Source organism: Lolium perenne, chromosome 7, assembly GCF_019359855.2.
Source record: "Lolium perenne isolate Kyuss_39 chromosome 7, Kyuss_2.0, whole genome shotgun sequence".
Taxonomy (NCBI): domain Eukaryota; kingdom Viridiplantae; phylum Streptophyta; class Magnoliopsida; order Poales; family Poaceae; genus Lolium; species Lolium perenne.
The window spans coordinates 240,286,099-240,358,187 of NC_067250.2; the positions used below are offsets into that span (position 1 = coordinate 240,286,099).

General features: G+C 45.0%; 3 protein-coding genes and 1 long non-coding RNA gene across 4 annotated transcripts; all 4 read right to left on the reverse strand.

Moving 5' to 3' along the window:
* Window positions 1-9,594: 9,594 nt before the first annotated feature.
* On the reverse strand, window positions 9,595-11,984 carry LOC127312197 (uncharacterized). Its single transcript, XR_007858194.2, has 3 exons — window positions 11,858-11,984; window positions 11,662-11,724; window positions 9,595-9,805 (listed from the first exon to the last, which is right to left on the reverse strand). It is a non-coding gene; the product is annotated as an uncharacterized lncRNA (long non-coding RNA).
* Window positions 11,985-13,552: 1,568 nt separating this feature from the next.
* On the reverse strand, window positions 13,553-14,984 carry LOC127314071 (peroxidase 2). Its single transcript, XM_051344544.2, has 3 exons — window positions 14,695-14,984; window positions 14,394-14,573; window positions 13,553-14,313 (listed from the first exon to the last, which is right to left on the reverse strand). The coding sequence occupies exons 1-3, from the start codon at window positions 14,899-14,901 to the stop codon at window positions 13,750-13,752; spliced, it is 951 nt and encodes a 316-aa protein (XP_051200504.1). The 5' UTR covers window positions 14,902-14,984; the 3' UTR covers window positions 13,553-13,749.
* A 16,096-nt stretch (window positions 14,985-31,080) lies between these two features.
* On the reverse strand, window positions 31,081-32,554 carry LOC127315533 (peroxidase P7-like). Its single transcript, XM_071824249.1, has 4 exons — window positions 32,481-32,554; window positions 32,126-32,357; window positions 31,821-32,015; window positions 31,081-31,750 (listed from the first exon to the last, which is right to left on the reverse strand). Exons 1-4 carry the CDS (start codon window positions 32,552-32,554, stop codon window positions 31,196-31,198), a joined length of 1,056 nt encoding a protein of 351 aa, XP_071680350.1. The 3' UTR covers window positions 31,081-31,195.
* A 16,407-nt stretch (window positions 32,555-48,961) lies between these two features.
* Window positions 48,962-50,774, reverse strand: LOC127314072 (peroxidase P7-like). Its single transcript, XM_071823284.1, has 2 exons — window positions 50,556-50,774; window positions 48,962-50,466 (listed from the first exon to the last, which is right to left on the reverse strand). The coding sequence occupies exons 1-2, from the start codon at window positions 50,766-50,768 to the stop codon at window positions 49,648-49,650; spliced, it is 1,032 nt and encodes a 343-aa protein (XP_071679385.1). The 5' UTR covers window positions 50,769-50,774; the 3' UTR covers window positions 48,962-49,647.
* Window positions 50,775-72,089: the final 21,315 nt, after the last annotated feature.

The window sequence follows — 72,089 nt, forward strand, 5'->3', positions numbered from 1 at the left end:
GGCTTGCTCACATGATGTCCATCTTCGGAGCATCTGCGAATTAGCTCCTGCTGCTGGTCGTATCCCTTTTTTGTGTCCCGCCATGGAACTTGGTCATATCCTGGCAGCGTGACAATAACTTGGTCATATCTGTGAACTTCTTACTGTGAATCTGTGAACTTTCTTGACATGTTGGTGAATCTCGTGAACCTGGTCATTTTCTTTGCCGTCACTCTGCTTTGTGAAATTTGCAGATTTGAAATGTTGTCTTTTATATTTTCTTTGTTGAATTTCCTAATTTAATATATGCACTGTTGGGCTATTGTGGGCTCTTAAAAGGCCAAGGCCCAAAGTAGCCTAGAAATATATGGGCTCTTAAAAGGCTAGAGCCCAACAAATGATTAATTGCATTTTCGAAAAATGGGAGTTGAAAAGGCCAAAAAAGGCCGAAGCCCAAAAAACTTGCAAGACCGTAAAAAGGCCAAAGCCCATAACTTTTATGGACCCAAAAAGGCCAAGGTCCAATATCTTTATGGACCCCAAAAAGGCTGTGGCCCAAAACCTTTGTGGACCCTATAAAGGCCTAGGCCCAAAATCTTAATGGACCCTAAAAGGCCAAGGCCCAAAACCATATTGGACCCTAAAAAGGCCAAGGCCCAAAACTGTAATGGGTCCTAAAAAGGCCACGGCCCAAAACTGTAATGGGTCCTAAAAAGGCCACGGCCCAAAACTGTAATGGGTCCTAAAAAGGCCACGGCCCAATGGAAATTGGCCCAGGCCCAGTAAGTACAGCAGCTAAAAAGGCCGTTGAAAAAAAAAAAGCTAAAAAGGCCGAGGTAATTGGGCCAGTTACGGGCCAAGGCCCAACAAAGCCGAAAAAAATAATCAGAACTAATGGGCTCAGCCCACATAAGGAGCTGAATGGACCGGGCTGAATTCAAATAACGACGTTTCTAATTCGTCACAATTTTGCCACGTCGGATTGCCACGCTGGACTCGGGCGAGTGCCCATGACGTTTTGGGAACGTCATGCAGTCAGTGACATTTTAAAACGTCACAAAGCTCTACGATGTTTTCAAGTGGAACGTCTTAAGCACTCACTGCTGACTCCCAGCTTTCGACGTTTTGAAAGTTGTCACAATAACGTCACAAGTAGCCATTAGTGACGTTTCAGTGACACCTTTATTTCGTCAACTTATGGCAGATTTCTTGTAGTGTCGTCCTTTAGGACGTAAGCATAAAGTTTTCTGGTGGAAATTTTTTTTGTTGCGAACTCGTGGATTCCTGGTAGCGACTTCCGGCACCTAGGCTGGGGGCTTGTTTCCGCGGTTATGGACGGACGCCATTGGGCTTCGTCACCGCAGGCGAGCGTTTCCGGCCAAAGGTTTTCCGGCTCGTGGAAGATCAAATGAGTAAGCCGGAAAATTAACAAACCAGCACTTGCTTTTAACAAACGAAACATGCAAATAATTCTAACGGATAGCAGGATAAGTTTTCCGCCCACGCATAATTGTTTCGTCCCTAGATACTTAAGAATTAAAGTTATATTACAAACCCTCGCTGGGGCCAAAATGATGCATTGTTTTTTCCGCAGGACTAAGTTTTTACTTCTCCTTAACCGGAGAAGTTTCCACATTGGCATCAGCTTCCTCTGCGTCAGTCGGAGTTCCTTTCTCTGCGTCCTTGGCAGGCGAAGAGACATCTTCATCCTCTTCCGCTCCAGCTGCAGTCGGAGAAGCAGCGCCACCTTGGTCCTTCGAGCTTGTCCATGTATACTGGCTTCCGGATTGGGCGGGTCTATTTTCCGCTTCGCGATCCTCCAAATGCTCAGCTTCGAGAGGTTCGTCAGCAGGAAGAACCACCTTCTCATAAAATTCATCATGGCGGATCCTCCGAGCAATGCGTGTATCATAGCCGCTAACCGCGTCAAGCAGCGCATTGACATTGCATTCCGGAGGAACGCCAGAAGTCACCAGGTCCAGGTTTAAGCTCGGATTATGCGCTAAGCACATAGCCAAGGACATGGCAGCTGCACCCCGTGCTGAAGAGGATTGCAGGTCCACAACCAGCTCCGGAAGCAAATCCATCCTCTTGATGAGCTTGCGCACATCGCAGACTCGGCTCTTCTTAATGTTGAGATTGTGGCAGATTTTCCTGGAAGCGGAGATGAGATCCTTGCAGTCTTCTCCGGCCAGCTGAAGCAGGTCATCGCGCGGGAACTGACTCCGACGTTCCTCGTCATATCCGAGTGGATCTGGAAGATGCAAATTTTGTTAAATACAACATGTTGCACGTATGCTGTCGTATAAGTTTCGAGGACGTACCCATGACGTCGGAGTTGAGCAGGTCCCAGCAGCTCTCTGCTGTTTCCATATACTTGCGAAGACCTCCAATTTCCTTTTGCTGCTTCTGGATGATGTCGCTGTCAGTTTGTCTTTTCAGCTCAAACTCACCAGTTTTCCAAATAAGTTCCGAGTTCTTCTCAGAAAGTTTCTATTCTGCCACTGCGAGTTTTGCTTCGAGATTCTTGTGTGCAGCACAAAGAGTCTCCAACTCGGAGGAAGCTGCAGCAAGAGAAGAGGAGGCACCTGCCCATAGTTTTATAAAGCGTCAAAGTCGGAAAGGGCGGGACATAACCAACAATCGTCAGATGATCGGAAACCAACCTTGAGCGTCTGAAAGTTGTTTCTTCAGAGCCGCATTCTCCGTCTGAAAGTGCTGGATTTTCTCCGCCTGGCTGATGGTCACACGACGCTGCAGCGCAATGCTTTTGTGCAACTCGTAATGCAGGGCTTTTTGTTCCTGCAAACACAGTCAGAAATGGAGTGAGTTCCGCCATCATGGTTTTGTCGCTGGAAATTTTTTTCCGCCATCATGCTTGGGGGCTACCACGACATTTTAAACTTTCCTTTCAGATTAATTTCTCTAAAAGTATTCAGACGCTAACTGATAAAGTTTCCGCCTAAATACTTGGGGGTTACTGGGGAGTTACCTTTTGCTCGCAAACAAGCTTGTCGAAGAATTCGCCAATGTTTTTCTTGGCGTCCTGGATCTCCGACGTTTCAACGTCTGGTTTGTCCCAGGCATTGTTCAGCATAGCATTGAGCAAATCTTGCTCCAGCTCCCACTTCTCCGCCTCCGTTAGTTTGTTAAAAAACTTCGTGGCATAGGCTTTCGGGGTGGAAGTAAGATCAGCCGGATCTCCAAAGTTTTTGGGGAAAACGACCATATCACCTGTGGTGGCTTCAGCCTTGCCAGATGAATTAACTTCTGCATCCCCTTGCTTTCGTCCTTCAGTTTCGTCGTTGATGGGACCCTTGCCGCCGGAACCATCTCCGCTTACTCTATCGCTGCTAACCGGAATTACTTCCGGTGGAGTGGGTGCGGCAGGAGCCGGAGACTTGTCCGCGGGAGGAGGAGAAGGCTGCAGGGGGGCTTGTGGAGCACTTGGCGGAACTGGCGTCGAAGGACCAACGGCGGGAGATTTCTTCTGCATATACTTAGTGATATGCTCCTGAACATTGGTCCGCGCGGTGGTAGGGTTCGGATTCCTGTGAGCAAGTAAAAGGAAAATATACATAACACAGCTTACCAAGATAAACAACGCATGTTACTCGGAAGCTTACGCTGCGCCCGGAATGTTGGGACGTGAGGGTCTCCCTGCTGTCGAAAGCATCTTAAGGCGCTGGCGCTCCGCCTTCCTGGAGTCGAGCGGAGGTGGTTTGACCGCCCTGGGTTTCTTGGCGGAAGCCTCACCGCTGCCTCCGGCGTCGGAGCCAGAGACTTTGGCGCGGGGACGCTTTGAAGGTCGAGGAGCAGCCTTTCGGGGCACTCGTTCTTCTTCCTCCTCAGCGTCTTCCGGATCCTCTTCCACCGAGTCACCGCTAACAGGAACTCGGAGTATGGTGCGCAGGTTTTCTTCCACCAAAGAGTCAAGCTGCGAAAAGGGTGAGCAGAACAAGTTAAATACTTAGAAAGTTGTGAAAGGATAAAGGAATGCGAAGGATTAAGCGCTTACCGGAGGACAGTTGTCGTGTGTGCTAATATCCTTGATCAGTTCCGGGACCTGTTGGCCCCTAGGAATTTTCACCAACGTCTTGAACCTTCTCTTGAGGGAGTCGGCCGGAAGATCGTGGCGAGTGACTCGGAGGAGATCACCCGCCCCCGTGTAAGCACACATCAGGCGTGCGTTGTAGCGCAGGGGCTGGATCCTCCGGCTAAACCAGCTGAGAGTGAGCTGGGCCCCGGTAAGTCCATCATGAACTAACCAAGAAATCCTCCGCGCGGCCTTCTCCAGTATGGGTGTTTGGGCAAGCGTGGGGATGAAGCTCCAGCTCGCCAATTCTTCTGGAGGCGTGTTGCTGAAGGGCGGGAGTCCATCATGGACGTTCGGAACTGACGCGTTCTTCACATAAAACCATCCGGCGTTCCAGTACCGGACGGATTCGTGGGAGTCGTGAGGAGGATACATACGGCCAGGTCGGAGCATAAAAGTCATGCTCCCGCAGTTCAGCATGGCTTTGTCCTTCGTCTCCTTCTTCACTCGGAAAAAGAATTGCCATAGCTTGATGTCGGGTTGGATTCCGAGATGCCCCTCGCAAAGAGTTGCGAAGTTCGAGAGCAGGAGGTAGGAGTTGGGGCAGATGTTGTGGGGCTGGAGCCCGTACGTGTTGAGGGCGGAGAGGTAGAACTCCGAGCAAGGAAGTGATATTCCGCGCTCGACCCACGCCTTTGTCATGACGCGTTCGTCCGCGTCGGGATTGGGAATGTCGGAGTCGCGCGTGAAACTCCAATGCTCGGAGATCATGCCTTCGTTTTGAAGCTCCCGGAGCTCCGCGTCAGTTGTCTCGCAGGGCCACCATTGACCTCGCACCCCCTCACGGCTCCGGGCCTTGGAAGCTTTCTTGTTTTCCACCTCTTGTACCTTGGCTGCCATTCTAGCTTGGCCTTGTAGCTCCTCTTCGAGCTCTTGGGTTGTTGGGATCCGGCCTAGTAAAGTACTGGAAGAGGCGGAGAACGGTTGAGCAAGCCTAACGTCGGAAACATATGGTGGTAGATACGCAATGGGATCCGGGCAAGATGGTTCCACGGCACTGGGATCCGGGCTACTCGGAGAACTACCAGTGCAGTGAGGAGAACCGTGAGACATGCTTCCGGCTGCACCCATGCGAGCTATGTTGAGTAACCGGAAAATCTACGCTACAGCTACTTCTTCTTCTACAAGACCGGTGCACGTACCGGCAATGGCGCGACGGTCCGGCGAGGCTCCGGCGAAGTAGAGGTCGACGAACTAGCGGTTTCGAGCCTCCGATGACCACGAATCGGCGGCGGAGTTGATTTCCTGATCAACCGTGGCAATCTTGGTTCGAGGGGAGGTTTGGGATGGCGGCGCGCGAAGCTCCCGTGAGGAAGGTTCGCCGGAGTTGAGATTCGTCGGGCGGCGCGGCGCGAGGAGGAAGATGAGGTGGTGAGGTGCGGTGAAAGAATGAAGAATTACCGAGCCGTGGGGTATTTATAGGCCACTCGCGGAGATTCGGGATTCGGATCCGACGGTTGAAACGGAACGGTCACACCGTTGGATGGATGACACGTGTTTTAGGTCAAGTGCGGTAAAACGACGTGGAGGTAACTTAACCACGTACTCCCGAAAGTTCCGGCTAAAGATTTGCATCTGCAAAAATTTAGCGCGGGAAATAAGGAGGTTGTACGCGGGAAAAGCGGAGTCTCCGTTGCTATACGTGATCTGAAGATGAAGGATTTTCGAGTGAATGAACCCGGAATCAAGTAAAAGTTTTGAAGCTCTTCAAGATTCTCTTCGGATCCGAGCTGAATGAAGTCGGAGGAATGATGAATCTCGAAGAACTTCGGGGGCTACTGTTGTGGGTATACTTTATGGGTATATCAACGGCATGTCCTAGATCCGGCAAGCCCGGGTGGCTCATAGTTGGTGGTGAGGCATGTGGCCCATCGGGCGGCCCAGTTGCTGTAGATCTTGAAGGATGAAGTCCAGCCCAGGAACAGGAAGCCGGATCCCAACCGACCTACGAAGGAGGCCGGATCCGTGACAGCCCATGAAGTATCCGGATCCAGAACGTATTTGGAGGAAGGCGGATCCTTGACGTACACGGCAAGACATTGTACCGTAGTTAGGCAACTTGTATTCCGGCTAGGACTCTCCATGTAAACCCTAGATCCGTGCGCCTATATAAGCCGGATCCTGGGAGCCCTAGAGGCACGACCACAACTCATTGTAACAACGCGAAAGCGCCCAGATAATTCCAGACAAGCAGCAGTAGGCCCTGTCATCGTGCAGGTGTTCCGAAGCTGGGTAAATCGCGTACCACCGTCCCGAGAGCACTCCGCCCTATGGCCCCTACTTCTTCTCCCCTTCGTGAGGATCCCACCTCCGAGGTACCGTCGATTAGGCAACGACATGTAGTGACGCCAACTCAAGACGCGGTGGCGCCTGCGCCGAGGGCTGCCACACGCAAGAGATGCGAGCGGTTTTCTTGCTACGAGACATATCAAATCTAGTGTGTCTGCTAGAGTGCTGCTGGGTACCAAGATGGTGTGCGGCGACGCGAAGCTTTATATAGAGGTAGGAGACGCGGCCAATGAATCTGCCTCATCGCCAACACCTGGTAGTTAGGAGGAGGCGAAGAGGCTACACACATCGAGGAAGATGAAAAGATACGAAGAGGCTACACTATTTTAATGCATTGCCGTTTGGGATGAGAAAGAGGAAATGGAAGTGCAGAATAAAAAAAACATCGCAAATAGTTTAGACATAATGTCTTTTCTGGTAACCGTATGCACCACTTTGAATAATATACACTGACGGTTTTCGCCGAGCGGCTCATGTGTGAATATTTTGTTATGTTCTAGCAAGTAAGCAGTATCGTCCGTGTCGTACTCACGGAGGGTCTGCCCAGACCGCGGTCAGACGGCCAACTTATTCAGATGTCTGGGTTCTACCACGCAACCCATGAAAAAGACTTTCCGTGTGTCATGGGAGCCTTAAAATGTTCGATCTGTACTAGTGTACACCCATATTCCACTAGCTATTTGTGGTATAACCTGGGATCTAGCCAATATTTTTATTACCATATTTCTTTTTTTAAGTACTACAAGCGCTTCTAGAAGTCGAGAGGAGGTGGTGATAGATCTGAAAGATTGTTCTAATAATTATTTTGATGTTTATTACTAATAAGGGGTTTATGGTTTTAGTTTCTCCACGAGCTCTTGAGACCTCAAGACAGCCTGAGCCACCCGAAAACCTGTCTTTAAATGCAATTGCACCTACGTGAGTGACATCAGCAGTGATGTCACCCATGTGGTGAACAATTCTTTCACAAAATTGTGAAACAAATCTGAAACATGACTGAAACACGAATATTTTTGTGAAGCAAACTGAAGTGACGTCAGCATCAGATTTACTTTTTGTCACAATGTTTTACAATATTTTTCATGTATAATTGCGATATGTTTGTAGTGTTATTAGATGTTTAAAAATTTAAACATTTTAGTTTTTCTGGATTATTTTATTTTTTGTTTTTCCTGACTTTTTTATATTTGTTATTTTTGAATGTTTTGAGAATTCCGTGACGCCATATTGTGTGGATGCACCATAGAAATGTAAGAATTATGTGTCGCGTGTAGATATGCGCCACATAAATAAAATTTAGTGGCGAGAATTTTGTGGCGCATCCCATATGCGCCACAGAATTCCAAACTGGTGCGCCACAACCACGACCACCTGCTTCTTCTTGCCCGCTGCTGCTCCTTTCAGAGAGACTGCAGGGGCTGCTTCACCACCATATGCTCCTGGATTTGCTTCTCCATCAACTCCAGGACAACCGCCGCATTCCCGTACTCCTTGTTTGAGAAGGACGAGCCAGAGTACGAGGGTGAGGAGTCGCCCGTCGTGGTCAGGTAGCGGGAGGGACTGCTCGTCCTCTCCAATCAGAGACGCTTGCTTCCCTTGTTGCGGCGCCGACTCAAGACGCGGTAGCGCCTGCGCCGAGGGCTGCCACACGCAAGAGATGCGAGCGGTCTTCTTGCTACGAGACATATCAAATCTAGTGTGTCTGCTAGAGTGCTGCTGGGTACCAAGATGGTGTGCGGTGACGCGAAGCTTTATATAGAGGTAGGAGACGCGGCCAATGAATCTGCCTCATCGCCAACACCTGGTAGTTAGGAGGAGGCGAAGAGGCTACACACGTCTAGGAAGATGAAAAGATACGAAGAGGCTACACTATTTTAATTTATTGCCGTTTGGGATGAGAAAGAGGAAAAGAAAGTGCAGAATAAAAAAAACATCGCAAATAGTTTAGACATAATGTCTTTTCTGGTAACCGTATGCACCACTTTGAATAATATACACTGACGGTTTTCATCCAGCGGCTCGTGTGTGAATATTTTTTTTTTTTTTTTGAGAACAGTACAACGCAGACGCTCACAAACACGCACGTACAAACACCCCTATGAACGCACGCACGCACACCCTACCCCTATGAGCACCTCCGAGGGACTGAGCCGGCATATCTTGAGGTTGACGAAGTCACCACTGGCGCCTCGCTGTTGACGGGCACGTCACCTACCACTGAAAGCATAGCGCCGGTTAAATCCTGGAATAAATCCAGGTAAATGCAAACACCCATGTCAAGTCTAGGACTTGAACCTGGGTGGGCTGGTTCCACCACAAGGGACCTAACCACCAGAGCCAAGCTCTGTTTGTTATGTTCTAGCAAGTAAGCAGTATCATCCGTGTCGTACTCACGGAGGGTCTGCCCAGACCGCGGTCAGACGGCCGACTTATTCAGATGTCTGGGTTCTACCACACAGCCCATGAAAAAGACTTTCCGTGTGTCATGGGAGCCTTAAAATGTTCGATCTGTACTAGTGTACACCCATATTCCACTAGCTATTTGTGGTATAACCTGGGCTCTAGCCAATATTTTTATTACCATATTTCTTTTTTTAAGTACTACTAGTTAAATGCCCGTGCGTTGCACGGTGGCTCGCATATTTTTCTTGTGGCATATGTGTGAAAATCAAATATATAGAACAGATATCTACACAACATTGTAAGATAGCTATATGTACACAAAACTAAAATTGTGTCCAATTCACAAACATTTTAAAATACTAAAAAATATGAAAAAAAATTTGGTGCATGTACGCACACACGCCAAGTTTCACGGAAAAGTGACATTTTTGCGATGTGTAAAAAAGATAAAGAAAAATATCTTCAAAAACTCTTTTTAAGCATCAAATTTTGTCTTTTTTGCACACGACACAAAAAATGTCGATTTTCGGCAAAATGAATTTATGAGCACATAGGATGTCGACATTTATATCAATTTTTTGTACAATTTTTTTGATGTTTGAAACTGCGTTTAGAAGTCGTTTCAAAAACCAGGAGCATATGCTCTCGGGCGCAAAAACAACTTGTCCGAGTTCTGTCTCCATCAAAAGACTCAATTCATCATGCTTGTACTTAAACTTCATTATTCCACCCCCCACCACAATTGTCTTCCACCTTTCACTCTGCCTTAACTTCTATTTGAATTTCCATAAGTTGGTATAGACTATGAGATAGGAAACATATACATGTAGCTAAATAAATGCATGTGCTTTATTTAGATGAAACATTGGACGATACATTGCAACACTTCCCCAATCTTGCACTACAATCTTCTCAAATCATAGTGAATCTCCACAGCCTTCGACTTAGCAACAACACCTTTGAATTTATTTTTTCTCTTTCGGTATTATTGTATCTCTTTCAGTATTGGTTGGACCTTCCTGCTGACTTTTCCCCAACCTGATCAAATCGGATCATTCAACATTAACTCGTTGTTAGATAGTCAGAGTAAGACTTGGTTGTTGAAAAACACAATAGGGAAGATTACAGTGGTTGAGCAACTCCATCAATAGTAAAAAAGAATACTTGTTCAATTAACAACCCACTAATAATGTGAGATCACGTTCTTGCTTCTTTGAAAAAACAACCAAGCGAACTTAAATGAGCTTATTTGCTTACATATCCAAAAATCTACAAGAGAAAACAAAACCAGCATACATTAGTTGTACATCACAAAGCCGCGGTTCAGAAAGCTTATAGACCTAGTGTTCAAATGTCAGATTATTATGCTTAGCAATCACATAATTAAGAGTTATTCTTGGCTGCAACATATAGAGTTTTCATCCATTTGATCAAACTAATGTATGTGTAACTCAACACCCGAATTATTATAAAGTGAACAAATTATAAAATTGAAAAGACTTGTAGAGGTGCATTTGCAGTCCCTGATTACAGCCGATTCCTCTGATTACCTAATGATATTTTGGCAATGGTAAGTATTCAGATTTCCATGGGAAATAGAAGGACCTGAATGGGAGATAACTACAACAATGTAGATCATTCACCTTGTTATAAACTATTCTAGGTAACAAAAGGGTAAATCACTATGTTAGGATCTTGCAAAATAATTTGCACCAGGAAAACTTAAAAACATACATTAATTTGGAGATTCTCTCTGATCAATCTCCATATATCCAACAATACTTCAGAACATTTCATACCCCTCCCACGATTTCAGAGATCTCTTACAGGTCAACTGATGTTTAATGCAAGTTCTGCCTATCATACCGGCATAGACTGCAGCGATGTTTTAAGAGCATTAAAATGATATTAACCATAGACATGGCGCGTATATTCACTTTGCGTTTTTATGCAAAACTGTGCTAAACTTCTGAACATAATGTTTTAATTTGGTATGTTACCCTATAGTAATTATTGTCTATAGCTAATTCAATAAACCACTCATGAAGATGCCACCAATTTTATCAACCGAACAAACAATGATTTAGTCACAACACCAAAAATTTCATATTTTGTAGTTTGTCTGCAAACACTTCCAAGTGAAATGGAGCAAGTAAAACATTTAAGGGTTGGGACATACTGCTGTAATAATTGGAAATGCACCGGTCTGTAGAGTGTGGATTATCATACTTCAGGTTGGTTTCTTTAGGAAAACATATAGGTTATACGGGTACTCTCTGAGCACATGCAAGAATAAGAACCTGACATGAGGAAACCAAAGAAAGGACAGCTATAACTAATTCTATTGACAACTTACAGAAGAACATGAATCCAATATATCCAGGAAAGTAGCATATGTATGTGAGCGCAACATATCAGCATGCCAATTTAACAAGGCCCAAATGGTACTTAAAAGAACTTACAAATGCAGGACAGAAGTCAAATAAAAAATGCACTTCATACCAAGTCTGAAACTATGTATCAAAAAGGATTGTTAAAACATAGGCACCGATAAGAAATCTTCATGCTAAACTCTTTGCTGAAGAGGAAATGCCTCATGGCAAGCCAATCTTTAGCATAGTTTATACATGACATTAGAAGCTTCTTTTATAGCCTTATCCAAGTCTGCAAGCTAATAAGTTTCACAAATTGCTAATGCAAGTCCGACACAGAAAAAAAAAATCCACATGATCCAGCATTATATCCTTGTAAATAAAGATCCCAATGATGCTATCAAATGATAGAGCACCCTCTAACCATATTTGAATAATAAATGCGTAGGTGAGCTGCAACTTAAATATGTTGTATTCATGATTTAATCTTAGTTTGGTTGCAAGCATCAAAAGATATCTTACCTATAGACCGGTGCTTGAAGACTGGCCTTGGTGGGAGAAGCTTGAACCGAAGAACTATAATATCTAGAAAAAGAGACAAGTAAATTATAACCCGAAAGAAAGGAAAATATTTGTGCTTGTTTATGTGTGTACGAAAAAATCTGCACATCCCCCTAGTAAGTTATGCAAATAATATAAAAAATGAGAAAGTGCTTACACTGTAGTAGCCTAGGTATCATATGGATTGAATCCAGGGGCGCCTGGTAGGATGGACGAACTATTAAGCTTAAGCTTGGAGGATTATGTCTTCTAACTTCCTAAGACATGACCTGGCATATGTATTCAAAAACAACACTAACACTAACATGTTACTTACTATCACTGATGGCAACATTTTTTAAACAACACCAATGCCAGAAACGAGGGATGACTTGCACCAACCTGGCGATGTTCCGGTGCCACTCCAGGAAGGCCTGCTGCTCGTTCGTGTTGAGCTTTTTAAGTCGTCGTGAAAAATTCAAGGACAGCAATGGTTGAATTTTCATTCAACAAAGTGAAGAAATGTTGTTCAGCACTCACCGGCTTGTCACCTTGAGGTTGGCAGCGTGCAGGGCATCCTGCTCCTCCCGAAGAAACGGTTTCTCCTTCACCATCTCCCTCGTCACATTCTGCAATACAAATATTCAACGTTGAATATGCAATACGTCGAACACCTTGTGGGGGATAAAAACAAAATTACCCCGATGGGCTCTTACATATCGAGATGTGGCCGGATCTGAGCGTAGTGGACAGGGCATCAACGCCTTCTGCATCGCCACGGTGGAGTAGCTGATCCACGGCTGCACACTGAAGGACGGCGTAGATGTCGTGGACCTCGATGGCGGACTCGAGCAGCCCCGTGAGGCAGGAGATGGTGAGCGTCGGGCCCTCATCTTGGCTGCCGCTTGGACCAGTGCACGTCCAATCCGCTCGTACTGGTCCTTTTTCCAAGGCCACCGCATGCCATCTACACCAAATCCTTTTGCAACCGGAAGGAGAAGCCATATGACAGCAGGGGAAGAAGAGCGGGAGACGGTGCGGGCAGACGAAGAGAGAAGGTCAGGGACAATATACTGTAGGGCCTCACGTGGTAGAAATCCGACGATAATCCCGGAGACGACGACTTGTCTGTGCGTCCGTCGGCCTGCTGATGCAGACGACGGCTTGCCGGCTCATGCGCTGGCCCCTGATCCGTGCGTGGCCGACGGATGCAACTGTGCCTCGTTGTTTTGGTCTGTGTGTCGGCCTTGCACTCTGCGCGGACTACAGTTGATGCCAACCATGGCGGTCGTCCGTAGTGCGAGTGAGAGGGAAGGAGGCGTGGTCTTCGGCTGCGGCTACATCAAGGCGAGGACTGCATGCGTTGTGAAGGAGATCCTGCGGTGTTAATTGTAGGAAATTGCTTTGTGGAGGGGATTGTGCGAGTCTGCGAAATTATGGGGCGTTTTTAGCGGGGGATTCCGGGTGGAGAGTGTGGTCGCGAGGGAAGAGATGGAGAGGGACGAAGCGAAGGACGACGGACCAACATATTGGTTGACGACGGAACCACGAGATTCTTTTTAGGTAGTAGAGACAAGCGCTTCTAGAAGTCTAGAGGAGGTGGTGAACTGGTGATAGATCTGAAATTTGATTGTTCTAATAATCATTTTGATGTTTATACTAATAAGGGGTTTATGGTTTTAGTTTCTCCACGAGCCCTTGAGACCTCAAGACAGGCCTGAGCCACCCGAAAACCTGTTTTTAAATGCAATTGTACCTACGTAAGTGACGTCAGCAGTGATGTCGTAAAATTATGAAACAAATCTGAAACATAATTGAAACATAACTGAAACACGAATATTTTTGTGAAACAAACTGAAGTGACGTCATCAGATTTACTTTTTGTCACAACGTTTCACAATATTTTTCATGTATCACTTTTGTTTCATAAATTTTTTACTTGTGTTTCAATTATTAATTTTATATTAAATAAATATCAAAAGGCTCACCAATCTCAAAGCAGGGACTGGACGGTAGATATGATACCGTTGCCCGTGGTGTTCCTGAGCCACCCTCTCAGCTCTCTATCTGCTAGTTTATCAAGCGGTTGACGATTCTGCAGTTTTTCCTGATCTGGCCGGCGGTGCCGGTGAGGGGCTTTATGTTGCCCATTTTAATCATTGCCTTTGCGAAATCATGTCGGAATATTGCTGGGTTGTTAGTGTAATGTCGCACCAGCGCGTCTTGCGACCCCCCGTTGAAGAGCTCCTGATCAGAGTGGAACAGTCCGCGCCGGTCAATCAGGTCCTGGAAGTAGGCGGCGTCGAATGCCATTGGAGTCTTGGTGTCTATGGATGCCAGGCTGCTGCCTTTCCCGCACTTCGGGCACGTCTTCCGAAGCTGATTCGCGAAGGATGCATCGATGTTGGAGTCGTTGTAGATGCGGTCGCGGAAGCTGGGGCACTGGGCCATGCCGATCGTGTGGGCGCCAGACAGCACCGTCATGTCTTTGGGCGAGAGCCCCTGTCTGTCGAACTTGGTGATGAGCGTAGCGAGGCTGGCGCTCGCTAGTGGGAGGTCGGTGTTGGCGAGGGACCTGTTCGCCGTCATCGAGTCGCGCCGCCCGAGCAGCACGTCCCAGTATGGCCCGCCAAGCTACAAGTGACAGAAACAAACTTAATTCTTGAAATCAAGCAAAGTAGCAAGCGAGCATACCCCGACCGTCCGGCACGCACCAGAAATGTCCCGTCGCGCGCTGTAAGCGCGAGAATGTCGGCGCACGAGACGACGCCGGGGCACTTGGCCTCCACGCTTGCCTTGATGGTGTCGATGGCATCGAAGCCACGAAGGGAATTCACGTTCGGGTCGGCGGACTTCTCACCTCCATCGTCGAGAAGAATCGAGCCGTCGCAGCCCTGTAGTACATGGATGATAGATACTTCGCTCTCAGATATCATACGACTATACGAGTGTTGCGTCTGTCATGTTCAAATCAGCCCTATCGCTATTTGAAATGTTGAGTGGGGCTTATCTCACCTGGACAAAGCAGTCGTGGAAGAAGAGCCTCAGAAGCGAAGCGCCGATCCGACGTTCCTTGCCGACGGCATGTTTCATCTCCGCCCGCACGGTAGTCTCCAGGCTGGGGCAGGAGGCTTCGTAGAAATTCTTCGAGAGCTGCGCGTGGGCAACACCGGAGAGGAGAGAGACGACGAGCAGGCAGTGCAGTAACCTACCATTAGACATGGCGATCAAAGCTAGATCGATTCTAGATTATGCCTAGACAAGTGGAGTCGTCGTCCTGAAGTGACCAGCGTACTCAAGTAGTGTAGCGCCTTGCGTTGTTCGATCACCTGTGAAGCCTGGGTCTCTATTTGTAGCTCGTCCACAGAGTTTCACGCACGCGGCGCGTTTTACAAAACGATCACCGGGAAGTGCAAATTTAGAGAGCAATTGATATTGTTGAATCGTTTCATGGATATTTGGAATTAATATGTACGTACTGCTTGGCCAAATATTCAGAGATCGTGTAAATCTTCAATGATCGGATCATATCGCTATTCATATTTGGAATTAATAAGTACTGATTGGCCAAATATTCTGAGATCGTGTAAATCTTCATAGGCCGGATCACATCGTTATTCATGTTATACTATTAGAGGAAACATCTTAACAGTAGTCAATGTCGCCAGTCCATATCGGCAGCCTACATCAACCCATGCAGGATGACGAGGCAGATAAAAATATTATATACTACCATCGTTCCAATAACTAAAACATATTTTTTAGCCAAAACACAAACATTAGTAAGTTTGAGCGTATACACACACAAAATCAAATTTACAATATTAAATAAAATATATTATGATAATAAATTTGGTGTTGAATCTATTGATATTGATTTGATATCATAAATTTTCATATTTTTGTCGAAAATAATGGTCAAATTTAGATGTCAATGATGTTTGATTAACTTTATAGGCCTTATTTATAGGAATGGAGGGAGTATATAGAAGATATCTAAATTAAACAATTAATTTGTCGCCAAACAAAATAAATGTACTACATCCTCCATTTCAATATATATATATATATAGAGAGGTATTTGATCAACCTTAATTAGAGTATATATATGGTTTGTAAAATCATGTTAAGTAGTAATTTTTTTCAATACATACTACTATCTCCTTCCCAATGTATAAGGTGTATATTAAATTAAAAGTCAAATCTTTGTAATTTAAAACATTTACAATATTAAATAAAGATGCTATGAAAATATATTTCATTGTGAATATATGGATATTAATTTGGTATCCACATGTTCGTATTTGCATCTATAAAATTTGTCAAACATAGAAGACACTCGGCAGTGAACAGGAATGCAAACTCAGTGGTAGGGACCGGGAAAGGTAGCTTGGTAGTCCGTGATGGTTGGTTGCAGGTACATATGGGCATGGGCAGCCCGGCCCGGACGGCCCGAAAATTCCGGACCGGGCCGGGTCAGGCTTGCACTTTGGGCCGGGCTTGGGCCTGAAATCTGAGCCCGAATCTTGGACCGGGCCGGGCTCTGGCCTTCATTTTTTCTCATTTTAGCCTGGTCGGGTCGGGCTTCTCGGGCTTGGCTTTTTACTCGTTCGGGCCGGGTTCGGGCTTAAATTACAGGCCCGATGGTTGGGCCGGGCCGGGCTCAGGCCTGACTTTTTACCCGTGGGCTTTTTTAAACCCGGCCCGAAGCCTGGCCGGCCCGAACTTTGCCCAGGTGTAGTTGCAGGATCAATCGACAACGAGACTTCGAGAAAATAGGCACACCATGTATTCATAGCTAAGCAAGGGTTTGGGCGCTAGAAGAGGGTATCTTGTTGGTGGGGCGGTGGCTCAGTTGAATTGCCATGCCGCTAGGTGTGGTGGACGCTTAGCGACATCGTGGCGCTATTGGCCTAGCTTACAAATAAAATTCATCTATTTTAGCAAGAAAAAAATGTTTCTCCAAGCAGCTAGTGAATCAAATGTAATCCTTTTATTGAGTTTATATTGTTTATTTTATAATCATTAAGATCGCTAGAATATTGGGTCCTCATGGTTTGATGCCAAACCCTATAGGTGGCATCTTTCTTTTTCAATTTATTTTGGATAATGGATCCTTTCTCAATCTGGCTATCTCTACGTCCCAGAGAAAGATCGAATTACTACTAGCTACATCATAACATCACTTGGTGTGGAACCCGATTGGTGCTTTTACTTGTCTTGATATTATTCACACTAGCATAATACCCGTGCAATGCTACGGGACAATAATCATCGACAAATAATTTTTTGGTGGGATGCAATTATTTTCCACTTTAAGTTGGCAAGAAAATAACAATCGGTATTGTTCTCCATCCTACTCTATGCGAGTTTCTTGATAATGATGCATGAACCTTATAAGAAGTCTATAGCATACCTAACATAATCTTTAACATTCATTGTTGTTGTATAGGCACTAAAACTACTAACACACCTTATAAGAAGTCTATAGCATACCTAACATAATCTTTAACATTCACTGCTATTGTATAGGCATTAAAACTAATAACACACTTACATAGTGTACACAAAACGACATTTTTCTTATGATGGCACAAGATGACTTGTTGCCATCCAACGTCCCTTTCCTAGGACGTGTAGACACTACTAACAATCATACACTAGAAAGTATATAAGGCTACACATTAAGAAAAATATTCGTTTGATTAATTTAGTTGTGTCAACACAGCCATAAGATGGATAATGACATTCAGCGGTAGTACCCTGAAAACTCGGTGGTTAATCATGTGAAATCCATGATCGATGAACTCGGTAGCACAACTCACAGCTCCACGGAAAGATCAACAGAGCCGCCAGCATGGTACAAGATTATGTATGTGATAGAGTTGGTGGCGAGACAGCGGAAGCAATGAGTTAGAGTCAGCGGGCGGTGAAAGCCGCCCTAACAAATTAGTAGTGTTGTGAAAACATCATTAGATCTGATCTAACCTATGAGACAAGGCGTCAAGCAGATTAGGGGTAAACGAACATGCAAACACACAAACGGAAAGAACTACCTCCCTCCCACGATGGATTATGCATGGGAATATGAGCTTCTCTCTATCAGTTTGGGCCTTTGGCCTTCGACGTGTAGAACAGTTGGGGGCGACAATTGGGTGGGTGGGGAGGGGGGGGTCTCACCCCTCCTCTCGCCTTGTCTCTGCATGGTTAGTGTTGACATTGGTCTTGAATACTAACTAATTAGTATTATAAAATTGTGGTGTTGGTTTGAGCCAACTTATTGTGTTTTTCAGTAGCTAGGGAAAGGGAGACTACTTAGGACTCGCACCATGCATGATTGACTTTACTACCTTGATGAAGGAAGTGATGAAGTTGCTCTTGCATCTTGCATGTCGCCATGTTAAGAGTTAATATTACACCAAATCGCAGTCTTGGACATGTCTCTTTTTCTTCTTTATCATGTATTTATCGTTCCCTTTTTAAATCATGTCCTAAAGAATCCCTTGTATGTGATGAGTGTGAATTAGCAAAGCATACAATGGATAGCTATCCTAGCAGGGGTATTACAAGTAACACACCTATTTTGAAGTGATCTATTATGATGTTTGGGGCCCCTATGAGGTTTACTCTATATGTATACATAGGGTGTTTGTTACTCCCTCCATTCGCATTTAATCGACGCCCTGCATGCATACAAGCTCTACTAACTACGCTGCACTCCCGCGTCAATTAAAAAAGAACAGAGGTAGTACCTTCATTGACTACTTTAGTCGATTTACTTGGCCCTATTTGCTTAAACATAAAGGTGATGTGTTTTATGTTTTTAAAGATCTATGTGCTCTTATCCAAAATCAGTTCAGAACTACTACTAAAACGTTACATTCCAAAAATGGTACGGAGTACGCTAACCCTAAGTTTACCACTAGTGGAAAACAGGGCTTCCGTGGGAGCCTTTTGTCGCGGGCGCGCCTGCACCCGCGACAAATGGCCTGGCCACGTCGCCCCGAAACCATGTGGAGCGCGCGGAGGCTTTTGTCGCGGCCTTTTGTCGCGGGCCGTATTACGACCCGCGACAAAAGGGGTAGGAGCGACGTGGCCACCCCTTTTGTCGCGGGTCGTAATACGGCCCGCGACAAAATGTCCCCCCTATATATATAGAAGCAGCCAGCCACCCCCCACCTCATTTTTTCCTTGGTGGTGAAGGTGGAGGTGTATGCTAGCTCATTTTTTCTACATGTGCACAAGAGGTGTTTGATGGAATGCTTGTGAGAGGGATGCCACTTGGTTTTATTTGATAAGATTTCTCCTCTTTTTGATCCAAAAATGTTAGCAACTATTTTCTCGACTATATATATATGCATAGTCCGTACAATACTAATTTTAGCAAGGTGATTGCATCTGATACATATATAATTGTACTTATGATGCAGATGAGTCATCCATGGATGTACGGTAACCGATGTGCTCCCGCTTTCAGAGAGGGCGTGAATTCTTTCCTGCTTGTGGCCGAGGCCAACAAGTCGAAGCAAGGTTTTATGTGCTGTCCATGTCTAAAATGTAAGAACGAGAAGGATTACTCTTGCTCAAGAGATATTAAGAGCCACCTGCTTCGGTTTGGGTTCATGTCCAGCTATAATGTTTGGACCAAGCACGGAGAAGAAGGGGTTATGATGGAAGACGGCGATGAGGAAGAAGATAATGATGAGAAGTACCGATCTATGTTCTCTCGAATGCTTTGATACCGCAATGGACGACAATGAAGAAGAAGGAGGTGAAGAACAGGCATCGATGATCCCGTTGATGATGATCTTCGTCGGGCCATTTCTGATGCAAGAAGAGATCGTGACACGGATAAGGAGAGGTTGCAGTTCGACAAGATGTTAGAGGACCACCACAAATTGTTGTACCCAGGTTGTGAAGATGGGCATAGAAAGCTGGGTAGCATATTGGAATTGCTGAAATGGAAGGCAGAGGTCGGTGTGACTGACTCGGGATTTGAGAAATTGATGATAATATTAAAGAAGTCTGTTTCCAAGAAATAATGAATTGCCCGTCGGTACATATGAAGCAAAGAAGCTTGTCTGCCCTCTAGGATTAGATGTGCGTAAGATACATGCATGCATTAATGACCGTATCCTCTACCGCGGTGAGAAGTACGAGAATTTGAATAAATGCCCGATATGTGGTGCATTGCGGTATAAGATCAGAAAAGATGACCCTGGTGATGTTGAGGGCGAGCCACCCAGAAGAGGGTTCCTGCGAAGGTGATGTGGTATGCTCCAATAATACCACGGTTGAAACGTTTGTTCAGAAACAAAGAGCATGCCAAGTTGTTGCGATGGCACATGGAAGACCGTAAGAAAGACGCGATGTTGAGGCACCCCGCTGATGGTCGGCAGTGGAGAAACATCGGGAGAGAGTTTCCGGATTTTGCTGGTGAGGCAAGGAACTTATACTTTGGTCTAAGTACAGATGGCATGAATCCTTTTGGGGAGCAGAGCTGCAACACAAGCACCTGGCCCGTGACTCTATGTATCTACAACCTTCCTCCTTGGTTGTGCATGAAGCGGAAGTTCATTATGATGCCGTGCTTATCCAAGGCCCAAAGCAACCGGGCAACGACATTGATGTGTACCTAAGGCCATTAGTCGATGAACTTTTGGAGTTGTGGGCCAAACCAGGTGTACGTGTGTGGGATGAGCACACGGAGCAAGAATTTGACCTACGAGCGTTGCTATTCGTAACCATCAATGATTGGCCTGCTCTCAGTAACATTTCAGGACAGACGAACAAAGGATACAATGCATGCACACACTGTTTAGATGAGACTGAAAGTAAATATTTGGGAAAAAGCAGAAAAGTTGTGTACCCGTTCAATCGTCGTTTCCTTCCGCGCAAGCATCCCTTAAGGAAAAAAGGCAAGCATTTCGATGGCGAGGCAGACCGCCGTCCGAAGCCTGTCCCCCGTAGTGGTGCTGATATATTTGACATGGTCAAGGATTTAAATGTTATCTTTGGAAAGGGTCCAGCAATCGACCTGTTCGAAAGACGATGACGGACACGCGCCCATGTGGAAGAAGAAATCTATTTTCTGGGAGCTAGAATATTGGAAAGTCCTGAAGTCCGCTCTGCAATCGACGTGATGCACCTGACCAAGAATCTTTGTGTGAATATTCTAGGTTTTCGGGCGTGTATGGAAAGACAAAAGATACAACGAAGCACGGGAGGACCAGGAACTTCATAAAGGACGAAACGGCAATCATCCAGGGCGGTTGTAGGGCCTGCCATCTACTCTCTTACCAAACAAGAGAAGGAGATCTTTTTTGAAGCCCTATTCAGTATCAAGGTTCCGTCTGGTTTCTCGTCGAATATAAAGGGGATAGTAAATATGAAGGAGAAAAAATTCCAGAACCTGAAGTCCCATGACTGTCACGTACTTATGACACAATTGCTTCCGATTGCATTGAGGGGACTTCTACCAGAAAATGTTCGACTAGCCATTGTGAAGATATGTGCATTCCTGTACGAAATTTCTCGAGAAGGTAATGGATCCGTAAACTTTGTCGGATTACGGTGAAGATGTGGTCCAATGTCTTGTCAGCTTCGAGTTGTTGTTCCCACCATCCTTCTTCAATATTATGACGCACCTCCTCGTTCACCTAGTTGAAGAGATTAGAATTCTCGGTCCTGTATTTCTACACAATATGTTCCCCTTCGAGAGGTTCATGGGAGTCTTAAAGAAATATGTTCATAACCGAGCTAGGCCGGAAGGAAGTATCTCAAAGGGCTACGGAACTGAGGAGGTCATTGAGTTTTGTGTTGACTTTCTTCCTGACCTTAAGCCGATTGGTGTTCCTGAATCTCGGTATGAGGGGAGGCTGACTGGAAAAGGCACACTAGGAAGGAAAGCAACGGTGTGGAGGGACAAGATTTCTTTCAATCAAGCACACTACACAGTTCTATACAATTCCAGTTTGGTGGCTCCGTACATCGAGAAACATAAGAATGTTTTACGAGAAATAAACCCGGGCCAGCCCGAGTCCTTGATTACACGTCAACACATGAATACCTTCGGCAGTTGCTTGCAAAGACATCTCATTAATGACCCATCTGCGGTGGAGCAGCTGTACTTGTTGGCCAGGTTACCATCTTCAAACATATGTACATTCCAAGGGTACGAGATAAATGGGAATACAATTTACACGATCGACCAAGATAAAAAGAGCACCAACCAAAACAGCGGTGTCCGCTTCGATGCAACATGTACGAGAATGGGCAGACCACCACATATTATGGATACATAGAGGAGATATGGGAACTTGACTATGGTCCCACTTTTAAGGTCCCTTTGTTTCGGTGCAAATGGGTGAAGCTCAGCGCTATACATATTGACGATAAGTACGGTATGATAACAAAGTGGATCCCAACAATCTTGCGTACTGGACGAGCCTTTTGTCCTAGCCAGCGAGGTGGCTCAAGTTTTCTACGTGAAGGACATGTCTAGCAAATCAAGAAAAAGAAATCAACAAAAGAATACATCAATCGAGGAGCCAAAGCGCCACATAGTTCTTTCGGGGAAAAGAAACATCGTGGGAGTGGATGACAAGACAGACATGTCAGAAGATTATAATAAGTTTAAAGAAATTCCGCCCTTCACGGTGAAAATTGACCCAAGCATCTTGCTAAATGATGAAGATTCTCCATGGCTACGGCGTAGAAGATCACAACACTAGATGGCGATGTAATAATGTATTCTTCATATATAGTTCCCAAGACAATCTCTACATTTATGTAATAATGAGAACCCTTTCCCCAACACTGTTAGAGGAGACGGAGTCTTTCACGGGCTTGCATGGAAATTTTTCCGAGGAGCAGCTTCCGAAGATGCCGTAGGGCGTGTGCACCAACGACATCTTCGAGAAGCTGCGCCACGGGAGATTTCCCAACCCTTTCCTTCATCCATGGGAATGAAACTGTGCCTGGCTTGTTGATCTGCTTGGCAAGGCGTATCGATGCTCCTTTTATAGGCACGGCACCGCTTCTACTTTGTCTTATTCCTTCGACAGGCCGTCGTGCGCTACATGCTTTATCTCATCGAGCAGTGCGTCCACCCACGCGTCCTTATCCTGCCGACAGCTTTAGTCGCGGTTGCAGCCACCAACCGTGACAAAAGGTTACCGACACATCCTTATTATCCTGCCGACAGCTTTAGTCGCGGTTGCAGCTACCAACCGTGACAAAAGGCCCTCCTAGATAAGCCTCCCCCAGTCTTTTGTCCCGGTTTGAGCCTCCACCCGGGATGAAAGTTTCGCGCGCCACTTCGTTCCCGCCTATTTTCTTCCCGCATTCCCGCCATTTTTCCACTATATATATGTAGGCCTTGGACTCATATCTGCAAACCTCATCACTCTCTCCCATGGCTTCCATCGTATGTCTAACACCCCGGGAGGCGGAGGCGCTTTGCGCCTCGAACTACCCCTGCCCGCCCGGCTACCGCGTCCCGACCGGCTGGTTGCTGAGCGTCGGAGGCGTACCGGTCCCTCCTATCCCTGTAGGTGTGCCACGCGAGATGGCCATCACGAACCACTACTATTTCGAGCTCACGCCTGAGCAGCGGAGGAATCCCCAGTGGCATCCCGACTACAGCCCGACTTGGGACAGCTTCTTCATCAATCGGCGTGAGAGGGCGGTTGCCAGGTACGAGGAGGACGGCCCGCCATCTTCGAACTTCAACGAGGCCTGCCGTCGGATGTGGTGGCGCGGCCGGACTCTCCAGAGCGTCATGGCCTATCATGGCCTCCGCCTGCGCTACCCTCAATCCCAGCCCACGCGTGGTCATCCGCCGAGGTTTGACAACCGCGACCCCGATGCTAGCGACGATGACGTCGGCGACTTTGATGACTACAGTGGCGACGTGTATAGGACTAGGCACGACTATGATTGAATGGCTCCAACATTCGAATCTGGCCATGTATCTTATTTTTCAGTTGAGCTCTGTACTTTAATTTCAGTTCAATCGTAATAAATTTCGTGTCAACCACTTTATTGAACAAAAACAACCAACAACGACTTTATAAACTAAATTTAAACTAATAGAACCGACAACGACTTTATTGAAATTACAATAAAATAGATAAATTACTAGTCTAGTCTCTACTCGTCGTCGGAGGTTGTCTCCGTCCAAAGGTCATCCCATCGAGGGTCGTTTTCGGTCCAAGTTGTATTCGAGTTCTCGAGCTCGAAGGCGGCGACGGCCCGACGGTGGCGCCTGTTGGACCTTCGTTGTGCCCTAAGGTTAGCAAAGAACGCGTCGGGGGACCGCGCCCTCCACTGGCGCATCAACTGCTCGTCGTGCTCGGCGATGGCGATCTCCGCGCCGCACTGGCGAGGCCGGCGACGGTCCTCGTCGGTGACGAGGCACGGCGGTGGCGCGAGGAACTCCGCCTCCTCTAGCGATTCAACATCCGGGAAGTTCATGTCGTGCCCTGGCCGCCGAAAGCGCCACGCCGCCGCGTCGTAAGCGCGCGCCGCCTCTTCCGGCGTGTTGTACGTGCCGAGGGTGAGGCGGAAGCCACCGGCGCGTATCTCGGCGGTGAACCTACCGCTCGGACGCACTCGAACGCCACGGAAACCGGACGCCCCTCGACGACATGGAGGCATCCCGGAGATGAATGAGCGGAGGCGGTGGCGACGTGTGGTTGCGCCCGCACTCGTCGCTCTATATAGCGCACGCGGGGCATGGCACGTGTCAGCGGTGGCTACACGTCGCACGCCGGCGTCGGCGGGGTGAGGCACGTGTCAGCGGTGGCTACACGTCGCACGCCGGCGTCGGCAGGGCGAGACACGTGTCAGCGGTGGCTACACGTCGCACGCCGGCGTCGGCGGGGCGAGGCACGTGGAAGAGGTGGCGACACGTGGCACGGGGACGCGACACGAGTGGATATGATGCATTTTATATGATGCGAGATGCAAATAGTTATATGGATGTCATATTCATGTTCATTGGATTTTTCTGATCAATTTTCATATATAAAACTTTTCTTTTTGAGTTACCATTTGTTTCATACGACGGGACGCGACACGTGTGGCACGGCGGCGGTGCACAGGGGTGAAACATACCCGACTATCAACGTTTCATATGACGCGAGATGCAAATAGGTATATGGATGTCATATTCATGTTCATTACCTTTTTCTGATCAATATTCATATATAAAACATTTGTATTTGAGTTACCATTCAAAAGTTATTGAAATAATACTTTTATTAATTTAAAATACAAAAAATAAAGGGTGAAGAGGCCTCTAGATGGGCTGATCCGTGGCACAGCCCATCCAACGGCTCTAGGCCGTTGGATTCAACCGGCCAGAGCCGTTGGATGGGCTGTGCCGCGGATCAGCCCCAAAGGCCTTTTGTCGCGGGTGGGGGCTTGACCCGCGACAAAAGACCCCCCCCTTTTGTCGCGGGTGGGGGCTTGACCCGCGACAAAAGACCGGTGGGGGCTTGACCCGCGACAAAAGGGGGGTCTTTTGTCGCGGGTCAAGCCCCCACCCGCGACAAAAGGCCCTAGGTATAAATACCTACCGCCGCGGGCGGAGCCCCCACCCGCGACTCCCGGAGGCCATTCCTTAGCAGTTTTTGCGCCGCCAGGCTGCCCGATTTTTCACCGCCGCCCGCCGTCGCCGCCGTCGCCGCCTCGAGCTCCTCCGGCGCCCTCTCCGCGCCCTCTCCGCCCCGCCGCGCCCGTCGAGCCGCCGCGCCCGTCCGCGCCGGCTCTGTGCCGCGCGCGCCGCCGCGATGGCCGCCCGCGCGCCCCCCGCCGTGCCGACCCCGGCGCCGCCCCGCCGTGCCGACCCGGCGCGCGCCCCTCCGCCCGCTGCGCGCGCAGGTAGACCACCAACCGCGCGCGTCGCCCGGCGCTCTGCCCTTTTTTTATTTTTTTTATTTTTGAGTTAATTATTAGTTAGTGGGTTAATTAGTTAGTTTATTTTAGTATTTAGTAAGTTTTTTTGTAAGTATTTTAGTATTTAGTAAGTTTTTTTGTAAGTATTTTAGTATATATATAGATTATTTTAGTTTTTGTAATTAGTTAGTTTAAATCTTTTTGTAAGTATTTTAGTATATATATAGATTATTTTAGTTTATGTAATTAGTTAATGGTTAAATACTTAGTGATTTTGTATATGGTTAAATAGTTAGTTTATAGTTATTTTGTATATGGTTAAATAGTTAGTTTATTTTGTATATTTTATCTTGTATATAGTTTTCTTGTATATAGTTAATTAGTATAGCTAGTTATGTTGTATATATATAGTTAGTATAGTACCGACGCCGACACCGACGCCGCAACTCCCTCTTTTCGCATGTTAACCACTGAGAAGCAGAACAAAAATAAATTCGACGTAAGCAATAACATTCACAACTTTATTTATTATCATCAATATTTCGTTATCAAGACTGATATCACTACAAGAAAAACCTTCCATAGAGACATTTTACTAGAGACACTTCCTACTTTGCCTCTTTAAAAATCATATTAAGACACTTTGCATGTTGTAGTGGCACTTTTTGAGACACTTCAGAAATAGTCTCATATGTAGAGACGTTAGTTGAGACATTTTTGTAAGGAGTTGCAATTTTCATTCTATAGACAACTAATGAGACACTCCAAAGTGTCAGAAATAAGTTATCAAGAGGCAACCCGTGAGACACTTCGTTCTATGTCTTTAATTTTTATCTAGAGACAATGTTTGAGGCATTTTGCTTGTTCTCTAGAGACATTTGTTCTATGTTTGGGTCATGGTGGATAATACTAATTAGAAATTTGTTCCAATTATCAACATATACTTGTGAAAGGGTGAGATGGTTAATGGAATAAGTCTTAATCACTAAGGTCATGAGTTCGAGTATCACTTTTCACATGGTTTCTTTTCATTTATTTACTCTAGAGACATAATATAATGCCTCTTTTATGTCTTCTAAAATGTAGAGACATTATTACTATTGTCCTTACCACGTAGAGACACCGCCCGTAGTGACAGTTTTGAGACAATATGGAAAGTGCCTCTATAACTATGTAGGAGCAATTTAAGTGTCTCTATGGGACCAAAATAGTGTCTCTACATGCCGATTCTCTTGTAGTGTATAGTCATACTCATCTCATTTTCGTATATAGGTCGACTTCATGCGGGACAGACTCCAACCAAAGGAACACGCACTAGGAATCGCGGAGGAACTGGCGGGACTTTTGGTTAGAGAAGTAATAAACAACAAAGGCTTGTTTAGTCCAAATAGTTGTTCTACCTCCAAATAGACGGTCGTTAGTACCGTTTGTCGATCGTGAGCTCCATGTATATATATATGTAGGGAACCTACGAATATGTGTAAGGGGAATCGACTTCTGCTTCCAATATTTGTTTGATCGATCTATATATATATATATAATGAATGAATGTGTACAACTTCTAGTAGCGTACAAATATATGCAACTTTTATTTTCGAACGAAAAAAATGAAATAACAGGCGGTCGGTGGCGGGGGGGGGGGAGGGGTGCTGCACCCCTCAAACCCTAAAGCAGAAGCGTTGTGCGCGCGCCACGTAGAGGGCCTTTTGTCGCGGGTGGTAATACCGCCCGCGACAAAAGGGCCTGTGCCCTGCGCGCCCCGCGGCTGCCACGTGGTGGACCTTATGTCGCGGGTCGTAAGCGATCCGGGATAAAAGGCCTCCCTTTTATCGCGCCTTGCTTGTCGCGGCTGGCCGCCCGCGACAAAAGGCCCTAACCACCCGGATCAAAAGGCCTGTTTTCCACTAGTGTACCATTTCCTTATAGCAAACGACCCTCGAGCATCAAACTACTTGTGTTAACACTCCAGAGAAAAAAGGAGTTGCGAAACGTAAAAATAGGCATCTAAATGAGGTTGCTCGTTCTCTTATGTTCACAATGAATGTCCCTAATTATCTCTGGGGAGAGGCAATAAAAGCCGCAATTATTTGATAAACTGCATGCCCTTCGTGTTCTTCAACGCAAAACTCCGTTGAATGTCTTTTGAAGTCAAATGATTTTGTGTTTTTGTTTTTGTGTGGTTTGTTTAGGACTATAGGAACTCTGTTGGTGAACTTGATCCTCGTGATGTCAAATTTGTCTTTCTGGGCTATTCTCCTTCTCAAAAGGGATATAGGTGTTGATGTTCATCAGAACGTCGATTCTTAGTGAGTATGGATGTGGCATTTCGTGAAGACAAACCTTATTATGGTACCACGAATGATACTAGAATTGCTCTATTCGTGCCTGAAGTGCAACAAGAGGGGGACATCAACAATGGAGGTACTCATGTAGGCACAATCCTTGTTCCCACTTCAAGGGCATCACACTATCCTAGTAAGGACGAGGAAGATACTAGTGGTGGTAATCTATACCTAATAATAAAGAAAATAAAGTTTTTTGTTGGTCCGTCATGTTTACGCTTTCGTCCAACGCGTATACGCCTTCAACCGTCCGTTCGAAAGAATTCTTATGTCCCGTTCATACCCATTCTACAAGAATTCCACGTCCGGGTCACTTTGAAAAACCGTCCCCCTGTCAACCGTGCAATATAGAATCTCTTGGCAGATCATATCCTAGCCGGCCTCTGTTTGCCTTATCTAATCTCCAAGCCAATAAATAAGGGACCAATAGCTTTCCCTGCATCAAATCGATCCCTGATCCCTGCCGACCACGACATAGCTTGCTCATGGAGTAGTTCTGTTCTGCACCAGCCTAGCGGTATGCCGGTATCGCCAAAGTCACCGGCGTCAAAGTCGCCGACGTCAAAGTCATATGCAAGGTGTACCTCTCGCCCAGGGCGCCGGCCATGCCGAGCCACGCGCCTACAATGATCGATGATCAAGGAGGAGTGCCAGGAAACCAAGCTCTACCGCCGTCTCATGCTCGATCCTTCGGCCGCCGGTCTCCACCGACGTGGCGTCCCAAAGGAGGCGGCGGGAGTCCGGATGGGCGAAGCAGAGAGGGGACGTTACGGGAGAGGTGCCAGCTACGGGCAGTTGTCGGCCACGGTAGAGCTCTGCCAGCGGGTTTGTGAGGTAGGACACAGCGATTGGCTCCCGGACGGATGACCTGGGCATGGTGATGGCTCGATCGAACAGTAGTTGTGGCTTCGGTCGGTGAGGAGCTTCCACCGCCGGCGCAGAGGGCCCGCCCTATGTTCCAGGACGACAATAGCCCCTTTGGTGTTGCCTCTATTCAACCTCCATTAGCTAATCTACCGTCCGCATCGCTTGTTCTATGGTGATGACAGCAAGCAATCCAATCCAATAAAAAAAAAAGCGAAGCCTACTACAGATGTTCAACGTAACTTGCTCAAATCCATCTTAAAAAAGAAGAAAAAACTCTCAAGTGCTCCTCGCTGGTCTGCTCATGGCGTAGTGCACCGTCCTTCCTTCCTGTGGTGGAGTGCGTGTGCGTCGTGCTGCGTGCCACCGATCAGGGACTCAGAGCAGGGGAACGCTAGATCGAACGGGGAAGGGAGACGAGAGCAAGCTGCGAGGCGCGTTTGCCTGACCGCTTCGACAACAAGAACGGTGGTGACTGCGCTGTGACGTTTATGGTGATAGTTCTTGGTGAGAGTTTCTACAGAGTCTGCTGTGTACCTAAACCACCACATGAACAACATAAGTTTCAACGTTTCGGATGATGAATCCAGTTCTAGGATGTGTATTCTGATTCTTGTTTAGAGCTAAAAGTTCGCATGTAGTACTCTAATCCCAGCTTAATGTTCCAATTAGAACCAGCGCTATGTGTATGTACATCAACCTATAGGAGAAATTCAATCAGGTAGGCCGTGACCGCCCTGACATGCACTTTTAATTTGAGCCGAAAAGGTCACCTGCGATGTGTCACGGACCCGAGCGACGGTCCACCGGAGCGCTGCAACGGAACCACGTGCCATGTCGATCTACGCGATGGGATACCGACTTGGTCGTGGCCAGCAAATATCGGTCAGGCAGTGGTTTTCACCATGGGCGCGAGCGCCGCAGGGCCATGAATTCCATGCCTGCTCTCCACCGCGATGGATCCCGACTAAATGAGTGAGCTCACCACCGGTCTACAGCCCCGCTCTCCAGATCTTTGTCTCTGCATGGTAAGGTCGGGCACGGTGCATCTTGGTCGAGCCAAGATGGACTTGGGGGCGATTCCAGCCGCAGTTAATTGGTCCTGTTAATTGGGGGCGATGCACGGCCGGGTGAAGGGAGCCGTGTTAAACCCAAGGCTCAACGCCAGCAAAAGTCGATCAGTGTGTTGTAGTTATGCAACAAGGCAACTTATCAAAAACTGTATCTTCAAAATAATATTATTTGTTATTGTCAAAAAGTTCTGAATTCTTGCTAGAATGCTAATCCAGATTTAGTTCCAGGCAATGTTGCTTCTCACACTACAGCTTCATATTTGCATTTGGTCCACCTACTTCGAACAATGTCCTCAAATATGTGTGTTTTTACAATTCTTAGAGAGTTAACTGAATTATAGCGTAAACTTGATTGTCCATCATAAAAATGATTATCTTATGCTTTTAACTAAAGAGCATTAGATTTTGATTGTCACTTTGTAAATTCATTAAAAATCATATTATTTATTTACTAGGTTTAAGATATGTTTATGTACAAAAAAAAATGTACATAAAACAGAAGTGTTGCGGTGCTCTAGATTTTTGGAGAAAATATAAATATCATCAACATTTTTAGTACACAATTTTAGACCATTAGCGGACCGTTTAAATCAAATCAAACAACCCGATGCAACACACGGGCAAATTTACTAGTAATAGTATAATTCTTCTCATGAAAACACACAAGATGCAACTGGAAATTCACTGACTCATAAGGCGTAGAGCTGCCTATGCATGAGGACGCATGTAACAATTTAAACTCTCTTGGTCCCGTAGCTCCTACTAGCACTACAGGTCAAGGTGATAATCAACTCCCTGCTCTAGATTCTCAAACTGATTTGCCTATTGCTCTTACAAAAACAACCAGAACCTCAAATATCTGCGGAAATTCAATTCGGCTCCCGGGTGCGTATGCTCCCTCTACCAAAAAGCACATTTCGAAATGTCAAAAAATTTGGATAAAAAATTCTACATGTACATCTCCATAATGTAAGTAAGATGCATTTCAAAATATAGGGAGCATATGCACCCATGTTCCAAAACACCACTCCCAAATATCTGGCCACTTCTTAAATACTATATTAGATATAAAAACAACAATGCCAACTTCTTGGCTTACAAGTATCGTATCCAATCCTTCCAATGTTTTATTGTCTCTCTTGATTTTGTACGTCTTCCTGTACTTTAGTTGTTTCGAAGCCTGTCATTGATGGCATTTGATAAACAGGCATCAACCATCACTGCTTACGTTCTTCAAAAGAATCGACACTACATATGGTAGTGCTATCTATTGCTACATTACAGAATCCCCACCATCCAATGTTCCGATCAGTATCTATCTGTTAGACGACCTAGCTATCTGTTAACAACTCTGCAGTTCTTCCTGATCTGTCCGGCGGTGCCGGTGAGCGGGTTTATGTTCCCCATTTTTATCATGGCCGTCACGAAATCTTTCCGGAAGAGCGCAGGGTTGGCGCTGTACTGCCGCACCAGCGCGTCTTGCGACCCTCCGTTGAAGAGCTCCTGGTCGGAGTGGAACAGGCCGCGGCGTGCCATGAGGTTCTGGTAGTAGGAGTTGTCAAACACCCTCGAGCTGTGCACGTCCATGGGGGCCAGGTGGCTGTCGCCGCCGGATCGCTGACATGTCTTGCGCCGCCGCGCAGCGAATGAGGAGTTGATGTTGGCGTCGTTGTAGACGTGGTCGCGGAAGGTTGAACACCGGGCCAGGCCGATGGTATGCGCGCCGGACAGCGCCGTCATGTCGGTCGCTGAGAGCCCTTTGCTGGCGAACGTGGAGATGAGCGTGGAGAGGCTTGAGCCGGAGCTGGGGAGGTTGGCGTTGGCGAGGGATTGGCTCGCCGTCGTCGAGTCGCGCCGGCCCAGCGGCACTTCCCAAGTCGGTCCGCGGAGCTGATCAGGTCGCAGAAACTTAAATTAACTAGAGTAGCAAAGCAAACCGGCAGTGTCGGCGATCTTTGGCAAGTAGGTACCAGAAATTTGTTCCGTCGCGCGCGGCAAGGGCGAGGATGTCGGCGCAGGAGACGACGCCGGGGCACTTGGCCTCCACGCGCGCCTTGATGGTGTCGATGACGTCGAAGCCACGCAAGGAGTTGGCGTTCGGGCCAGCGGACTTCTCGCCTCCGGCGGCGTCCAGAAGAATCGAGCCGTCGCAGCCCTGCAGTACATCCATGTTAGTTAGATACGCCCAGAATATCGGGTGAATAGCCCAGATACGACGTTTTTCAGAAAAATGGCTCGCATGCGACGTCTCGGCAAGTCAATTACCCATTTTCGACGAGGCACCGTGTTCTGTTTTTGTCGGACGGCGGCGGCGGCGGCGGAGCTTTCAGGTGGTGGCGCTGAAGCTTTCCAGTGGCGGCGGTGCGTCGGGCGGAGATTTGGCAGTGCGAATGCGGTGAGCCATTTTGCAGCCCTAGTCTCGTTCCTCGCCGTCTTAATTTGAGGGATCTGTCCGCTGATTTCCGGCGATTTGAAACAGGGGATCGTTGCGCGTGGGCTGAAAGAAGAAGATGGAGGGACATGAGGCAGATTTAGATCGGTAATGCCCTTCTCTTTAGCTCATTTCGACTTTTGATATCAATTTGGGGCTCGATGAGGGGGTGTGCAACTCACTGTGTACTGTCCGATTGACAAACAGGGGGGCAGTCGGCGCACGTTCGAAATTGCAGTGCAATTGTTTCCTTCGAAGGCCATTCTAGGTGATGGTAGCTTGAGAAACATCAGAAAGATACATTTGTAAAATTTGAGGTTGAATTTTCAGAGATGGATGCTCAAGAACTACGGTCAATGGAGGAGAAGGCAGTGAAGAATTGGGTGGAGAAAATAGGGGAGAGTGTAGTTTGGGGTCCAGAGCAAGAATTGTCACTGTTAAGGTTCGACGATTGGAAGGGCGAGTATGTTAGAATTGAAGATGGAGATGATTTGGTTACTGAAATTGATCGGAGAGATGGTTGGACTAGCAAACATGCAACCTTTTATGCAGAAATTATTGATCGCAAATCTGATTCCAAAGTTGGATATGTGGCCTCCAAGTTGGCTGCACAAATTGCAGATGATGAATGGGCTTCACAAAGGCAGATTATGCCCATAGTTACTGAAGTGTCAGTTATATCTGAATCTGATGCAGCTGCACAAGAGGTGTGTCATGGTGCTGCAAATGCAGTTACAGTTGATTGGAATGCAGTAGCGCTAGAGGAGCGTACTGATTTAGTCATTGCACCAATGAGTGACATTGAGATGGCAAGAATGTATGGCATTCCTGTAGATGACAAAGATAAGGAGAAAGACAAGGATGAATCTGAGATGCCTGCTAATGCTAACAGAACTGGGGCTGGGTCAATCCATGAAGATGTTGATCCCGAGTTAAAGCAAGATGCAGCAGATGAAGTAGATGAGGCACATGATGATGAACTGGTGAATTTGTATGATATAGAAAACCCTGTAATTGAAGTTGGGAAATTGTTCCCAAATATGGATGAGTTTAGAATGTGTTTTAAGACATATGCAGTGAAAGCTGAGTTTGATGCCAAGACTCTTTGGAATGACAAAAGCAAGTTTTATGCAAGGTGCAAAGGTTTTGATGGGAGTGCCAATCCTTGCAAGTGGTACATATCTGCTAGACGCCAACCTGATGGTACTACCATTAGGGTAAATCAAATACCACATGAACATACTTGTATTACCTGTTCACAGAGAGTATCAAGCATGACATCTCAACTTTGGGTTACTGAAAAAATTACTCCTATTCTAGCCAAGTCACCTAACACTACTGCATAGAAACTTAAAGTTGACTTGGAAAAGCAGTACCCCATTCAGCTGAAATATACCACAGTGTGGAAGGCAAAACAAAGGGCGATGAAATCATTATATGGTGATTGGGCAAATACATTTAGGACGTTGTTCAATTTTAAAGCTGAGGTGGAAAAGAGGTCACCTGGGAGTGTGGTGGTGTCGGGGAGATGATCCCCGGTATGGCAAAGTCCTCGAGTGGACGACCGCGCAGCATTTCGCGGATCAAGAAAAGGTGCCACGACGCAAAAGATATGAAGAAAGGAAGATAAAGAAGAACTACTCGCTGGGCCGGCTTCCGGCTCAGTGGCCCGTCCGGCTGCGGCCACCCTGACCGACTCCCGTCCGGCTGGCGTCCGGCTCGCCCGGCCTGTTCCCGCGCCTGGGCCGACTCGCCCACTGCCCCGTTGGGCCGCTGGCCGGCTCGCCCCAGGCCGATCTCCTCACGTCCGGCTGCGTCGCGCCAGGTCGTCGCTCGTCCGACTGGAGCGCCCCGCCTGCTCGCTCGCATGCAGAAGGTGGCTGGCTCCTGCTGCTTCTCCACTACGTGCATGGCCGAGAGGTAGCCAGCTGCGCCTCCACGTGAAGACCAAGAAAGTGGCCAGCTTCTCCTCTACATGCATGGCCGGCTGATTTACTCCAAGGCCACGCACGAAGCCAACATTCAGCTTCAACCGTACAGGATCCAAAGCATGACGACCGGGCCAGGCATCGTATTCCCTGGCCAAGCCAGCGATCGTACGAGAAGACAAGGCAACGTGCTACACTGCCAGGCTATCGATAGGCTATTGTAGTGCACAGTACCACTGTAGCACACAGTTGATGGAACCCCAGTAGTCACCTCGTGTACAGTAACTGCGGGCCATCTCTTGTCCCCTGGGTGCCACTATATAAGACACACCAGGGGAGCCCTTCAGGCAGATTCTGGCTAGGCTCTCCATGGCCAATGATACGTCTCCGACGTATCGATAATTTCTTATGTTTCATGCCACATTATTGATGTTATCTACATGTTTTATGCACACTTTATGTCATATTCGTGCATTTTCTGGAACTAACCTATTAACAAGATGCCGAAGTGCCGATTCTTGTTTCTGCTGTTTTTGGTTTCAGAAATCCTAGTAAGGAAATATTCTCGGAATTGGACGAAATCAAAGCCCAGGGGCCTATTTTTCCACGAAGCTTCCAGAAGTCCGAAGACGAAACGAAGAGGGGCCACGGGGTGGCCAAACCCTAGGGCGGTGCGGCCCCACCCCTGGCCGCGCCGGCCTGTGGTTTGGGCCCCCCGTGCCGCCTCTTGACTTGCCCTTCCGCCTACTTAAAGCCTCCGTGACGAAACCCCCAGTACCGAGAGCCACGATACGGAAAACCTTCCAGAGACGCCGCCAACGCCGATCCCATCTCGGGGGATCCAGGAGATCGCCTTCGGCACCCTGCCGGAGAGGGGAATCATCTCCCGGAGGACTCTACGCCACCATGGTCGCCTCCGGAGTGATGTGTGAGTAGTCTACCCCTGGACTATGGGTCCATAGCAGTAGCTAGATGGTTGTCTTCTCCCCATTGTGCTATCATTGTCGGATCTTGTGAGCTGCCTAACATGATCAAGATCATCTATCTGTAATTCTATATGTTGCGTTTGTTGGGATCCGATGAATAGAGAATACTTGTTATGTTGATTATCAAAGTTATATCTACGTGTTGTTTATGATCTTGCATGCTTTCCGTTACTAGTAGATGCTCTGGCCAAGTAGATGCTTGTAACTCCAAGAGGGAGTACTTATGCTCGATAGTGGGTTCATGCCTGCATTGATACCGAGGACAGTGACAGAAAGTTCTAAGGTTGTGTTGTGCTGTTGCCACTAGGGATAAAACATTGATGCTATGTCTAAGGATGTAGTTGTTGATTACATTACGCACCATACTTAATGCAATTGTCTGTTGCTTTGCAACTTAATACTGGAGGGGGTTCGGATGATAACCTGAAGGTGGACTTTTTAGGCATAGATGCAGTTGGATGGCGGTCTATGTACTTTGTCGTAATGCCCAATTAAATCTCACTATACTCATCATGATATGTATGTGCATGGTCATGCCCTCTTTATTTGTCAATTGCCCAACTGTAATTTGTTCACCCAACATGCTGTTTGTCTTATGGGAGAGACACCTCTAGTGAACTGTGGACCCCGGTCCAATTCTCTTTACTGAAATACAATCTACTGCAATACTGTTCTACTGTTTTCTGCAAACAATCATCTTCCACACAATACGGTTAATCCTTTGTTACAGCAAGCCGGTGAGATTGACAAACTCACTGTTTCGTTGGGGCAAAGTACTTTGGTTGTGTTGTGCAGGTTCCACGTTGGCGCCGGAATCCCTGGTGTTGCGCCGCACTACATCCCGCCGCCATCAACCTTCAACGTGCTTCTTGGCTCCTCCTGGTTCGATAAACCTTGGTTTCTTTCTGAGGGAAAACTTGCTGCTGTGCGCATCATACCTTCCTCTTGGGGTTCCCAACGAACGTGTGAGTTACACGCCATCAAGCATATTTTCTGGCGCCGTTGCCGGGGAGATCAAGACACGCTGCAAGGGGAGTCTCCACTTCTCAATCTCTTTACTTTGTTTTTGTCTTGCTTAGTTTTATTTACTATTTTATTTGCTGCACTAAATCAAAATACAAAAAAATTAGTTGCTAGTTTTACTTTATTTGTTATCTTGTTTGCTATATCAAAAACACAAAAAAATTAGTTACTTGCATTTACTTTATCTAGTTTGCTTTATTTACTGTTGCTAAAATGGCCAACCCTGAAAATACTAAGTTGTGTGACTTCACAACCACAAATAATAATGATTTCTTATGCACACCTATTGCTCCACCTGCTACTACAGCAGAATTCTTTGAAATTAAACCTGCTTTACTGAATCTTGTTATGCGAGAGCAATTTTCTGGTGTTAGTTCTGATGATGCTGCTGCCCATCTTAATAATTTTGTTGAACTATGTGAAATGCAAAAATATAAAGATGTAGATGGTGATATTATTAAACTAAAATTGTTCCCTTTCTCATTAAGAGGAAGAGCTAAAGATTGGTTGCTATCTCTGCCTAAGAATAGTATTGATTCATGGACTAAATGCAAGGATGCTTTTATTGGTAGATATTATCCCCCTGCTAAAATTATATCTTTGAGGAGTAGCATAATGAATTTTAACAATTAGATACTGAACATGTTGCTCAAGCTTGGGAAAGAATGAAATCTCTGGTTAAAAATTGCCCAACCCATGGACTGACTACTTGGATGATCATCCAAACCTTCTATGCAGGACTAAATTTTTCTTCACGGAACTTATTGGATTCAGCTGCTGGAGGTACCTTTATGTCCATCACTCTTGGTGAAGCAACAAAGCTTCTTGATAATATGATGATCAACTACTCTGAATGGCACACGGAAAGAGCTCCACAAGGTAAGAAGGTAAATTCTGTCGGAGAAACCTCTTCCTTGAGTGATAAGATTGATGCTATTATGTCTATGCTTGTGAATGATAGGACTAATATTGATCCTAATAATGTTCCATTAGCTTCATTGGTTGCACAAGAAGAACATGTTGATGTAAACTTCATTAAAAATAATAATTTCAACAACAATGCTTACCGGAACAATTCTAGTAACAACTATAGGCCATATCCTTATAATAATGGCAACGGCTATGGTAATTCTTATGGAAATTCTTACAACAATAATAGGAGTTCACCCCCTGGACTTGAAGCCATGCTTAAAGAATTTATTAGTACACAAACTGCTTTTAACAAATCTGTTGAAGAAAAGCTTGGGAAAATTGATATACTTGCTTCTAAAGTCGATCGTCTTGTTGCTGATGTTGATCTTTTGAAATCGAAAGTTTTGCCTAATGAAAGTCATCATAATAAAATTATTACTACAGCAAATGCCATTCAAGTTAGAATTAATGAGAATATAAGATTAATGGCTGAACTGCGTGCTAGGTGGGATAGAGAAGAAAATGAAAAACTAGCTAAAGAGAAGAATATAGCTAAAGTTTGGACTATTACCACCACTTGTAATGCTAATGCTACACATGTTGCTGCACCTCCTACTAATACTAATAAAAGAATTGGTGTTAGCAATGTTTCCACCTCTAATGCAAAGCGCGAGAAACTGCCTGAAATCTGAATCACTGTGATAAAGCTGCTGAAATTTTTTTCAACATTGGGGATGATGATCCCATTGCTTTAGATTATAATGGTTTGAATTTTGATGATTGCCACATCTCTGAAGTTATAAAGTTCTTGCAAAAACTTGCTAAAAGTCCTAATGCTAGTGCTATAAATTTGGCTTTCACGCATCATATTACAAATGCTCTCATAAAAGCTAGAGAAGAGAAACTAGAGCGTGAAGCCTCTATTCCTAAAAAGCTAGAGGATGGTTGGGAGCCCATCATTAAGATGAAGGTTAAAGATTTTGATTGTAATGCTTTATGTGATCTTGGTGCAAGTATTTCTGTTATGCCTAAGAAAATTTATAATATGCTTGACTTGCCACCACTGAAAAATTGTTATTTGGATGTTAATCTTGCTGATCATTCTACAAAGAAACCTTTGGGGAAAGTTGATAATGTTCGCATTACCGTTAACAATAACCTTGTCCCCGTTGATTTTGTTGTCTTGGATATTGAATGCAATGCATCTTGTCCCATTATATTGGGAAGATCTTTTCTTCGAACTGTTGGTGCTATCATTGATATGAAGGAAGGTAATATAAAATATCAATTTCCTCTCAAGAAAGGTATGGAACACTTCCCTAGAAAGAGAATGAAGGTACCTTTTGATTCTATTATGAGAACAAATTATGATGTTGACACTTCGTCTCTTGATAATACTTGATGCACACTTTCTGCGCCTAGCTGAAAGGCGTTAAAGAAAAGCGCTTATGGGAGACAACCCATGTTTTTACCTACAGTACTTTGTTTTTATTTTGTGTCTTGGAAGTTGTTTACTACTGTAGCAGCCTCTCCTTATCTTAGTTTTGTGTTTTGTTGTGCCAAGTTAAGCCGTTGATAGAAAAGTAAGTACTAGATTTGGATTACTGCGCAGTTCCAGATTTCTTTGCTGTCACGAATCTGGGTCTACCTCCCTGTAGGTAGCTCAGAAAATTAAGCCAATTTACGTGCATGATCCTCAGATATGTACGCAACTTTCATTCGATTTGAGCATTTTCATTTGAGCAAGTCTTGTGCCATTTTAAAATTCGTCAATACGAACTGTTCTGTTTTGACAGATTCTGCCTTTTATTTCGCATTGCCTCTTTTGCTATGTTGGATGAATTTCTTTGATCCACTAATGTCCAGTAGCATTATGCAATGTCCAGAAGTGTTAAGAATGATTGTGTCACCTCTGAATATGTCAATTTATATTGTGCACTAACCCTCTAATGAGTTGTTTCGAGTTTGCTGTGGAGGAAGTTTTCAAGGATCAAGAGAGGAGTATGATGCAACATGATCAAGGAGAGTGAAAGCTCTAAGCTTGGGGATGCCCCGGTGGTTCACCCCTGCATATATTAAGAAGACTCAAGCGTCTAAGCTTGGGGATGCCCAAGGCATCCCCTTCTTCATCGACAACATTATCAGGTTCCTCCCCTGAAACTATATTTTTATTCCATCACATCTTATGTGCTTTGGTTGGAGCGTCGGTTTGTTTTTGTTTTTTGTTTTGTTTGAATAAAATGGATCCTAGCATTCACTTTATGGGAGAGAGACACGCTCCGCTGTAGCATATGGACAAGTATGTCCTTGGTTTCTACTCATAGTATTCATGGCGAAGGTTCTCCTTCGTTAAATTGTTATATGGTTGGAATTGGAAAATGATACATGTAGTAATTGCTATTAATGTCTTGGGTAATGTGATACTTGGCAATTGTTGTGCTCATGATTAAGCTCTTGCATCATATGCTTTGCACCCATTAATGAAGAAATACATAGAGCATGCTAAAATTTGGTTTGCATATTTGGTTTCTCTAAGGTCTAGATAATTTCTAGTATTGAGTTTGAACAACAAGGAAGACGGTGTAGAATCTTATAATGTTTTCAATATGTCTTTTATGTGAGTTTTGCTGCACCGGTTCATCCTTGTGTTTGTTTCAAATAAGCCTTGCTAGCCTAAACCTTGTATCGAGAGGGAATACTTCTCATGCATCCAAAATACTTGAGCCAACCACTATGCCATTTGTGTCCACCATACCTACCTACTACATGGTATTTTCCACCATTCCAAAGTAAATTGCTTGAGTGCTACCTTTAAAATTCCATCATTCACCTTTGCAATATATAGCTCATGGGACAAATAGCTTAAAAACTATTGTGGTATTGAATATGTAATTATGCACTCTATCTCTTATTAAGTTGCTTGTTGTGCGATAACCATGTTCACTGGGGACGCCATCAACTATTCATTGTTGAATTTCATGTGAGTTGCTATGCATGTCCGTCTTGTCTGAAGCCTTATGGTTAAGCATGCATATGTTAGAGAAGAACATTGGGCCGCTAACTAAAGCCATGATCCATGGTGGAAGTTTCAGTTTTGGACATATATCCTCAATCTCAAATGAGAAAATTATTAATTGTTGTTACATGCTTATGCATAAAAGAGGAGTCCATTATCTGTTGTCTATGTTGTCCCGGTATGGATGTCTAAGTTGAAGAATAATCAATAGCGAGAAATCCAATGCGAGCTTTCTCCTTAGACCTTTGTACAGGCGGCATAGAGGTACCCCTTTGTGACACTTGGTTAAAACAGTGCATTGTGATGATCCGGTAGTCCAAGCTAATTAGGACAAGGTGCGAGCACTATTAGTACACTATGCATGAGGCTTGCAACTTATAAGATATAATTTACATGATACATATGCTTTATTACTACCGTTGACAAAATTGTTTCATGTTTTCAAAATCAAAGCTCTAGCACAAATATAGCAATCGATGCTTTTCCTCTATGGAGGACAATTCTTTTACTTTCAATGTTGAGTCAGTTCACCTATTTCTCTCCACCTCAAGAAGCAAACACTTGTGTGAACTGTGCATTGATTCCTACATACTTGCTTATTGCACTTATTATATTACTCTATGTTGACAATATCCATGAGATATACATGTTACAAGTTGAAAGCAACCGCTGAAATTTAATCTTCTTTTGTGTTGCTTCAATGCCTTTACTTTGAATTATTGCTTTATGAGTTAACTCTTATGCAAGACTTATTGATGCTTGTCTTGAAGTGCTATTCATGAAAAGTCTTTGCTTTATGATTCACTTGTTTACTCATGTCATATACATTGTTTTGATCGCTGCATTCACTACATATGCTTTACAAATAGTATGATCAAGATTATGATGGCATGTCACTCCGAAATTATCTCGTGTTATCGTTTTACCGCTCGGGACGAGCAGAACTAAGCTTGGGGATGCTGATACGTCTCCGACTTATCGATAATTTCTTATGTTCCATGCCACATTATTGATGTTATCTACATGTTTTATGCACACTTTATGTCATATTCGTGCATTTTTGGAACTAACCTATTAACAAGATGCCGAAGTGCCGATTCTTGTTTTTCTGCTGTTTTTGGTTTCAGAAATCCTAGTAAGGAAATATTCTCGGAATTGGACGAAATCAAAGCCCAGGGGCCTATTTTTCCACGAAGCTTCCAAAAGTCCGAAGACGAAACGAAGAGGGGCCACGGGGTGGCCAAACCCTAGGGCGGCGCGGCCCCACCCCTGGCCGCGCCGGCCTGTGGTTTGGGCCCCCCGTGCCGCCTCTTGACTTGCCCTTCCGCCTACTTAAAGCCTCCGTGACGAAACCCCCAGTACCGAGAGCCACGATACGGACAACCTTCCAGACGCCGCCAACGCCGATCCCATCTCGGGGGATCCAGAGATCGCCTCCGGCACCCTGCCGGAGAGGGGAATCATCTCCCGGAGGACTCTACGCCGCCATGGTCGCCTCCGGAGTGATGTGTGAGTAGTCTACCCCTGGACTATGGGTCCATAGCAGTAGCTAGATGGTTGTCTTCTCCCCATTGTGCTATCATTGTCAGATCTTGTGAGCTGCCTAACATGATCAAGATCATCTATCTGTAATTCTATATGTTGCGTTTGTTGGGATCCGATGAATAGAGAATACTTGTTATGTTGATTATCAAAGTTATATCTACGTGTTGTTTATGATCTTGCATGCTTTCCGTTACTAGTAGATGCTCTGGCCAAGTAGATGCTTGTAACTCCAAGAGGAGTACTTATGCTCGATAGTGGGTTCATGCTCGCATTGACACCGGGACAAGTGATGAGAAAGTTCTAAGGTTGTGTTGTGCTGTTGCCACTAGGGATAAAACATTGATGCTATGTCTAAGGATGTAGTTGTTGATTACATTACGCACCATACTTAATGCAATTGTCTGTTGCTTTGCAACTTAATACTGGAGGGGGTTCGGATGATAACCTGAAGGTGGACTTTTTAGGCATAGATGCAGTTGGATGGCGGTCTATGTACTTTGTCGTAATGCCCAATTAAATCTCACTATACTCATCATGATATGTATGTGCATGGTCATGCCCTCTTTATTTGTCAATTGCCCAACTGTAATTTGTTCACCCAACATGCTGTTTGTCTTATGGGAGAGACACCTCTAGTGAACTGTGGACCCCGGTCCAATTCTCTTTACTGAAATACAATCTCTTGCCAATCTTGTTCTATCATTTCTGCAAACAATCATCTTCCACACAATACGGTTAATCCTTTGTTACAGCAAGCCGGTGAGATTGACAACCTCACTGTTTCGTTGGGGCAAAGTACTTTGGTTGTGTTGTGCAGGTTCCACGTTGGCGCCGGAATCCCTGGTGTTGCGCCGCACTACATCCCGCCGCCATCAACCTTCAACGTGCTTCTTGGCTCCTCCTGGTTCGATAAACCTTGGTTTCTTTCTGAGGGAAAACTTGCTGCTGTGCGCATCATACCTTCCTCTTGGGGTTCCCAACGAACGTGTGAGTTACACGCCATCAGCCAACGAGGCCAACGCTGCTTTCTCTCTCTCAGCTCACGTACGAGCTCCTCTCAAGCCGGCCAGGTTCCCTTCAAGCCGGCCAGGCTCCTCTTAGCTCACAGTAGCTTCTTCCTTCTCAGGACAAACAGCTCTAGGAGCAACTTTGTAACACCATATATTGTCATATACATCAGACATGCAGGAGTAGGGGTTTTACCTCCACCGCGAGGGCCCTGAACCTAGGTACATCACCGTGTGCTGTGTACCAATCCCGCATCCGGATACCGTCGACGCCCATACAGGAACCACCTAACTTTAGCTACCCCGTAGCATATGCCGTGACGATACCACGACAGGTGGAGATAGATACAGAGGTATCATAGGATGGCAAGGTATATTTCTCCAAGTTTTTATGTGTTTTAAGCCTTGCATTGATGGATTCAAAGCGGGGTGCCGTCCATATTTGAGCATTGACTCATCTTTTTTGACTGGAAAGTGGAATGGCCAATTGGCAGCATGCAATGCACTAGATGGACACAACTGGATGTTCCCTGTTGCTATTGGTTTGTTTCAGTCAGAGTCAGAGGCATCATGGACATGGTTCATGATGCAGTTGAAAAGATGCATTGGTCCAGTTTCACCCTTGGCCATTCATACTGATGCATGTAAAGGATTGGAAAATGCAGTGAACAATGTTTTCCCCCATGCTGAGAAGAGGGAGTGCTTCGGCCATTTGTGGATGAATTTGATAAAAAAGTTCAGAGGAGATGAATTTGGACGCATGTGGCCAGCAGCAAGAGCTTACACCAAACAGACACATTCATATCACCTTGGTAAGATAATGACAGCATGCCCTGAGTTTGGTACATGGCTGAACACCTATCATTCTCTTCTATGGTATAGGGCAGATTTCAATACTGCCATCAAATGTGATCATATAAACAACAATTTGGCTGAAAGTTTCAACAACAGGGTGAAGGAGTTGAAAGACTTGCCTGTGCATGACTTGGTTGACCAAATCAGGCTCTTGATGATGCGTTTGTGGGAATTAAGAAGCAGAACTGGTGCTCTACTTCAAGGTGATAAGCTTCCTGTAGTGGTACAACAGGTGGTCAACAGGAGCAGGAAGCTTTCACATTTGTCAGTTGACAAAGCTTCATTGTGGGGAGCTGAAGTAAGAGATACCAAGAGTACAAAAAGGCATGTTGTGGAGATTGAGTTGAAAGAATGCACTTGTCAAGAGTGGCAACACACCAGGAAGCCATGTGAGCATGCCATACTTTTTTTGGCCTCAAAACCCAGGTTAAACATGCACCCATATTTGCATGAATATTACTCAGTAGCAAAATTCAGGGCTGCATATGCAACTCCAATTCCAGCTTTGACAGATCAGTCTCAATGGCCGGAAGTGGATATTCAATTTTCCATGTGTCCTCCAATCACAAAAAGAAAGGCAGGCAGGCCAAAACAGAGTAGATTCAAAGCATGGTTTGAGAAAGGTGGGAGTAGCAAAAAGGGGAAAAATATAAAGCTGATAAACCTAAAAGGTCCCAAAAAGGCAACAAAAATAGATGCAAACTGTGTGAGGAACTTGGGCATAGAATTGGTTCCCCCAAATGTCATTACACTCCGGAAAGGGCTAAGTATGTTAAATTTTCTATTTTTGACATGCTTGTTATTGCTGTTTGTTTTAGTTACTAATCATATGACATGCTGCTCTGTTTTTCAGAAGGAAGCGTGGAGAAAAAGGCCCACCTATTGTTGTTGATGAATGCTGGCCAACAAAAAAACCAAGAGTCAAAGGCTGTAGGAAGAAGAGAAATGTTCAGATCTTGGTAAGTGGTAATCAGGTGCAAAATGAAGCTCAATTGTATCTTGAGTTGCCACCTGAACACGGGCAAGAGGTTTTGGTTCATTCTGAACCTCATTTGGATGTTGAGTTGCCACCTGAACAAGTTGAAGAGGTTTTGGTTCAGTCTGAACCACATTTGGATGTTGAGTTGCCACCAGAACAAGTTGAAGAGGTTTTGGTTCAGTCTGATGCTCATTTGGATGTTGAGTTGCCACCTGAACTAGTTCAAGAGGTTTTTTGTTCAGTCTGAAGCTCAATTGGATGTTGATTTGCCACCTGAACAAGTTCAAGAAGATGTGGTTGAGTCTGAAGCTCATTTGGATATAGACTTGCCACTTAGTTGTTTGGTTAAGTCTGATATTCAAGGGCGAAAGGTTGTGCTGGGTGGGCCAATTAGTTGTGGTAAGAAAACCAAGAGCATCAACCAATTATATGATGTGGAACCAAGCAGTTCAAAGAAGGCGAGCAAATCAAGCGACAAGAGGAGGCGAAAGAAATAGAGTTGTAATAATAACTTTGGATGTGATAATTGATGTTTGGTGAACTTTGATGTAATAATAAATTTGTTGTAGTTTATTGCTAAGGAAACTTCTGTGATGTCTATTTGAATTAGATCCGGATTCAAATTTGAATTTGAACTGACATTCCAATTTGAATTTGAAAACATATTTATCAAGTTGATTAGTTTGTTCTGTCATGTTTCAATGCTTTATGTTGTACTATGCACGTTAGTTCATCAATCCTAGACCATTTCTGAACTACAACTCATCGTCGATGAAAATGTTGTAGAAAAGGGCTCAAAAGCTAGGGGAAACGACCCCATTTCTAATCAACTTTTTTTGGACCTTGCTCAAATCATCCAAATAATTTTCCTTGGCATGTATTCTACTTATATAGTACCACTATGAAGTCTCACTTTTTTTTGACTTCATTTTCATATTATTAATTTTTTTTTAAATAAATGCTTTAATACAAAATAATGAAAAAAACAACTTTAAAACATGATATTGGAAAAATAACTTCAGATCCTTCTTAGTCACTCCTAAATGAAGCTAGGGTGAGGTTTTTTGATTTTTTTGCATTTTCAAAACCCCAAACCCTCAACTCTCTCTTTGAACTCTCTCTGCATCCTCAGCTGAGGTTGTTCATTTTGTGAAGGTTTTTTTGTAAAAATTGTCGTACATCATGTTTATGATTTTTCCTCGTAACTAGGTCACATGGCATGACTATGTGCGAAGGTTTCATTTTTTTTTTTTGATTTTCTTTGAAGCAGTTATCCACGGTCAAAGTTGGTGAAAACCCGTTGACTGAGGCCAAAACCCCTCAAAACCCCAAACGTTGACCGGGCTAACCCTAACGACCTTTTTAGTCCGTCGATCTAACCCTACCGATGTACTCCGTCCGTTGGATCTGTTCTTCTAGAAGCAGTAGCGGGTTGGCAATGGGCGATCCGTGGGAGGCCAGAATCTCCATCCTGAACCGTCGATGTAGACGCCTACGTCGTACCCCGTCCGTGCGATTGCATCTTCTAGAAGGATTCCGTGGGCGATCCATGTGAGGCATCGTTCTGCAATCTGATTCGCTGGCATTTTTTTCCAGAGCGGATAAGAGAGGTCACCGCTTTAAGCTCTGGGCCAAGGTTGCCGTGTAGTAATGGGCCTGCCAAAGCTGTCTGCATGCGCCATGCACAAGCACCAGCGTGCAGCGGGAGCGTGCGAGCTCAGCAGCCCTCGACCAGGTCGCAGTGGCCACTTTCGACATGCATGCCTCGTCGCAGCCTAACCATTTTCTCTACACTCAACGTCGCAGCATAGCTATTGATGACAACACACAGCGTAGCAGAGCAGCGATTTCAGCCTTGCTTTTGTCCTTACCATTTATTCACTAGTAACACACACATGATACCAACGGTCACGGGCGATTTCAGCCTTGCTTTTGTCCTTACTATTTGTGAAGTTTCAGTAGCTAAAACAATGTTATTTGGGAATTGAAAGATTATACCACAAACAAATATCAAGTTTTCTTTTAAATGTAATTTGTGCACTAACCATTTCATTTGTGCATTTTTCATTAAAATCAAGTTTTCTTTGAAAGGTAATTTGTGCACTAACCATGTCATTTGTGCATTTTTCTTTAAAATCAAGTTTTCTTTGAAAGGTAATTTGTGCACTAACCATTTCATTTGTGCATTTTTCTTTAAAATCAAGTTTTCTTTGAAATGTAATTTGTGCACTAACCATTTTTCATTTGTGCATTTTTCTTTAAAATCAAGTTTTATTTTAAATGTAATTTGTGCACTAACCATTCTTCATTTGTGCATTTTTCTTTAAAATAATGTGCTAGCATCTTTTCAACCGCCCGTTTGCTAACTTCTTTTTGGACACGTAAGCACCCCTTTTTTTGACACGTAAGCACACCTTTTTTTACACTTAAACACACCTTTTTTGACACGTAAACACTTCCTGTTCCTCTTCTCTCTCACACGCTCCGATCCACCCACGCTATATTAAGGGCACCCCTCTTCCTCTTCTTTCACACCCTAGCACTCCTCCTTCCCTTCCCTCAGATCTACCATGGGTTCTACCACCATGGCGTACAGCCGCCCAACCTATCGTCTCCCTCAGATCTACCCAGAGCGTGAGTACCCGGCGGGAGTGATCATCGAGAACCAGCTCCGCGTGTGGGCATGGTCGAGGTGGAGGACCGGAAAAGAACTTGCGGAGTTCTTCCTCTTTGCAGGCTACCGCCACCTCAACAGCCCTCGCCGCGCGCCGCCCATGTTCGTGCTCGAACCCTACGTAGCCTTCGAGATCGGCATGACCGTGCGCTTCACCAACCCCCACGACGCTTTCTTCCTCCTTGGGAAGGTGTTTTGGTGTGGATGCGAGTTCATCGCATTCACAGCATGCAACATCTTCACCGACTTCTACGCGATCTTCCCCTCTCCGGGGAACATGTACTCCCTCCCCTACAACTTCCACTACCAGCCTGCCGCCGAGGAGGAGGAGGAGGAGTGAGCACGGGAGGAGCCAAGTGGATAAGGAGGAGACAAGTGGAGAAGGAGCCAAGTCAGTCAATGCAAGGAGGAGCCTAGTCGTCGTGTATTTTTTTTACTAGTTTTTATTACCTATTTCTATTTCGTTTGTACCGTGTGATGTACGTTGCTTGCTTGGGCATATATGCCCCACTTTATTATCTACTTGATGTATCGTATGATTATCCATGTTTACTATCTAGAAAAATATGTATGACTGTTTTCATCCATCTTTTTATCCATGTTTTTTATCCATCTTTTTATTCATGTTTTTTATCCATGTTGTAATCCATCTTTTTATCCATGTTTTTTATCCATCTTTTAATCCATGTTTTTATCCATATTTTAATCTATGTTTTAATCCATCTTTTAATCCATGTGTTTATCCATGTTTTGTTTCCATGTTGTAATCGTCTGATGGAGTCTCTATCTGCAATCTATGGGCTGGCCAAACCAGAAAAAATATAGAGTCCAAACTAAGCAACAACCTAAAACTAAGTTATCAGATAATATAAGTGCAATAATCTAAAAAGTAGTGAAATGAGGAAAAAAATGGGCCTGGCCCGTGCCAGTTTAGTTAGTTCGGCTTGGCTACGCTCTTTGTGGGCCTGGCCTTTCAATAAAAAAATGGGCCTGGTCCGTACCAGCCTAGTTAGGTTTACAAATTCGTTTCAAACCCTCAACTTTTCACACAAAGCTTTGCTCCTCGACTTTGAGCTAAACCCACTCTTGGGCAGTGGATACATTTTGATTTTGAGGTTTTTCTTTTTTGCATCTTGATTAAAGGCGACTTGATAGCTTTTGCTAAAATGGATAAATTGGGTTACATAGTTAGAACGACAAAAAAAACAGAGATAAACAAAATAGGAGAAATTACGATTACAATGTCAATACGATTACAATGGATGAAGTTTATCAATCTAATATTGATTGCGTTATCTAACGACTAATGATCAGGAGATAAACAAAACCGAGAGAAATTACACAAAAATAAAATAGCCCGGCAATCAAATTGTTCTGCTTCTTTAGAACGACAAGTTTCTTTAGCTCCTTCTTGATCTGCTTCAACTCCTGCAACTCAGCTGCCCGCACTTCTGCCCCATTCCCAACATTGGCTGATCCAGATTGCTCAACCGCCGACTGTAAGGTGACCCGCGGGGATGTGCCTTCCTTTGCAATCCTCTTGATGTACTGATCCAACCACTCGAAATGGTCGCAACTCGGCAATTCCTGAAACCAATTGCCGAAACATGAACCCTAATTCCCAAATCGAAACATGAACCCTAATTCCCAAATCATTTCCCAAATTCCCAAATCGGTAGAAAAAACAGAAATTGGACAAAACTACAGGCAATTTGAAAGCGGGATTACTCAGATCTCACCTTCCCCAGCTCTGGCTTGCCCTCGCATTTCACATACTCGCGCCCAAGATTGCCATGCTTGTCGCTCATTGTGACACGCCGTGATAGGAGCGCGGTACGGGGGCAATCTGGGCACCTAGTCATCTCCACTGGACCGAATTGCGGCCATCGGGAGTGGGAGGCGGAGGTGGAGCTCGACATCGACCGCTCGCCTTGCCGTGCCGCCGGAGAAGAAGGGGGGAGCGAGGTTGCAACGGTCGGAATGTGGCTGGGTTGGATCTGCGCTGCGACGGCTCTGTTTTGTGCTGCGAGTTGTGGGTCCCGCGTCATGACGTGGATACGTGGCGGGTCCGGCCCTGCAGGTAGACACGCCGTAGCTGAGCTGGATAAGTTGTGGACCCCACATCCTAATTTAACTGCTAACGATGATCCAAGCCGAGTGTCGCACTGCAGCTATTTGGACAGGCAACGAGTGTCGCATGCGAGCTATTCTTCTGAAAACCGTTGCTGCGCTTCCAATTCAGCTCAACGATGTCGCATCTGGGCTATTCACCCTTACGTTCGGGCAATGGATTTGATAAACAGGCATCAACCATCACTGCTTACGTTCTTCAAAAGAATCGACACTACATATGGTAGTGCTATCTATTGCTACATTACAGAATCCCCACCATCCAATGTTCCGATCAGTATCTATCTGTTAGACGACCTAGCTATCTGTTAACAACTCTGCAGTTCTTCCTGATCTGTCCGGCGGTGCCGGTGAGCGGGTTTATGTTCCCCATTTTTATCATGGCCGTCACGAAATCTTTCCGGAAGAGCGCAGGGTTGGCGCTGTACTGCCGCACCAGCGCGTCTTGCGACCCTCCGTTGAAGAGCTCCTGGTCGGAGTGGAGCAGGCCGCGGCGTGCCATGAGGTTCTGGTAGTAGGAGTTGTCAAACACCCTCGAGCTGTGCACGTCCATGGGGGCCAGGTGGCTGTCGCCGCCGGATCGCTGACATGTCTTGCGCCGCCGCGCAGCGAATGAGGAGTTGATGTTGGCGTCGTTGTAGACGTGGTCGCGGAAGGTTGAACACCGGGCCAGGCCGATGGTATGCGCGCCGGACAGCGCCGTCATGTCGGTCGCTGAGAGCCCTTTGCTGGCGAACGTGGAGATGAGCGTGGAGAGGCTTGAGCCGGAGCTGGGGAGGTTGGCGTTGGCGAGGGATTGGCTCGCCGTCGTCGAGTCGCGCCGGCCCAGCGGCACTTTCCAAGTCGGTCCACGGAGCTGATAAGGTCGCAGAAACATCAAATTAACTAGAGTAGCAAAGCAAACCGGCAGTGTCGGCGATCTTTGGCAAGGACGTACCAGAACTGTTCCGTCGCGCGCGGCAAGGGCGAGGATGTCGGCGCAGGAGACGACGCCGGGGCACTTGGCCTCCATGCGCGCCTTGATGGTGTCGATGACGTCGAAGCCACGCAAGGAGTTGGCGTTCGGGCCAGCGGACTTCTCGCCTCCGGCGGCGTCCAGAAGGATCGACCCGTCGCAGCCCTGCAGTACATCCATGTTAGTTAGATACGCCCGGAATATCATACTCGAGTTTCGCTGAATGTATCTGAAGTGCGACTTATGTTACGTACCTGGACAAAACAGTCGTGGAAGAAGAGCCTCAGAAGCGACGCGCCGACCCGCTGTTCCTTGACGACGGCCTGCTTCATCACCTCCCACACGGTAGTCTCCAGGCTGGGGCAGGATCTGGAGTAGAAGGTCGTCGACAGCTGCGCGTGGGCATGGGCAACCAAGAAGAGGAGGGAGACGGCGAGCAGGCACTGCATTGTCCTAGCATCAGCCATGGCGATCAACTACTTTCGAGATTTGCCTCACTTTGTTGATTGCATCATCTGCAAATTATGGCTTTCTATTTATAGCTCTTCCCCAGACTTCCAATCATGATCCTTTGTGGTTAAAACTGGAAACTATGTTTTACTGCTACGGAAAAAAAGGGAAACTATGGTAGCGATTAATTGTTTGTTATCTTCATGAATTATTTTGAGGGAATACATAATTTCATACCAGTTTGGGAATTTATTTGTGCTTAAGGGTATTGGCAGGTAGGAGAAAACTTACGGGTCCACCGTCACCTTTAAAAACTGCCGGAAAAATATGGCATAGGATTTATTTTTTCAGATGGGTCTTCTGGTAAAAAAGAGGTCATGAGCCGAGCTATAAGTCATGGGACCCACCATATCGGGGATGTCCTAGTGGACCGTGCCATTGGTCCTCTCTTGCCCCCGTGGCTCCTTCCATGGCCCCTCAAACCTCGGGGTCTTCGTCGTCCTGAAGGACAACATGCTATTTTTTCTCTATTTAATTAGAGTTTTTAAGGTATCTCAACTATAAATCTATACCTACTAATAAAGGAAGGAAGGTTTCTCCCCTAAATTTTCGTCCGTTTTTCTATTAGCCATAATTTTCTGTAAAAATTACGAGGCCTGCCACCGGTTAGTAAACAAAACGATTCGATCGCTGTGTTGTTTTTTCCCATCTGGTCGCTATCATGGGCTACGCGACGCTTCCGTACTCGTTTCAAGCCCGGGACACCAGCGGCAGGAAGCCGTCACGCGTCGGGCTGCTCGCGCGCCGCCTGCGGTGGCTGGCGGAGGCCAGAACGCTCACGGCCCTCTCCGGCATGGCCTGCTGCTGTACTCCCGTCCGCTGTCTCCAGCGGCAGGAAGCCGTCACGCGTCAGGCTGCTCGCGCGCCGCCTGCGGTGGCTGGCGGAGGCCAGAATGCTCACGGCCCTCCCCTTCCTCCTTTCAGTCCTGTTCCACCGGAGAGACGAGTGCCAGACAGGACCTTCGCCGCCGATGTGAACGCCGACGCGTCGCCGGGCGGGCTTCCGTCGCGGTCCCCGGCGCCTGCCGTAATTTCCGGAAGAAGAACTATCCCCATCTGCCCAAATTAGATGTTGCCGTCGCAACTTCCGGGCGCGGCCTGGTTTGCGCGCTGCTCCTCCGTGATTCCCCGACGCTATAGCGTTGTGTCGCCTGCTTTTCTGCGCGAGTACCGCGTGAGATTGCGAGGCTGGTGCGTTGCCTCCGCTGCTGAAGGAGGAGCGTGGGTTGAAGTGGACCGTGAGGAATTGAGGAGCACATCGTGCCAAGGGAGGCACTGGCTGAGTCAGGGCCTGGTCGGTCGCGCACGGCAAAGATTCAGCGATGCCCATGCACGCACTAGAAGGCCCTCCACCATAATGCTCGCGTCGATGAAGGCCACACCGCATGGGGGCAGCCCCGTTGGAGCTCGTAAGCATACTTGGGAGAGACACGGTTGGTGTTCTTCCTCCTCCTCATGGAAGCTACTGTCATGAGAACTTGCCTAGCACATGGCTCGTGGCGCCCATGCATAGCATAACAGGATTGCCTTCATCCCCGGAAGGCCACAGCCACCACGAGCTGAATCAATCAAGTGTTGATTGTTTCTAGCTGTAAACGGTGCTTTCTACCTGTTCGTTCATATGCCTGTGAAAGCTGAATTACTTTTTATACCATTATTTTGTGTCGCTTTTTATAGATAAATGTCAGATTACTGTACTCTGTATTTGTTTGTTGTTTTTATTGTGAAGATGCACAGAACGTATAACACCGGGAACTCATTAAAATTGAGGAGCCCCATCTGATTTCGAGCACCTGAAAGCTCGTGGGGTAGCTTGCAACGATTTTCGGCCACCTCCTGATCACTTCGACGAGAGGGAAAAGGAGGAGAGGCGATGAGGCGCTACTGCGGCTGGCACGATTAAGATCAATAAGGAAGTGTATTGAGTAGTACGCATGTGTCTTTTAAAAATTGATGCAGGTCAACACTACGAAAATTTGTTTACTATCTGTTGAACTGTTACACAACTGACAATTAACAAAAACCTTGTGCAGAGAACCATATGGCCATACCTAAGCGGCGGTGGCAGCGGTAGGCGAGGGCGCATATGCCAATTCAAGGGCCTTGCGCGGAAGCATCTCCCCGTCAGAGGGATGCTCGGGCGAGGCTCGCGCGAGGGCCCCGCACATCGCACGGCAGCGGCCCGAACCTGAGCGGCGATGACATCCAGCAATTCTCCATCGGAGGGGCGCTCATACTGGTGGTCTCCCGTTGGAGCGGCTGCTTCCGGCGTCCTTCACGACCTCTTTTTGTAGCATGTGTGCCTCGTCTCCGACCTGCTGCCCATCCCGCATGCCTCTCGGCATCGAATTAATTTTTTTTAAATTAAGTTATTTTTTGTTCCGCTGCAACGCGCGGGCATATTTCCTAGTCTATACCTAATAATAAAGGCAAAAGAGTTTCTTGTTGGTACGTTTTTTAATACCCCTGATTTTCGTCTAAATTACAACCAATGCCACCGGTTATGTTATAACGGTTCGTTTTGTCCTAAACTAGCGTTCTGATCGGTCATCGTCGTTCTTTCCTGAAACTACCCGTCAATCCGACGGGCCATGCTGACCCTTGGTTCGACGAGGAGGCCGCCTGGGGCGAGGAAGACAGCCACCGACACCTGGTTCGACGAGGACGAAGCCTCGGCTGCCCGGGGCAAGGGCGATGAGGGCTCCGGTGGGTAACAACAGGTGGAATTCATCGGGGCATGATCTTGTTCTTGTAGGCCGTAATTCGGAGAGGAAGCCGAGAGCTCGGGTCAGGGTCTCGCAGGCAGGGAGATTTCCATCTGGGCGAGAGATTTAGCCGCCGGTGAGCCCTGCAAGAATTGGCGATCACCCTCCACGGCAAGGACGAACGGTGCAACCCCCGCCCGTACGTGCTTGCGGAGAGTTGCCCTGAGCCGGAACAGACTCTTTGTACAATTGTACCTGATGAACCGTGGGTCGTCGGGACTGTCCTCCCGTCCTCCCGAGACGGCCACCGTGAAGCCAAAGCGACCTTGGATCTCCTGCAAAGTCGAATTTACTATCTTCCGCGGATTCCTCGGCTGAAAGCAATTATCGATGGAGGCTCCTGCGCAGAGTGACGGCCGATGCGTGGAGGTGCGCCGGAGGGTGCTTCGCACAGAGGGCCGGTCATCGGCCACGGCCACCACGCACACCGTCCACACACTCCCCGCTGCCAATTTACTCAATGGCCGAGGCCGCCTCGCTCCACCGCCCAAACCATCCTGATAGAGTGATTCATCGCCACGATCGTTAGTCGGAGCAACGCCAATTGTGCCCCGCCGCCAATTTCCACCATGGACGAGGCCGCCTCCCTCCATGGCCCACGTAATCTGGATAGACTGACACAGCGCGTCAGCGCCAGAATCCTCGGACGGAGGCCGGTCATGACTCCGGGGCAGCGATTGGGAGGCCGATCAAGATTGCGTCAAGCACGGCACGACCGGAAGTGGTCACCTCATGCATCCTTGTCATTTGCCAGAGCTAGGATGCACTATGAGCGGGAGACATCTCTAATGTTCCTCTGCAGAGACGAGTCTGCACTATCTCGCCACAATCGTCGGAGACGGGTCCAGACTTTGCCAAGCCGCCACGACTGGAAGTTGCCTACCTCCTGCTCATCGGTGCCGGAGCCAGTTGCAGTAGCCGAGGTGAGAGTCTGCAGTCTTGAATACCAGGTGCGTTAACCTCGGCATGATGTCATGCTATATTCAGTTCAACAACCACTTAAGAACCGGAATGTTGGTTTGGATTGTCGAGAGTATCCCATGTATATGCTTCCATGATTCTTTTTTTTTTGCTTTCCATGATTGTTCAACTGACTAAGCATATTCGGCTGGGTACTGAAGGATATATTCTTTTTCTGACAACAAAAATCATGTGTAGTCTAATCTCAGGTCCTTATATGCAAGCATCTATCTCACAAAGGTTCATACACATGCTGCTCTAATCTCACACTCTTCTATCCCTCATGTGGCAAAAGCACTTTTCTCGCAAGACACCTCTATTCAGATTGAGGGCATAGAGATCTGAGCAGTCATCTGCACGTTGCAGTTGCTATGTTCAGAGATGGTGTCTTTGTTGTGGTTGGCTTGTCTAGAGTTTGCACACCACTCATATGCACAAGGAGAACAATAGTATGCGTGCGTGCATTCGCGTTTCATTAGCAAATTTAGATGAGAATTTCGAGTGGTTCTGTAAACAAAATTGATCTTAAAAAGTCCGGTAGCAGGTTTACTTTGATTTTTTTTTCTCTACTAAGTGCTCGACGAATTTTCCACATGAGTAATTTCTATCTCTTATTGTTCCTCAAATTCTAGATGAATTTAGATAAGAAATTCGGCTTGCCCCATTATAAAATAGATTTTAAGTATTGAAATTATCTAGGATCTAAAAAAATATTCGATAAAAATACTTACTTTTTTCAACATAATTTTTCTATTCTCCTCCCGGTGCATCGCACGGGCTATTTTCCTAGTAAGGAAAAAAAATATTGGCTGCCTCCTAAAGTTAAGTAGAATTGCAAATAAGTTTGAAGGAAAATTCCATAAATCATCTAAAATCTGGTAAATAATACACAGTTTGTTCTAATATAACAATATAAACTAAATGTACATGGGCTAAAATAGATGACACAATATGTATCAACATGTGGTCCACCCAACAGTTGTACTCTGCCACATGGATTTGGTGCGTGGGTCCATCTTGGTCAACCTCTGATTTTTCCAGTATTTTATCTTGATCCGGAAAGTTCAACAACTTTTTTGTTTCTTTTCCAACCAGAATTGACATTGGAGATGTCCCATCACCATATGTGTTTATTTTTCTGGAAAATCATCACTATGTATAATGCTATTTGGTGATGCATCTGAGTTTTTTTTACCAGCCATTGTACGGTAGGGGCGCGGGGCGGCCATCATGGGCCCTCACACAATGGAGGGGATCCACATCTCACTTGTCATGTGTTACTTACAGGTCACACGAATAACGTTGCAAATCTGATAGTTTTGGAGTTGAGCAAGCTCTAACTCAATTCTCGCGTGGATGAGAATTAGCAAAACCTATATAGACGCACTGATATATCTTATGCGTTTCTTTAGTCTAGCAAATTGTTAATGTAAAAACGAACAAAATGAATATAACATGCTGCTAATTTCCCCATCCTGAATCTGGCTTAGTGCCAAATTTGGATCAAATCTATGGTAGTAGTAGAGATATACTTTTTTTTTTTTGAGAAACACAGTACAAACGCAGACGCTCACATTTTTTTTTCGATAAAGGATGTTTTATTACTTTTGAGAAAGCAATTACATCCAGCCTCTGCATAACCAGGATGCACACAGCCGTTTATGAATGTCAAGTCCAAAAAAGATGTCAAACTAAAAAACTAGGCGAAATACATATCGAAACAATGAATCGCAAAACGCCTAAATTGTGGGTGGGGCTTCAATCCGTAGACTATGCTGCCACCCATGTAGGGAAAAAGTATCCCTCGCCGTAGCCTCCAATCGTGTACAGACCTCCGTAAATAGGTCTCGGTTCTCCATACGCTGAAGAGGTAACCATGAACGAAGAATCCCTGTACATCTGTAGATGACCTGCAACAAAGAGGAGTTAATGTCATTAAAAATCTTGTCATTTCTACTCAGCCATAGCGCCCAGATAACTGCTAGCGTCCCCACCCTAAGAAGCAACTTGAACCTTGAATCTATACCATGAAGCCAATTACCGAAGACATTGGCCATACTAGTGGGAGGATACAAGGTAGACGCTACTTGGATGACAGACCAAATAGATCTCGCAAACTGACACTGGAAGAAGAGGTGTTTAATAGTTTCATCATGATGAAAAAAAACACATCGAGAACTTCCTTGCCAATTCGGCTTAACAAGATTGTCTTTGGTGAGGATGACTCCTCGACGAAGGTACCATCCAAATATTTTTATTTTTAATGGTATCTTCATCTTCCAAATTTTCTTATTATTATCAACCGGTAAATCAGAATGGATTATGGCGGTGTATAAGGATTTTACCGAGAAAGAGCCATCTACATGTAAATTCCACCTAAATTCATCTGGTTCAGGCGATAGGTTAACATCCCCCAACCTATGAATTAAAGCGTTCCATGTCACTAGCCTTTGTCCTAGCAAAACACGTCGGAACGTCACATTCGGTGGAGAGGTAGCCATTACTGTGGCAATGGTATCTCCTTTGCGACGAACGATACTATACAACGCAGGATACTGTTCACTTAGAGGTGCATTGTCTAACAGCATCTTCCCAGAAACGTATCTGTGCCCCATTCTTAATTGAGAAAGTACCATGACGAAAAAGACATTTTTGACGCCTTTAGACCAGCCCAGAAGTGTGAATCTCCAGGTTTCCAAACCACCTGAGATAACGTCTTGGAGCCAATATACTTTCTCCGGAGGATAGTTTGCCAAATCCCATCCTCGGTAAGGAGCTTAAAAAGCCATTTACCCAGTGATACGTCTCAAACGTATCTATAATTTCTTATGTTCCATGCTACTTTTATGATGATACTCACATGTTTTATACACACTTTATGTCATATTTTTGCATTTTCCGGCACTAACCTATTGATAAGATGCCGAAGAGCCAGTTGCTGTTTTCTGCTGTTTTTGGTTTCAGAAATCCTACAAAGGAAATATTCTCGGAATTGGACGAAATCAACGCACAGGGTCTTATTTTTCCACGGAGCTTCCAGAAGACCGAAGGAGTTACGAAGTGGGGCGACGAGGCGCCGCCACACTACGGCCGCGCGGCCTAAGGGGGCCCGCGCCGCCCTAGCGTGTGGGGCCCTCGTGACGCCTCCAACCCTGCCCTTCAGCCTACTTAAAACCTTCGTCGCGAAAACCCCAGTACCGAGAGCCACGATACGGAAAACCTTCCAGAGACGCCGCCGCCAATCCCATCTCGGGGGATTCAGGAGATCGCCTCCGGCACCCTGCCGGAGGGGGAATCATCTCCCGGAGGACTCTTCATCGCCATGATCGCCTCCGGATTGATGTGTGAGTAGTTCACCCCTGGACTATGGGTCCATAGCAGTAGCTAGATGGTTGTCTTCTCCTCATGTGCCATCATTGTTCGATCTTGTGAGCTGCCTATAATGATCAAGATCATCTATTTGTAATGCTACATGTTGTGTTTGTTGGGATCCGATGAATATGGAATACTATGTTATGTTGATTATCAATCTATCATATATGTGTTGTTTATGATCTTGCATGCTCTCCGTTGCTAGTAGAGGCTCTGGACAAGTTGATACTTGTAACTCCAAGAGGGAGTATTTATGCTCAATAGTGGGTTCATTCCTCCATTTAATCTGGGACAGTGACAGAAAGTTCTAAGGTTGTGGATGTGCTGTTGCCACTAGGGATAAAACATCAATGCTTTGTCTAAGGATATTTGTGTTGATTACATTATGCACCATACTTAATGCAATTGTCTGTTGTTTGCAACTTAATACTGGAAGGGGTGCGGATGCTAACTGATGTCTACTCACGCTTCTTTTCCTATAGATAGTGTTGGGCCTCCAAGAGCAGAGGTTTGTAGAACAGCAGCAAGTTTTCCCTTAAGTGGATCACCCAAGGTTTATCGAACTCAGGGAGGAAGAGGTCAAAGATATTCCTCTCAAGCAACCCTGCGATCACAATGCAAGAAGTCTCTTGTGTCCCCAACACACCTAATACACTTGTCAGTTGTATAGGTGCACTAGTTCGGCGAAGAGATAGTGAAATACAGGTGGTATGAATGAATATGAGTAGTAGTAATGGCACCAGAAAATAGCTTGCTGCTACAACTGGCGTGTGGTTGATGGTGGGAATATTGCAGGCAGTACAGATGCAGTAGAACAGTAAACAAGCGATGATTGCAGTATTTGGGAACAAGGCCTAGGGATAATACTTTCACTAGTGGACACTCTCAACATTGATCACTTAACTGAATAGATAAATGCTATACTCTACACTCTCTTGTTGGATGATGAACACCACTAATTGCGTAGGGCTACAAGAGCACCTCAATGCCGGAGTTAACAAGCTCCACAATATTCGATATTCATATTTAAATAACCTTAGAGTGCATGATAGATCAACACAACTATACCAAGTACTAACATAGAATGCACACTGTCACCATCATACTATGAAAGGAGGAATAGATCACATCAATACCATCATAGTAATAGTTAACTTCATAATCTACAAGAGATCATAATCATAAACTACGCCAAGTACTACATGATGCACACACTGTCACCATTACATCATGGAGGAGGAATAGAGTACTTTAATAACATCACTAGAGTAGCACATAGATGAATAGTGATACAAAGCTCATATGAATCTCAATCATGTAAGGCAGCTCATGAGATCATTGTATTGAAGTACATGGGAGAGAGATTAACCACATAGCTACCGGTACAGCCCTTAGCCTCGATGGAGAACTACTCCCTCCTCATTGGAGACAGCAGCGGTGATGAAGATGGCGGTGGTGTCGATGGAGATGCCTTCCGGGGGCACTTCCCCGTCCCGGCGGCGTGCCGGAACAGAGACTCCTATCCCCTAGATCTTGGCTTCGCGATGGCAGCGGCTCTGGAAGGTTTCTCGTACCGTGGCTTATTCCGTATCGAAGATTTAGGTCAGGGGGCTTCTTATAGGCGAAGAGGCGGAGTCGGAAGGCTGACGGGGCCACCACACAGTAGGGCGGCGCGCCTGGCTCCTTGGCCGCGCCGCCCACACGTGTGGGCCCCCTGTGGCCCTCCTCTGGTCCCTCTCGGGTGTTCTGGAAGCTTCGTGGAATTATAAGATGTTGGGCGTTGATTTCGTCCAATTCCGAGAATATTTCCTTACTAGGATTTCTGAAACCAAAAACAGCAGAAAACAGGAACTGGCACTTCGGCATCTTGTTAATAGGTTAGTTCCGGAAAATGCATAATAATGACATAAAGTGTGAACAAAACATGTAGGTATTGTCATAAAACAAGCATGGAACATCAAAAATTATAGATACGTTGGAGACGTATCAGCATCCCCAAGCTTAGTTCCTACTCGTCCCGAGTAGGTAAACGATAACAAAGATAATTTCTGAAGTGACATGCTATCATAATCTTGATCAATACTATTGTAAGGCATATGAGATGAATGCAGCGATTCAAAGCAATGGTAAAGATAATGACTAAACAACTGAATCATATAGCAAAGACTTTTCATGAATTGTACTTTCAAGACAAGCATCAATAAGTCTTGCATAAGAGTTAACTCATAAAGCAATAAATTCATAGTAAAGGCATTGAAGCAACACAAAGGAAGATTAAGTTTCAGCGGTTGCTTTCAACTTGTAACATGTATACCTCATGGATATTGTCAACATAAAGTAAAATGATGAGTGCAAATATGCAAGTATGTAAGAATCAATGCACAGTTAACACAAGTGTTTGCTTCTTGAGATGGGAGGAAATAGGTAAACTTGACTCAACATAAAAGTAAAAGAATGGCCCTTCAAAGAGGGAAGCATCGATTGCTATGTTTGTGCTAGAGCTTTTATTTTGAAAACAAGAAACAATTTTGTCAACGGTAGTAATAAAGCATATGTGTTATGTAAATTATATCCTACAAGTTGCAAGCCTCATGCATAGATTACCAATAGTGCCCGCACCTTGTCCGAATTAGCTCGGATTACCTGGATTATCACTGCAATACATATGTTTTATCCAAGTATCACAAAGGGGTACCTCTATGCCGCCTGTACAAAGGTCTAAGGAGAAAGCTCGCATTGGATTTCTCGCTTTTGATTATTCTCAACTTAGACATCCATACCGGGACAACATAGAAAACAGATAATGGACTCCTCTTTAATGCATAAGCATTCAACAACAGATAATATTCTCATAAGAGATTGAGGATTGTTGTCCAAACTGAAACTTCCACCATGGATCATGGCTTTAGTTAGCGGCCCAATGTTCTTCTCTAACAATATGCATGCTCAAACCATTCAACTCATGGTAAATCGCCCTTACTTCAGACAAGACGAACATGCATAGCAACTCACATGATATTCAACAAAGGGTAGTTGATGGCATCCCCAGGAACATGGTTATCGCACAACAAGCAACTTAATAAGAAATAAGATACATAAGTACATATTCAATACCACAATAGTTTTTAGGCTATTTGTCCCATGAGCTATATATTGCAAAGGCAAAGGATAGAAATTTAAAGGTAGCACTCAAGCAATTTACTTTGGAATGGCAGAGAAATACCATGTAGTAGGTAGGTATGGTGGACACAAATGGCATAGTTTTTGGCTCAAGGATTTGGATGCACGAGAAGTAATCCCTCTCAATACAAGGCTTAGGCTAGCAAGGTTATTTGAAGCAAACACAAGTATGAACCGGTACAGCAAAACTCACATAAAAACATATTGCAAGCATTATAAGACTCTACACCGTCTTCCTTGTTGCTCAAACCCTTACTAGAAAATATCTAGACCTTAGAGAGACCAATCATGCAAACCAAATTTTAGCAAGCTCTATGTATTTCTTCACTAATAGGTGCAAAGTATATGATGCAAGAGCTTAAACATGAGCACAACAATTGCCAAGTATCACATTATTCAAGACATTCTACCAATTACCACATGAAGCATTTTCCATTTCCAACCATATAACAATTAACGAAGCAGTTTCAACCTTCGCCATGAACATTAAAAATAAAGCTAAGAACACATGTGTTCATATGCAATAGCGGAGCGTGTCTCTCTCCCACAAAATGAATGCTAGGATCCAACTTTATTCAAACAAAACAAAACAAAAAACAAAAGCAAACAAACGCTCTAAGTAAAGCACATAGATGTGATGGAATAAAAATATAGTTTCACTAGAGGAACCTGATAATGTTGTCGATGAAGAAGGGGATGCCTTGGGCATCCCCAAGCTTAGATGCTTGAGTCTTCTTGAAATATGCAGGGATGAACCACCGGGGCATCCCCAAGCTTAGAGCTTTCACTCTCCTTGATCATATTGTATCATCCTCCTCTCTTGATCCTTGAGAACTTCCTCCACACCAAACTCAAAACAACTCATTAGAGGGTTAGTGCATAATAAAAATTCACATGTTCAGAGGTGACATAATCATTCTTAACACTTCTGGACATTGCACAAAGCTACTGAAAGTTAATGGAACAAAGAAATCCATCAAGCATAGCAAAACAGGCAATGTGAAATAAAAGGCAGATTCTGTCAAAACAGAACAGTCCGTAAAGACGAATTTTTAAGAGGCACCAGACTTGCTCAGATGAAAATGCTCAAATTGAATGAAAGTTGCGTACATATCTGAGGATCACTCACGTAAATTGGCAGAATTTTATGAGTTACCTACAGAGAACTCAACCCAGATTCGTGACAGCAAGAAATCTGTTTCTGTGCAGTAATCCAAATCTAGTATCAACCTTACTATCAAAGCCTTCACTTGTCACAACAATACAATAAAACAAAGATAAGGAGAGGTTGCTACAGTAATAACAACTTCCAAGACACAAATATAAAACAAAAGTACTGTAGCAAAATAAACACATGGGTTATCTCCCAAGAAGTGCTTTCTTTATAGCCATTAAGATGGGCTCAGTAATTTCAATGATGCACTCCCAAGAAATAAGAGTTGAAGCAAAAGAGAGCATCAAGAAGAAAATTCAAAACACATTTAAGTCTAACATGCTTCCTATGAAAAGGAATCTTGTAAATAAACAAATTCATGAAGCATAATGCAACAAGCATAGAAAGATAAAACAAGTGCAGCTTCAAGATTTTCAGCAAAAAGAGAGGTGTTTTAGCAACATGAAAATTTCTACACCCATATTTTCCTCTCTCATAATAATATCCAGTAGCATCATGAGCAAACTCAACAATATAACTATCACATAAAGCATTCTTATCATGAGTCTCATGCATAAAATAATTACTACTCCCAATATAAGCATATTCATTCTTATTAATTGTAGTGGGAGCAAATTCAACAAAGTAGCTATCATTATTATTCTCATCAAGTGTAGGAGGCATAGTATCATCATAATAAAATTTACTCTCCATAGTAGGTGGCACCAAAAGACTACTATCATTATAATCATCATAAATAGGAGGCAAAGTATCATCAAAGAAAATTTTCTCCTCAATGCTTGGGGGACTAAAAATATCATGCTCATCAAAACCAGCTTCCCCAAACTTAGAATTTTCCATATCATTAGCAACAATGGTGTTCAAAGCGTTCATACTAATATGTTCCATGGGTTTTTTAATTTTCGCATCAAACCATCCATGTCTTAACTCAGGAAATAGATTAAAAAGCTCCATGTTGCTTTCCATTATGCCTAACTAGTGAAATAAAAACAAGAAACAAAAAGATGCAATTGCAGGATCTAAAGGAAATAGCTTCGAGCACTCAGCAACGGTACCAGAAAATAACTTAGTTACCTGGGACCAGAGTGTGAGTGCCTTTTACCTTTCCTCCCTGGCAACGGCGCCAGAAAATAGCTTGATGTCTACTCACGCTTCTTTTCCTGTAGACAGTGTTGGGCCTCCAAGAGCAGAGGTTTGTAGAACAGCAGCAAGTTTTCCCTTAAGTGGATCACCCAAGGTTTATCGAACTCAGGGAGGAAGAGGTCAAAGATATTCCTCTCAAGCAACCCTGCGATCACAATGCAAGAAGTCTCTTGTGTCCCCAACACACCTAATACACTTGTCAGATGTATAGGTGCACTAGTTCAGCGAAGAGATAGTGAAATACAAGTGGTATGAATGAATATGAGCAGTAGTAATGACACCAGAAAATAGCTTGCTGCTACAACTGGCGTGTGGTTGATGGTGGGAATATTGTAGGCAGTACAGATGCATTAGAACAGTAAACAAGCGATGATTGCAGTATTTGGGAACAAGGCCTAGGGATAATACTTTCACTAGTGGACACTCTCAACATTGATCACTTAACTGAATAGATAAATGCTATACTCTATACTCTCTTGTTGGATGATGAACACCACTAATTGCGTAGGGCTACAAGAGCACCTCAATGCCGGAGTTAACAAGTTCCACAATATTCGATTCATATTTAAATAACCTTAGAGTGCATGATAGATCAACACAACTATACCAGGTACTAACATAGCATGCACACTGTCACCATCATACTATGAAAGGAGGAATAGATCACATCAATACCATCATAGTAATAGTTAATTTCATAATCTACAAGAGATCATAATCATAAACTACGCCAAGTACTACATGATGCACACACTGTCACCATTACATCATGGAGGAGGAATAGAGTACTTTAATAACATCACTAGAGTAGCACATAGATGAATAGTGATACAAAGCTCATATGAATCTCAATCATGTAAGGCAGCTCATGAGATCATTGTATTGAAGTACAAGGGAGAGAGATTAACCACATAGCTACCGGTACAGCCCTTAGCCTCGATTGAGAACTACTCCCTCCTCATGGGAGACAGCAGCGGTGATGAAGATGGCGGTGGTGTCGATGGAGATGCCTTCCGGGGGCACTTCCCCGTCCCGGCGACGTGCTGGAACAGAGACTCCTGTCCCCCAGATCTTGGCTTCGCGATGGCGGCGGCTCTGGAAGGTTTCTCGTACCGTGGATTATTCCGGATCGAAGATTTAGGTCAGGGGGCTTCTTATAGGCGAAGAGGCGGAGTCGGAAGGCTGACGGGGCCACCACACAGTAGGGCGGCGCGCCTGGCTCCTTGGCCGCGCCGCCCACACGTGTGGGCCCCCTGTGGCCCTCCTCTGGTCCCTCTCGGGTGTTCTGGAAGCTTCGTGGAATTATAAGATGCTGGGCGTTGATTTCGTCCAATTCCGAGAATATTTCCTTACTAGGATTTCTGAAACCAAAAATAGCAGAAAACAGGAACTGGCACTTCGGCATCTTGTCAATAGGTTAGTTCCGGAAAATGCATAATAATGACATAAAGTGTGAACAAAACATGTAGGTATTGTCATAAAACAAGCATGGAACATCAGAAATTATAGATACGTTGGAGACGTATCACTAACCTGAAGGTGGACTTTTTAGGCATAGATGCATGCTGGATAGCGGTCTATGTACTTTGTCGTAATGCCCAATTGAATTTCACAATACTCATCATGATATGTATGTGCATTGTTATGCCCTCTTTATTTGTCAATTGCCCAACTGTAATTTGTTCACCCAACATGCTATTTCTTATTGGAGAGACACCACTAGTGAACTGTGGACCCCGGTCCATTCTTTTACATCGAATACAATCTACTGCAAACATTGTTCTTTACTGTTCTTCGCATACAAACATCATCTTCCACACCATACAATTAATCCTTTGTTACAGCAAGCCGGTGAGATTGACAACCTCACTGTTAAGTTGGGGCAAAGTATTTGGATTGTGTTGTGCATGTTCCGCGTTGGCGCTGGAATCCCTGGTGTTGCGCCGCACTACACTCCGCCACCAACAACCTTCACATGCTCCTTGACTCCTACTGGTTCGATAAACCTTGGTTTCTTACTGAGGGAAACTTGCTGCTGTGCGCATCACACCTTCCACTTGGGGTTCCCAACGGGCGTGTACTTTACGCGTCAACAAGCTAAATTTCTGGCGCCGTTGCCGGGGAGATCAAGACACGCTGCAAGGGGACTCTTCCACTTCCAATCTCTTTACTTTGTTTTTGTCTTGCTTTACTTTATTTTATTTACTGCTTTGTTTGCTTTCTTATATCAAAATACAAAAAAAAATTAGTTACTTGCATTTACTTTATTTACTATCTTGTTTGCGTTCTCTATATTAAAAACACAAAAAAATTAGTTACTTGCATTTATTTTATCTAGTTTGCTTTATTTACTATTTCTAAAATGGGTACTCCTGAAAATACTAAGTTGTGTGACTTCACAAGCACAAATAATAATGATTTCTTATGCACACCTATTGCTCCACCTGCTACTACAGCATAATTTTTTGAAATTAAACCTGCTTTACTAAATATTTTTATGAGAGAGCAATTTTCTGGTGTTAGTTCTGATGATGCTGCTGCGCATCTTAATAATTTTGTTGAACTTTGTGAAATGCAAAAATATAAGGATGTAGAAGGTGACATTATAAAATTAAAATTGTTTCCTTTCTCCTTAAGAGGAAGAGCTAAAGATTGGTTGCTATCCATACCTAATAATAAAGGCAAAAGAGTTTCTTGTTGGTACGTTTTTTAATACCCCTGATTTTCGTCTAAATTACAACCAATGCCACCGGTTATGTTATAACGGTTCGTTTTGTCCTAAACTAGCGTTCTGATCGGTCATCGTCGTTCTTTCCTGAAACTACCCGTCAATCCGACGGGCCATGCTGACCCTTGGTTCGACGAGGAGGCCGCCTGGGGCGAGGAAGACAGCCACCGACACCTGGTTCGACGAGGACGAAGCCTCGGCTGCCCGGGGCAAGGGCGATGAGGGCTCCGGTGGGTAACAACAGGTGGAATTCATCGGGGCATGATCTTGTTCTTGTAGGCCGTAATTCGGAGAGGAAGCCGAGAGCTCGGGTCAGGGTCTCGCAGGCAGGGAGATTTCCGTCTGGGCGAGAGATTTAGCCGCCGGTGAGCCCTGCAAGAATTGGCGATCAGCCTCCACGGCAAGGACGAACGGTGCAACCCCCGCCCGTACGTGCTTGCGGAGAGTTGCCCTGAGCCGGAACAGACTCTTTGTACAATTGTACCTGATGAACCGTGGGTCGTCGGGACTGTCCTCCCGTCCTCCCGAGACGGCCACCGTGAAGCCAAAGCGACCTTGGATCTCCTGCAAAGTCGAATTTACTATCTTTCGCGGATTCCTCGGCTGAAAGCAATTATCGATGGAGGCTCCTGCGCAGAGTGACGGCCGATGCGTGGAGGTGCGCCGGAGGGTGCTTCGCACAGAGGGCCGGTCATCGGCCACGGCCACCACGCACACCGTCCACACACTCCCCGCTGCCAATTTACTCAATGGCCGAGGCCGCCTCGCTCCACCGCCCAAACCATCCTGATAGAGTGATTCATCGCCACGATCGTTAGTCGGAGCAACGCCAATTGTGCCCCGCCGCCAATTTCCACCATGGACGAGGCCGCCTCCCTCCATGGCCCACGTAATCTGGATAGATCGACACAGCGCGTCGGCGCGAATCCTCGGACGGAGGCCGGTCATGACTCCGGGGCAGCGATTGGGAGGCCGATCAAGATTGCGTCAAGCACGGCACGACCGGAAGTGGTCACCTCATGCATCCTTGTCATTTGCCAGAGCTAGGATGCACTATGAGCGGGAGACATCTCTAATGTTCCTCTGCAGAGACGAGTCTGCACTATCTCGCCACAATCGTCGGAGACGGGTCCAGACTTTGCCAAGCCGCCACGACTGGAAGTTGCCTACCTCCTGCTCATCGGTGCCGGAGCCGATTGCGATAGCCGAGGTGAGAGTCTGCAGTCTTGAATACCAGGTGCGTTAACCTCGGCATGATGTCATGCTATATTCAGTTCAACAACCACTTAAGAACCGGAATGTTGGTTTGGATTGTCGAGAGTATCCCATGTATATGCTTCCATGATTCTTTTTTTTTTTGCTTTCCATGATTGTTCAACTGACTAAGCATATTCGGCTGGGTACTGAAGGATATATTCTTTTTCTGACAACAAAAATCATGTGTAGTCTAATCTCAGGTCCTTATATGCAAGCATCTATCTCACAAAGGTTCATACACATGCTGCTCTAATCTCACACTCTTCTATCCCTCATGTGGCAAAAGCACTTTTCTCGCAAGACACCTCTATTCAGATTGAGGGCATAGAGATCTGAGCAGTCATCTGCACGTTGCAGTTGCTATGTTCAGAGATGGTGTCTTTGTTGTGGTTGGCTTGTCTAGAGTTTGCACACCGCTCATATGCACAAGGAGAACAATAGTATGCGTGCGTGCATTCGCGTTTCATTAGCAAATTTAGATGAGAATTTCGAGTGGTTCTGTAAACAAAATTGATCTTAAAAAGTCCGGTAGCAGGTTTACTTTGATTTTTTTTTTCTCTACTAAGTGCTCGACGAATTTTCCACATGAGTAATTTCTATCTCTTATTGTTCCTCAAATTCTAGATGAATTTAGATAAGAAATTCGGCTTGCCCCATTATAAAATAGATTTTAAGTATTGAAATTATCTAGGATCTAAAAAAATATTCGATAAAAATACTTACTTTTTTCAACATAATTTTTCTATTCTCCTCCCGGTGCATCGCACGGGCTATTTTCCTAGTCTTTGCCTAAGAATAGTATTGATTCATGGACTAAATGTAAGGATGCTTTCATTGGTAGATATCATCCTCCTGCTAAAATTATATCTTTGAGAAGTAGCATAATGAATTTTAAGCAATTGGATAATGAGCATGTTGCCCAAGCATGGGAAAGAATGAAATCTTTGGTCAAAAATTGCCCTACCCATGGACTGACTACTTGGATGGTCATCCAAACCTTTTATGCAGGATTGAATTTTTCTTCGCGGAACCTATTGGATTCAGCTGCTGGAGGTACTTTTATGTCCATCACTGTAGGCGCCGCAACAAAGCTTCTTGATGACATGATGATTAACTACTCTGAATGGCACACGGAAAGGGCTCCACAAGGTAAGAAGGTAAATTCTGTTGAAGAAACCTCCTCCTTGAGTGATAAGATTGATGCTATTATGTCTATGCTTGTGAATGGTAGATCTAATGTTGATCCTAATAATGTTCCTTTAGCTTCATTGGTTGCTCAAGAAGAGCATGTTGATGTGAACTTCATTAAAAATAATAATTTCAACAACAATGCTTATAGGAATAATTCTGGTAACAACTATAGGCCATATCCTTCTAATAATGGTAATGGTTATGGTAATTCTTATGGGAATTCTTACAACAATAATAGGAGTGTACCCCCTGGTCTTGAAGCCATGCTTCAAGAATTTATTAGTACACAAACTGCTTTTAACAAATCTGTTGAAGAAAAGCTTGGTAAAATTGATATTTTTGCTTCTAAAGTTGATAGTCTTGCTGCTGATGTTGATCTTTTAAAATTGAAAGTTATGCCTAATGAAAATAAAGATATTAAGTCATTTCCTACAGCAAACGCCATCCAAGTTCGAATTAATGAGAATATTAGATTCATGGCCGAATTGCGTGCTAGGTGGGAAAAAGAAGAAAATGCTAAAGAGAATAATGTAGCTAAAGTTTGGACTATTACCACCACTAGTAATGTTGATGCTTCACATATTGCTACACCTCCTACTATCAATGGTAAAATAATTGGTGTTGGCAATGTTTCTACTCCTAATGCAAAGCGCGCAAAACTGCCTGAAACTGCTAAAATTGCTGAAACTGCTTGTGATAAAACTGCTGAAATTTTTCAAAATATTGGGGACAATGATCCCATTGCTGTAGATCATAATGGTTTAGATTTTGATGATTGTCACATCTCTGAAGTTATTAAGTTCTTACAAAACTTTCTAGAAGTCCCAATGCTAGTGCTATAAATTTGGCCTTTACAAAACATATTACAAATGCTCTTATAAAAGCTAGAGAAGAGAAACTAAAACTTGAAACTTCTATTCCTAGGAAGTTAGAAGATGGTTGGGAGCCCATCATTAAGATGAAGGTCAATGATTTTGATTGTAATGCTCTATGTGATCTTGGTGCAAGTATTTCTGTTATGCCTAAGAAAATCTATAATATGCTTGACTTGCCACCATTGAAAAATTGTTATTTGGATGTTAATCTTGCTGATCATTCTACAAAGAAACCTTTGGGGAGGATTGATAATGTTCGCATTACGGTTAGCAATAACCTTGCCCCCGTTGATTTTGTTGTCTTGGATATTGAATGCAATGCATCTTGTCCCATTATTTTGGGAAGACCTTTTCTTCGAACTGTTGGTGCTATTATTGATATGAAGGAAGGTAATATTAAATATCAATTTCCTCTCAAGAAAGGTATGGAACACTTCCCTAGAAAGAGAATGAAGTTACCTTTTTATTCTATTATTAGAACAAATTATGATGTCGATGCATCATCTCTTGATAATACTTGATTCACACTTGCTGCGCCTAGCTGAAAGGCGTTAAAGAAAAGCGCTTATGGGAGACAGCCCATTATTTTACTTCTGCACTTTTGTTTTATATTTGAGTCTTGGAAGTTGTTACTACTGTAGCAACCTCTCCTTATCTTTATTTTATTGCATTGTGATGACCCACAAGTATAGGGGGTGTATCGTAGTATTTTCGATAAGTAAGAATGTCGATCCCAACGAGGAGCAGAAGGTGTTGACAAGCAGTTTCGATGAAGGATTCACTGTAAATGCTCACAGACAAGTATTCAGGGGGTTTTGATGTAACAGTTGAATAAAGTACGAGTAAGTAAAATGCGAGAGTAACAATTGCAGCGAGTGGCCCAATCCTTTTTAGCACAAAGGACAAGCCGGTTTGTTTACTTATAATGACCAAACGTTCTCGAGGATACACGGGATTTTAGTCTAGTGCTTTCGCTACATACGGTTAAATAATCTTCATTGTTATGATAAGTGTTGTGTGGGTGAACCTATGCTAATGTACCGCCCTTCCTAGGACTAATACATACTTGTGATTATACCCCTTGCAAGCATCCGCAACTACAAGAAAGTAATTAAGAATAAATCTAACCACAGCCTTAAACTCTGAGATCCTGCTATCCCTCCTGCATCGATATACCAACGGGGGTTTAGGTTTCTGTCACTCCGGCAACCCCGCAATTGGCAAACGAATACAAGATGCATTCCCCTAGGCCCATAAATGGTGAAGTGTCATGTAGTCGACGTTCACATGACACCACTAGAAGAATAACACCACAACTTAAATATCATACCATTGAATATTACTCAACCATAGTTCACTACTAACATTTATACTTCACCCATGTCCTCAAGAACTAAACGAACTACTCACGGGACATCATATGGAACATGATCAGAGGTGATATGATGATGAATAACAATCTGAACATAAACTTGGTTCAATGGTTTCACTCAATAGCATCAACAACAAGTAGAGATCGATACCGGGAGAGTTTCCCCTATCAAACAATCAAGATCAAACCCAAATTGCTACGGCGGTGACGGTGTCCAGCAGTGGAGACGGCGGTGATGATGGTGGAGATGATGATGATGGTGATGGAGATGATGTCCAGCTAGATGACGGTGACGATGGCGTCGATTTCCCCCTCCCGGAGGGAATTTCCCCGGCGGATTCCTGCCCGCCGGAGAGCTCTTTTCTCTCTGGTGTTCTCCGCCCCGCAGAGGCGGCTGTAACTCTTCGCGAGGTACCCTCTGTGGCGTAGGTTTTCGGGACGAAGGGTTTCGCGAAGAAAAGGAGGCGAAAGGGGCTGTGGGGCCCCCACACCACATGGTGGCGCGGCCAGGCCATGGGCCGCGCCGCCCTATGATGTGGGCCCACCCTGGGTCCACCTGGCTCCTCCTTCTGGCTTCCTTCGTCATCTTGAAAAATAGGATTTTTGGTATAATTTCCTTCCACAGTTGATCTTCCGAAATATTGCGTTCTGACGGTGCTTTTTCCAGCAGAATCCTGGCTCCGGTGCTTGATCCTCCAATAATGATGAAACATGCAAAATAGATGAAATAACATAAGTATTGTGTCCCAATATGAAATATATCAATGAATAACAGCAAATTATGATATAAAATAGTGATGCAAATTGGACGTATCAACTCCCCCCAAGCTTAGACTTCGCTTGTCCCCAAGCGAAACTGAGCTCGATAAACAGGACCACATGTTTATGAAGTGAAGAGTCGATAAATAAAATACGGACAAGAAGCATCATATTCATTCGCACAAGACATTATAGTAGACAACTTCCTCATATAACTCAACTTGAAACAAGTATAAGGTAATCACAAATAAAGGTGCATAAGAAATCATAATTGGTGATGGCAAACTTCGTTCTTGGTCAGAGAACAATTAACAGATTATACTTATCTCATTGAGCAGCGCTCTCATGTTAAAGTTTATAAGGCACAACTTGCATACTCAATCATAATGGTCTCTTCATGATCATTGATAACTTGCAAAGCTATATTCATTCAGATAAAACTTGTACTAAACAAGGAAGAATAAAAGACATGACGAAGCAAATCACAATGTAATGGTTTGAT

Coding starts and splice junctions, on each gene's coding strand:
- LOC127315533 (XM_071824249.1), bottom strand. CDS start 32,554: ATGGCCTTCGAAGGAAACAATTGCACTGCAATTTCGAACGTGCGCCGA. Junction 32,358..32,480: donor CCCTGTTTGTCAATCGGACA/GTACACAGTGAG, acceptor TTCTTCTTTCAG/CCCACGCGCAACGATCCCCT. Junction 31,751..31,820: donor CAAATTTCTGGTACCTACTT/GCCAAAGATCGC, acceptor CGACCTGATCAG/CTCCGCGGACCGACTTGGGA.
- LOC127314072 (XM_071823284.1), bottom strand. CDS start 50,768: ATGGCTGATGCTAGGACAATGCAGTGCCTGCTCGCCGTCTCCCTCCTC. Junction 50,467..50,555: donor TCCACGACTGTTTTGTCCAG/GTACGTAACATA, acceptor GATGTACTGCAG/GGCTGCGACGGGTCGATCCT.
- LOC127314071 (XM_051344544.2), bottom strand. CDS start 14,901: ATGTCTAATGGTAGGTTACTGCACTGCCTGCTCGTCGTCTCTCTCCTC. Junction 14,574..14,694: donor TCCACGACTGCTTTGTCCAG/GTGAGATAAGCC, acceptor CATGTACTACAG/GGCTGCGACGGCTCGATTCT. Junction 14,314..14,393: donor CGCGCGACGGGACATTTCTG/GTGCGTGCCGGA, acceptor TGTCACTTGTAG/CTTGGCGGGCCATACTGGGA.